Below are 72,089 nucleotides of genomic sequence, written 5' to 3'. Positions count from 1 at the left end.
CCAGGAAGGAGGGGTGGAGCATGTCTCCACCTCCTGCAGGCTGGGACACCACCCTCATTAGGAAAGAGTTTGGATCAGCTCTCTGAAGCCCCAGATGCCGCAAGGGGCACAGACTGTGGGGGTCAGGAGAACAGCTCAGAGGAGAGCATTTCAAGAGTAAGACCCTCACAGGCTGTTGTCTGGGACAAGAAGGGCCGCAGAACCTCCTGCGGGCTGGGCAGGCACTGTTCTCAACCAGAATCTCTTTGGATCAGTCCCAGCAAGCCCAGGGCAACTGAAGCTTTTCCAGAAAAGGCAGGAGGCTGGATGCAAGCCGCCCCGGCACCAGGCCGCCTCAGGGGAACTGGATTGGACCATGAGGTGGACACTGAGCAGTTGCTCTTCGAAGTGCAGATTAATTACCCCTGGGGCCCTCTGGCCCTAGCTGGGCTGCCTGGCTCCACCCAGAAGGCTCTTCAGAAGGCACTGCAGGCCCAGGCCACCTCCAGGGCAGGTGGCTGGGGGGGGAGGCGACCTCAGAGAGCCTCAGACCCGCCTCAGCTACTGTGGGACACCCCGAGTCAGCCTACACAGCTGGGGACATCAGCTGAGAACAGCACCCCGGCAGGAAGCCTGAAATCAGCGCACAAAGCAGGGAGCCTCGCGCAGCAGGATCTGCCCAGATGACCTTTCCTGGGCTGCTTTGCTGCTGTTCTGTTCCAGTACTTTCCTCTGTATCGCGCTTGCCGCCTTCTCACTGGTCCTGCTTTTGCTCTTTTCTCCTTGTTCCTTTCCAGTCTCCTGCGGCCCCGTCCTCATCTTACTCCATCAGTTAGTTGCTTTCCCTTTTCCGTTCTTTCCTTCACTTTAGCTTTCTCTCTCTTCCTTTTACCTCTGCATAACTTTTTTTAGTAAGAAAATTATAGGCCAGTATCCCTGATGTATAGAGATGTTAAAATCTCAACAAAACATTAGGAAATAATATCCAGAAAGAAATTAATAAGATCATACAACATGGCCAAGAGGGATTTATTCCGGGGATGCACGACTAGTACAGTATTAACAAGTCAGCAAACGTGATGCATCACGTTAAGAAAATGAAGGGTCGAAATCACACGTTCATATCAATACATGCAGAAAGAGAATTCGATAAAATCTAGTACCCATTTTTTATAAAAACGTTTAGTAATGGGGGAATAGAGGGATCAGACCGCAGCATAATAAAGGCCATATATGGCAAACCCACAGCCAACATCATAATCAATGAGCAAAAACGAAAAGCATTTCCCCTAAGAACAGGAACAAGACAGGGGTGTCCGCTTTCAACACTTATTCACCATGGCACTGGAAGTGCTAGCCACAGGCATCAGACAAGAAAAAAAGAATAAACGCATCCAAATTGGAAAGGAGGAAGTGAAACTGTCATTATTTGCAGATGACATGATATTATACATAAAAACATACAGAATCCACCTGAAAACTAACAGAGTAAATGAATGAATTTGGGAAAGTAGGAGAATACAAAAGCAACATCCAGAAATCGGTAGCGTTTTTATACACCAATAACAATCTCTCTGAAAGAGAAACCAAAAAAGAAATCTCTTTTACCACTGCAACAACAATAATAACAACAAGGTGCCTAGGAATAAACTTACCCAAGGCAGTAAAACACCTGTACTCAGAACACTATAGGACAGTGATGAGAGGAAAAGGGAGACAGAAACACATGGGAGCAAGTTCCGTGATCACGGATTGGAAGAATCAACGTCATTAAAATCTCCACACTACCCAAAGCAACCTGTAGAGTCAACTCAATCCCTATGAAAATAGCAGTGGCATATTTCACAGATCTAGAACAAATATTTCAAACACTTATATGGAACCAAAAAAAAACCCCCGAATAGCCTGAGCAATCTTGAGAAAGTAAAACCATTTGGAAGTATCACACTACCTGATATCAAACTATATTACACGGCCATTGTAGTGAAAACGGCCTGGCCCTGGCATAAGAACGGGCATATTGATCAATAAAACAGACGAGAGCCCAGAGACAAAGCCACGCCTTTATGGCCAATTCCTGTTTCACAAAGGAGGCAAGAACATAGAAAGGAGTAAAGACAGTAGCTTTAATAAATGGTGTTGGAAAATTCGACAGGTATATATATTAAAGAAAGGAAATAGACCACCAACTTACACCTCACACACTATACTCAAAATGGATAAAAATGTGAATGTCAGTTGATGAACCATAAAATTCCTAGAACAAAACACAGGCAGTAAAATATCTGACGTCTCTCGCGAGAATATTTTTGTAGGTATATCTTCTTGAGCAAGAGAAACAAAGGAAAAATAAACCAACGGGTCCACATCAAACTAAAAAGCTTTTACACAGCAAAAGAAACCATCAACAAAATGAAAAGGCAACACATTGCACAGGAGAATATACTCACCAATGATACTTGTGATAAAAGGTTAATTTCTAAAATATATTAAAAATGTATACTACTCAATACCAAGAAGACAACTAACCCAATTTAAAAAATGGACACATGTTCAGACGGCCTGGTTCAAGGGTGAGCATCAACCTATGGTCCAGGAGCTCGCTGTTCGATTCCCGCTCAGGGCACATGCCGGGGTCGTGGGCTTGATCCCAAGCAGGGGACGTGCAGCAGGCGGCCAACCAATGACTCTGTCATCACTGATTTTTCTTCCTCTATCTTTCTCTCTCTTCCTCTCTCTGAAATCCTGGCTCTAGCCCTAACCATAACACTATAGCTAGTTCTCATTTTAACCCTAACTCTAGCCTTACCCGTAAACTTAACCCGAAACTTAGACCTAGCCCTAGGCCTACAACTAACTTTAACCCTAAACCTAACCATAACCTAGCTTTAACACTAGCCCTAACTTTAGCCCTAACCCTAAACATAGTCCCAAACCGAACACTAACCCTAATCCTAAACCTAAGCCCAGTTCTAGCCCTAGTCCTATCTTGAGCCCTAATCCTAACCTAACCTTTAGACCAAGACCTAAACCTAAACCTAGCCCTAGTTTTTGCCATAACCCTAACTGTAAACTTAGCCCTAACCTTAACACTAACCCTAACAATAGCCCTAGCCCTAGCCCTAACCCTAATTCTAAACTTAGCCCTAGAACAAGCCCTACCTCTAGACCTAACCCTAATCCTAAGGCTTCCCCTGCAAGGAGTCCTAAACCTACATTTAACCATAACCCTAATGCTAATTGTAGCCTTGTCAATAACCCTAACCACATGCATAGCCATAACCCTAGCCCAAACCATAACCCTGATGGTAACTCTAAACCTAACCCTAGAGCTACTCCTAAGTATGACCCAACCTTAACCCTACCCATACTCCTAACACTAAACCAAACCAAACCAAACTTTAACCATAGCCCTAAAGCTAACCCTAACCCTAACCTTGTATCCAATTCTTGTCCTACATTCGGCACCAGTCCTAGCTGAAAACTGATTCTAGACCTAACTGTGGCCTTGGGCCTAATCCTAACACTCTTCCTAAGCCTAAGCTGAATATTAAACCTAATTCTAAGGCTAACCCTAGCCCGGACCCTAAACCAAATCCCAAACCTAACTCTAAATTGATCCCTGCATCTAAAACTCATCATAAATTAACCATAACCCTAGACCTAGACTTAGGCCTAGTCCTAATTCTAACCAAAACCCTAATCCTAAACCTAGCTTCAATCCTAACCCTAACACTAGCTCTAGCCCTATCTTAATACCTAACCCTAACCCTAAATCTAGGCCTACATCGAATCCTAAGCCTGACCCTAACCCTAATTCTAACCCCAATGCTAGTACTAAACCCCAAAACTAATTCTAAAACTAGTTCTGGCACATGCCCCAGCTCGAAAGGGAAACCTAATCACAACATTAGCCTTACCACTTGCCCTAAACCGGAACAAATGCTACCCTAATGCTAATAACACCAAATCTAGCCCTAGCGGAAAACTCAAACCTAACCCTAAATGGAACCCTAATTCTAGCACTAGACCTATCTCTAACTTTAACACTAAATTGAACCCCAAACCTAGCCTTCTTCTTAAAACTAAACTAACCTAACCCAATCCCAAATGTGGGGAACCGCTGTGGCCCCAGGCACGGAGGAGCTGCCTGGGTGAGCTGCAGAGGTGCTCTCATGCTCCCTGACCCAGTCCTTGAGGCACCAAAGCAATACTAATTTAGCTTGCGGCCATAAATTCTAGAAAGGCTAATTAGGAAGCTGGCCCTGGCCTGAAGGGTTAAGGGATAGTTAAACCACATACGAAGCCAAGGACTCAATCCTCCCCAAAAGTTCCCATTAGAAGCAGAGAGAAAGATAGTTTCCAAGGTCTGAGCTCCTGCAGGAGGCAGGGTGTTTAGTCTGAAAAAGCATTCGTAGGAGCTTGGAGGAATTACATTGTATCGGGGAAGGGGAAGAAATGCGGGGCTGGGGGCTATTCAGCACAATCAACAGTGCCTGTACATATTGAGCTGAGAAAATAAACTCGGGGCTGAGGCAGTTACAAGCTCCAGTCCTCCCGATCCCATCTTTTTTGTGTCTGTCTTTTCTCCATCCTCACCCCTTCCTCAGGACCGTTCGACTCTGCCAGCGGGCTCCGGCACCCAAATTGTAATGCTAAACTTTAAACTTACCTCCAAATCTAACCCTAACCTTAACCATAATTTTAGCTCTAACTATAACCCTAACACTAAAACGAAACCTAATCCTAACCCTAGATTTACCCTAATCCTAAACCTAACCATAATTTTAAAACTAGCCTCAGCTCTAGCCTTAATTTAACACTAACTTTAGCCCTAGAGTCAGCCCTAACCCTGATTCAAACACTAACCATAACCATGAACTTAACCAGAGCTTTGATTGAAAATATACCCTTCCACTAATCCTAAACTTAACATTAGCCATAGGCCTAGTCCTAAGGCTAACACTAAACCTAGCTCTAATTCTAACTCTAGCCCTAGCCCTAACTCGAACTTTAAACTTACCCGAGAACGAAACCTAGCTCGAACCCTAACTATAACACTAGCCCTAACTCTCACCATAGCCCTAACCTTAACCCTAACACTAGTCCTAGCCCTACCCTTTTTCCTAATATTAACCTCAACCCAAACCCTAACCCTCAACTTAACTGTAAAATTCACCCTAACACCTAACCCTAACCCTAACCATAGCCATAGGCCTAGCCTTAAACTGAACGCTAAACCTTGTCCCAGCCCTCTCCCTAACCCTAAACCTAACCTGGGCCCTGGGCCTAATACAAAAGGCAACAACCAACCACCAACCAAACCAACGGAAAAACTTAGCCTTAGTTTCTCCCTATACCTAACCCTAACGTAATTTACCCATTACCTTAGCCTAAACTTAACCCTAAACGTAACTTTGATCTTAAAACTAGCCCTGGACATAGCCTTAGCTCTAGCCCTGAATCTCACCTACAACTCGCCCGAGCCCTAGGTCTGCTTGACATGATATTGTGCATAAAAACATACAGAATCCACTAGAAAACTAACAGAGTTAATGAATGAATTCAGGAAAGTAGCAGGATACACAATCATCATCCAGAAATCAATTGGCATTTTTATACACCAATAACAATCTGTCTGAAAGAGAAACCAAAAAAGCAATGAATTTTAGAACTGCAACAACAACAACAAGGTGCCGAGGAATAAACTCACCCAAGGCAGTAAAACACCTGCACTCACAAAACTATAGGACAATGATGAGAGGAAAAAGGGAGACAGAAACACATGGGAGCATGTTCCGTGATCACGGATTGGAAGAATTAACGTCATTAAAATCTCCACACTACCCAAAGCAACCTATAGAGTCAACACAGTCCCTATGAAAATAGCAGTGGCATATTTCACAGATCTAGAACAAATATTTCAAACACTTATATGGAACCAAAAAAACCCCCGAATAGCCTGAGCAATCTTGAGAAAGTAAAACCATTTGGAAGTATCACACTACCTGATATCAAACTATACTACACGGCCATTGTAGTGAAAACGGCCTGGCCCTGGCATAAGAACGGGCATATTGATCAATAAAACAGACGAGAGCCCAGAGACAAAGCCACGCCTTTATGGCCAATTCCTGTTTCACAAAGGAGGCAAGAACATAGAAAGGAGTAAAGACAGTAGCTTTAATAAATGGTGTTGGAAAATTCGACAGGTATATATATTAAAGAAAGGAAATAGACCACCAACTTACACCTCACACACTATACTCAAAATGGATAAAAATGTGAATGTCAGTTGATGAACCATAAAATTCCTAGAACAAAACATAGGCAGTAAAATATCTGACGTCTCTCGCGAGAATATTTTTGTAGGTATATCTTCTTGAGCAAGAGAAACAAAGGAAAAATAAACCAACGGGTCCACATCAAACTAAAAAGCTTTTACACAGCAAAAGAAACCATCAACAAAATGAAAAGGCAACCCATTGCACAGGAGAATATACTCACCAATGATACTTGTGATAAAAGGTTAATTTCTAAAATATATTAAAAATGTATACTACTCAATACCAAGAAGACAACTAACCCAATTTAAAAAATGGACACATGTTCAGACGGCCTGGTTCAAGGGTGAGCATCAACCTATGGTCCAGGAGCTCGCTGTTCGATTCCCGCTCAGGGCACATGCCGGGGTCGTGGGCTTGATCCCAAGCAGGGGACGTGCAGCAGGCGGCCAACCAATGACTCTGTCATCACTGATTTTTCTTCCTCTATCTTTCTCTCTCTTCCTCTCTCTGAAATCCTGGCTCTAGCCCTAACCATAACACTATAGCTAGTTCTCATTTTAACCCTAACTCTAGCCTTACCCGTAAACTTAACCCGAAACTTAGACCTAGCCCTAGGCCTACAACTAACTTTAACCCTAAACCTAACCATAACCTAGCTTTAACACTAGCCCTAACTTTAGCCCTAACCCTAAACATAGTCCCAAACCGAACACTAACCCTAATCCTAAACCTAAGCCCAGTTCTAGCCCTAGTCCTATCTTGAGCCCTAATCCTAACCTAACCTTTAGACCAAGACCTAAACCTAAACCTAGCCCTAGTTTTTGCCATAACCCTAACTGTAAACTTAGCCCTAACCTTAACACTAACCCTAACAATAGCCCTAGCCCTAGCCCTAACCCTAATTCTAAACTTAGCCCTAGAACAAGCCCTACCTCTAGACCTAACCCTAATCCTAAGGCTTCCCCTGCAAGGAGTCCTAAACCTACATTTAACCATAACCCTAATGCTAATTGTAGCCTTGTCAATAACCCTAACCACATGCATAGCCATAACCCTAGCCCAAACCATAACCCTGATGGTAACTCTAAACCTAACCCTAGAGCTACTCCTAAGTATGACCCAACCTTAACCCTACCCATACTCCTAACACTAAACCAAACCAAACCAAACTTTAACCATAGCCCTAAAGCTAACCCTAACCCTAACCTTGTATCCAATTCTTGTCCTACATTCGGCACCAGTCCTAGCTGAAAACTGATTCTAGACCTAACTGTGGCCTTGGGCCTAATCCTAACACTCTTCCTAAGCCTAAGCTGAATATTAAACCTAATTCTAAGGCTAACCCTAGCCCGGACCCTAAACCAAATCCCAAACCTAACTCTAAATTGATCCCTGCATCTAAAACTCATCATAAATTAACCATAACCCTAGACCTAGACTTAGGCCTAGTCCTAATTCTAACCAAAACCCTAATCCTAAACCTAGCTTCAATCCTAACCCTAACACTAGCTCTAGCCCTATCTTAATACCTAACCCTAACCCTAAATCTAGGCCTACATCGAATCCTAAGCCTGACCCTAACCCTAATTCTAACCCCAATGCTAGTACTAAACCCCAAAACTAATTCTAAAACTAGTTCTGGCACATGCCCCAGCTCGAAAGGGAAACCTAATCACAACATTAGCCTTACCACTTGCCCTAAACCGGAACAAATGCTACCCTAATGCTAATAACACCAAATCTAGCCCTAGCGAAAAACTCAAACCTAACCCTAAATGGAACCCTAATTCTAGCACTAGACCTATCTCTAACTTTAACACTAAATTGAACCCCAAACCTAGCCTTCTTCTTAAAACTAAACTAACCTAACCCAATCCCAAATGTGGGGAACCGCCGTGGCCCCAGCCACGGAGGAGCTGCCTGGGTGAGCTGCTGATGTGCTCCCCTGCTCCCTGGGAGATGTGGGTGAGCTGCTGAGGCCCCAGGCACAGTGCCTGGGTGAGCTGCAGAGGTGCTCTCCTGCTCCCTGACCCAGTCCTTGAGGCACCAAAGCAATACTAATTTAGCTTGCGGCCATAAATTCTAGAAAGGCTAATTAGGAAGCTGGCCCCGGCCTGAAGGGTTAAGGGATAGTTAAGCCACATACCAAGCCAAGGACTCAATCCTCCCCAAAAGTTCCCATTAGAAGCAGAGAGAAAGATAGTTTCCAAGGTCTGAGCTCCTGCAGGAGGCAGGGTGTTTACTCTGAAAAAGCATTCGTAGGAGCTTGGAGGAATTACTTTGTATCTGGCAAGGGAAAGAAACGCCGCACGGGTGCTATTCAGCACAAGCAACAGTGCCTGTACATACTGAGCTGAGAAAATAAACTCGGGGCTGAGGCAGTTACGAGCTACAGTCCTCCCGATCCCATCTTTTTCTGTCTGTCTTTTCTCCATCCTCACTCCTTCCTCAGGACCGTTCGACTCTGCCAGCGGGCTCCGGCACCCAAATGGTAATGCTAAACTTTAAACTTACTTCCCAGTCTCACCCTAAACTTAAACATAATTTTAGCTCGGACTATAACCCTAATACTAAAACAAAACCTAATCCTAACCCTAGATTTACCCTAATCCTAAACCTAACCATAATTTTAAAACTAGCCTCAGCTCTAGCCTTAATTTAACACTAACCTTAGCCATAGAGTCAGCCCTAACCCTGATTCAAACCCTAAGCCTAACCATGAACTTAACCAGAGCTTTGATTGAAAATATACCCTTCCACTAATCCTAAACTTAACATTAGCCATAGGCCTAGTCCTAAGGCTAACACTAAACCTAGCTCTAATTCTAACTCTAGCCCTAGCCCTAACTCGAACTTTAAACTTAGCCTGAGAACGAAACCTAGCTCGAACCCTAACTATAACACTAGCCCTAACTCTCAGCATAGCCCTAACCTGAACCCTAACACTAGCCCTAGCCCTACCCTTTTTCCTAGTGCTAATATTAACCTCAATCCAAACCCTAACCCTCAACTTAACTGTAAAATTCACCCTAACACCTAGCCCTAACACTAACCATAGCCATAGGCCTAGCCTTAAACTGAACGCTAAACCTTGTCCCAGCCCTCTCCCTAACCCTAAACCTAACCTGGGCCCTGGGCCTAATACAAAAGGCAACAACCAACCACCAACCAAACCAACCAAAAACTTAGCCTTAGTTTCTCCCTATACCTAACCCTAACGTAATTTACCCATTACCTTAGCCTAAACTTAACCCTAAACCTAACTTTGATCTTAAAACTAGCCCTGGACATAGCCCTAGCTCTAGCCCTGAATCTCACCTACAACTCGCCCGAGCCCTAGGTCTGCCTGACATGATATTGTGCATAAAAACATACAGAATCCACTAGAAGACTAACAGAGTTAATGATTGAATTCGGGAAAGTAGCAGGATACAAAATCAACATCCAGAAATCAACTGGCATTTTTATACACCAATAACAATCTCTCTGAAAGAGAAACCAAAACAGCAATCTCTTTTACCACTGCAACAACAACAACAAGGTGCCAAGGAATAAACTCACCCAAGGCAGTAAAACACCGGCACTCACAAAACAACAGGACAGTGATGAGAGGAAAAGGGAGACAGAAACACGTGGGAGCAAGTTCCGTGACCACGGATTGGAAAAATTAACGTCATTAAAATCTCCACACTACCCAAAGCAACCTATAGAGTCAACGCAATCCCTGTGAAAATAGCAGTTGCACATGCCCGGTCAGGGCACATGCCCGGGTCGTGGGCTTGATCCCAAGCAGGGGACGTGCAGCAGGCGGACAACCAATGACTCTGTCATCACTGATTTTTCTTCCTCTCTCTTTCTCTCTCTTCCTCTCTCTGAAATCCTGGCTCTAGCCCTAACCATAACACTATAGCTAGTTCTCATTTTAACCCTAACTCTAGCCTTACCCGTTAACTTAACCCGAAACTTAGACCTAGCCCTAGGCCTACAACTAACTTTAGGCCTAAACCTAATTGTGCCCTAGCTTTAACACTAACCCTAACTTTAGCCCTAAGCCTAAACATAGTCCCAAACCGAACACTAACCCTAATCCTAACCCTAAGCCCAGTTCTAGCCCTAGTCCTATCTTGAGCCCTAATCCTAACCTAAACTTTAGCCCAAGACCTAGCCCTCGTTTTTGCCATAACCCTAACTGTAAACTTAGCCCTAACCTTATCGCTAACCCTAACAATAGCCCTAGCCCTAGCCCTAACCCTAATTCTAAACTTAGCCCTAGAACAAGCCCTACCTCTAGACTTAACCCTAATCCTAAGGCTTCCCCTGCAAAGAGTCCTAAACCTACATTTAACCATAACCCTAATGCTAACTGTAGCCTTATCAATAACCCTAACCACATGCACAGCCATAGCCCTAGCCCAAACCATAACCCTCATGGTAACTCGGAACCTAACCCTAGAGCTACTCCTAAGCATAACCTAACCTTAACCCTAGCCATACTCCTAACACTAAACCAAACCAAACCAAACCTTAACCATAACCCTAAAGCTAACCCTAACCCTAACCTTGTATCCAATTCTTGTCCTACATTCGGCACCAGTCCTAGCTGAAAACTGATTCTAGACCTAACTGTGGCCCTGGACCTAATCGTAACACACTTCCTAATCCTAACCTGAATATGAAACCTAATTCTAAGTTTAACCCTAGCCCGAACCCTAAACCAAATCCCAAACCTAACTCTAAATTGATCCCTACATCTAAAACTCACCATAAATTAAACATAACCCAAGACCTAGACTTAGGCCTAGTCCTAATTCTACCAAAACCCTAATCCTAAACCTAGCTTTAATCCTAACCCTAACACTAGCTCTAGCCCTATCTTAATCCTAACCCTAACCCTAAATCTAGGCCTACATCGAATCCTAAGCCTGACCCTAACCCTAATTCTAACCCCAATGCTAGTACTAAACCCCAAAACTAATTCTAAAACTAGTTCTGGCACAAGCCCTAGCTCGAAAGGGAAACCTAACCACAACATTAGCCTTAGCACTAGCCCTAAACCTGAACAAATGCTACCCTAATGCTAATAACACCAAATCTAGTCCTAGCGGAAAACTCAAACCTAACCCTAAATGGAACCCTAATTCTAGCACTAGACCTATCTCTAACTGTAACACTCAGTCTAACCCCAAACCTAGCCTTCTTTAGACGTAGCGAACTTTAGACTTAGCCCGAGAAGGAAACCTAGCTCGAACCCTAACTATAACACTAGCCCTAACTCTCACCATAGCCCTAACCTAAACCCTAACACTAGCCCTAGCCTTTTACCTAGTGGTAATATTAACTTTAACCCAATCCTTACCCTAAACTTAACTGTAAAATTAATCCTAAACCTAACCCTCACCCTAACACTGACCATAGCCGTAAGTTTAGCCTTAAACTTAACCCTAAACCTTGTCATAGCCCTCTCCCTAACCCTAATCCTAACCCGGGCCCGAGTCCTAATACAAAAGGCAACAACAAACCTACCAACCGAACCAACCAAAAACTTAGCCTTAGTTTATCCCATAGCTAACCCTAACCGTAATTTACGCATGACCATAACCATAACCTAAACTTAACCCGAACCCCAACCTTAGCCTTTTCTCTAACCCAAACCCTAACCATAACCCTAAACCAAGCCTTAACCCTAAAACCTACACCTAACTCTAAGCCTAACCCTAACCCTACCCCGAGCAACAATAACAACCATGGTTCTGGCCTCACCTGTTCAAGGCCTGCAGGCAGCTCCAGTTGGGGCACCGGCCTGGCCGCAGTGTCCGTCCCGCCGTCAGAGCAGCCACCCAGGAAACCCGTGGGGGAGCCTGAGCTCTTCTCGCCCCGCCGGGTGGACAGCTCTGGGGCTGCCCAGACAGCACGCGTGGTGGTGCCAACAGTGAAGACGTCACGTTGTGGGAACCATTCTTGTCATTCAGACCCCGGGCGGCATATACTCTGGTGCTCACGGCGCTTCCAGAGGCCCCGTGGGGCTCGGCAGCAATCACCGCGGCACTGACGCGCCACACACAGGACACGGAGGAAAACCCTGCGGGGCGCTGTGCTGGCCGCGTCTTTCCGCCTGTGCGGGCCCTGCCCCGCCTGGGGCTTCTGCTCCTGCTCCCGGGCCCCCTGCCCAGGCTCTGCCAAGGCCGCCCCTTCTTCTCCTCTGGGTCTCTGCTGACATGTCAGGTCTTCAGTGAAGCTTCCCGGCCCCGCACACACAGGATGGGGCTGCGCCCAGAACCCCTGCCTTTCCCGCTCTGTTTCCTCAAGGGCTGGTTTCCTGAGCTGCCAGCCTGCGGGGGGTGAGAGGGGCACTGACCTCTCCCTGGGCCACCAGCACCTGGCACAGTGACTGGCACAGGGCAGGCGGGATCCAGGCTGCGGACGGGCTGAGCTGGCGGGGCCCCCGGGGCGGTCTAGCCCTGCCCCCCGCCAGCCCAGCTCCCGCCACGGTTCCTGAGCGGGGGCGCCCGGGCGGTGGGGAAAAGGGAGCCCCGGGCTGGGGGCGCAGGGACTGGACCCAGAGTGGGGGCGGGGGGCTGGGCCGAGACCCAGGCAGCAGGCCCAGCCCCGCCCGCGACATGGCCAGGCCCGCAGGGCGGTGCGGGGGCAGCGTCTCCCCGCCCCCGGGGCAGGGGCGCAGGCTCCGTCCTCCAGCTTGTTCCCGGGCTCAGAGCAGCTGCCCCAGAGGCCTTGGGAGGCGCGGCTTCCAGAAGGGTCCTGAGGGCCATTGCTCCCCCGGGGCCAGAGGGACCTGGGGTTTATGGCGCCCTGTTTCCGGGGAGTTTGGGCGGCGGGGAGGGGGGAGGGGGCGGGGAGGGGGGACAGTGCTGGTTACCCCTCCACCCCCACCCCCGCTCTCAGCCTGCAGCAGGAGCACAGGCAACCCAACCGCAGGGGGCTGGGCCCTGAGCCCCACTTGGAGAGGGAAGGGGGTTTCTGAGCCCTGCTAGAGCCCCAGCCCTCCCCAGGCCCTGCCGGCCCTGCGGGGACCCTGCACCCCTGCAGGCTCCTGCACGACCCCCTGGGGTCCACTGTGCCCCACTTTACAGATGGGGAGTTCGTGGCTTCCAGGGCCCACTCTTTCCGCTCTACCCCCTGGAAAAGGTCAAGGAGGGAGAGAGAGAGAAGCCCGGGTAGTCTCCAGCCTCCAGACAGCCCCTGGCCTCTCTGTGCCCTGTGTGGGGACAGCACTGTGGGGACACATTCCAGCCTGGACCAGGGGGGCAGCTCCCTAAAGCTCCCAGGGCCCAGCTGCGCTGCTCTTGGCGTCACCTTCCTCTTTGACCCCTTCTTCCTTCTTGTACTTCCCTTTAGCCCCCCTCAAAGGCGGGTCCCCTTGCTGAGCGGGGGCCCCTGTGAGGGCACATCCCTGACTTTCCAGGGACTTGGCAGGCCAGGCGTTGAACGCAGCCGCCGTCAACAGTGAACTGTGCAGCCCCGCGATCACATGATTGACAGCAAACACCTGCTGCCTGGAATTATTGTCCTTACCTATGCTCTTGGGGCTGTTTCTACCCATTGCATCTGCAGGGAGGGGATATTATAGAGCAGGTGACGCCACACAGCTCTTCCCATGGCTGTGGGGAGTGACACCATGTTGGCAGCTTGAAATGGGCCGTGGTGAGAATATTGACAGCACAGGAACTGGCAAATGTACCAAATCAGGGCTTGATTTGTTTTCCGCAGCGCCTGCTGTCTCCAGACTTAAGACAGTGATGGGGAAGATGTTAATAGCAGAGATTAAACTTAAGAGTGTGTCTTGGGTGAATATTGTGGTATGTAAATTGTGTCTGTTTTTAAAAAACTGCCTGCAGCCATTACAATGTGAACACATTACAGGAAACTGAGGAATGCCATCTGGCATTCAGAAAACGAGCACCTGATAAGGAGCCACTCACATCGTTAACGAGGGACTGACGTTCTCACAAACATCTTCAGCTTCTTTTCCTTGATAACACAAGGAGAACATCACCCGACATTCCCGTTGGAGCTACACTCATCCGTCAGCTGAGGGCAAGCATAGGCGGCTATAAATACACCAGTTTGGCCAAATGCAAGGAGCGCTTCCTAAGGATCCATTGCTGTGCATAGACATGTATATGTGCATGTGTAGGTGCATGTGAATATGTATGCATGTGTACCTGTGTACGTAAGTATGCATACATGTAAATACATTCCCTCCTGTGCCGCTGGCTGGTTGAGAAACATTTGGCTGGGTGCTTCCCAGGGTCCGTCCGACCTTTTCTAATATTGTCACTTGACTGTTCTGCCCAGGGTGAGCCCCTCCTGTCCCACAGCTGACCCCAAATCTCCCTCCAGGCAAACCTCAGCCCTGAGCTGTGGGCATGAATACCCAGCTGTCGCTTGGATATTTCCCACCCAGCAGGTCGCACACCTCCCAGGCCAGTGCAGAGAGGGGGGGCCCTGGAGCTCAGCAGAGTCATGATTTGGGGGCCCCCTCAGCAACAGGACCCGTGATACTGCTCAGGGTACCATCACCTGGGCTTGGCTGGGTGTGTGAGCAAGATGTCAGGGTTGGAACCAGCTGATGCAGTAATGGATAGGACACAGCGGGGAGAGAGCGATGCCAAACGTGGTCTGAATGGAAGGGGACAGATGTGATGAGATGAGGGACACAGCGGCTTGGGTGGAGGGAGGATGGTGAACCTCGATTTTGAGTTGGAGGTGTCTTTGGGACATCCAAGCTGGAAACAGATCTAGAGATTCCCGAGGAGAGGCTGGGGCTGGAGGTGTTGGAATCTTCTGGGAAGACTGCAATTAAAGCTCTGGGTGTGAGCCCGGCTGGCACGGTCAGTGCCTGGGCTTTCACCTATGAACCAGGTGTTCAGGGTTCAATTCCCATCAGGGCACACACCCCGGTTGTGGGCTCAATCCCAGAAGGGGGCGTGCAGCAGGCAGCCGATCAATGACTCTCTCGTCAGTGATGGATCTATGCATCTCCCCCTCGCTCTTCCTCTCTCTGAAATCAATAAAAAACATCGATTGTTTAAAAGCGGTGGGCTTATTTGAGTTTGTCTGGGGTTGGAGGGGGGTGAGAGAGTGCAGGGTGCACCCCGACGTGAGCCATGTAGGGACCCTAGACCACAAAGGGAAGGGTGTAGCTCGTGTGGAGGCTGAGGGAGGGGAATGTTCAGAAAGGAAGGTCACCCGGGGTGAACGCCTGACAGGCGTCATGGGGCTGAGAGGTTGTGTGAGGCACGCAGAGCAGTTGACAAGCCCCTGCCAAGACGCGAGTCAGGCGAGGGGGGATGTCACCTAGGACAAGAACAGTTAGTTAAGGTGACCTGGCAGGTTCCAGCCCATTCTCAGGATCAGGTGACATATAAAACGTGGGAAGTGGGGATAGGAGGGGTCAAGCCTCTACCACAGGCTCCTGTGCTTGACAGCTGCTGTCCTTGGATTAAGGGGGGAGCCCTGAGGAGCCAGGGGGCGGGGAGGAAGCCTGCAGTCCAGACAGGGGGCATAACAGGCAGCGCACTTCAGGCCTGCAGCTCAGGAGAGGTCAGTGCTGGGGAGGAGGGTGGGGTCAGCCCTGAGGGGTCATGGAGGGAGGTGCCTCAAAGGGGAACTCAGGAGTGAGCACACGAGCTTCCATGAGGGTTTGTGGGAGGAATGACTGACTGAGGGCCTGGCAAGTGTGAGCACTGGAGAGCTGTCCCACGGGGGAGAGAACCACGAGCCAGAGGCTGAGAGCTCCAAGGAGTGACTGGCCAGGGTCAGATCCTGCAAAAGCCAAGGGCCCAGGACACACGGCCTGCAGGTGCCGCTGCTCAGTTTGGCTCTAAGCATTGCGGGTGGCAGCTCCCACTGAGTGGTCGGCTAGGACAGGCTGCAGAGCCTGGGGAACAGGGGACAGGAGGCTCGAGGACACACTTGTATAGAAGAGGTTTGGTGGGAAGGCAGGGCCATGGAGGCAGCAGCTGCACAGAAAACCATTAGAAGACTGGGTCAGGTGGGGACACTTCCATGCCTCCTTCCTGCCTCCCTCTCTCACCTTCCAGCCTCTAGTCTGAGGCCTCCAAGATCTAAACTCCAGATCGGGCTCTTCCTAGTGCAGTAGCCTTGGAAAAATCCAAAGGATCGCTGTAGGCTGAGCTCCTTTGTGATCTAAACCCCACATCAAAACGGGATTCAACTTATACAAACTTAACATAAATACAGGTCTGGAAAAAGCTGCTGCATGGTGAAGAGGAGCCAGGCTTTCCCAGTCTCTGACCTCGTGGCAAAGGGAGCTGTGGATTCCAGCGGGGGGAGACTGGGGGCTAATGCAGGGAACCCCGAGGGCCCGGCGCTCTTCGAGGCTGCCAGGGAGGAGCGGTGAAGAAAACTAGGACTCAATTCTACTCCAGCTCATTTTATTGCGACCCCATCCCCGTGTCCAGAATCAATGGCTATTTAATACACATGCAAAGCACTCCTAAAATCGACCACGTTAACATGCCCATTTCTTTACCAGTATATGAACTCAAAAGGGAAAAATCTTTATAAGACCAAAATCAACAGGTTTAGTACATCCAGGAAGAGCATCTTTAGTAAACAACAGGAAAGAAAATGTGTCAGGAACCAGGCCAAATGCACAGAACAGGACGTGAGACTCCCATTGGCCACGATGACTCCCAAGGGAACATCAATATAGGGTGACCCCAAAAAGGTAGACAGACGTGAGACTCCTGATGGAACATAAACATAAGGTATTTCCAAAATGATATACCCATGGCAGATTATTGATAGAACACAAATATAGGTGTCCCCAAAATGGTACACACACGGGAGATTCATGATAGAACTTAAATATAGGTGTTCCCAAAACCGTACACACAGGGGAGATTCACGGTGGAACATACGTATTGGGTGTCACCACAAACGTACACACAGGCTAGACTTCCAATGGAACATAAATTTAGGTGTCCCCAAAAAGGTACCAATAGGGGAGATACCCGATAGAAAATAAATATAAGAAGGTGTCAACCGAAAGGTACACCAGGGAAGACTTCTGATGGAACATCAATACAGGGGTCCCCAAAGAGGTACACACAGGTGAGACTTCTGGTGTTACATATATATTGGGTGGCCCCAAAAAGGGACACAAGGGGAGATTCCTGATGGAACACAAATACACGGGGTCCCCAAAAAGGTACACAGAGGTGAGATTCTTGTTGTAACAAATACTGGGCTTCCCCAAAAAGCCACACAGAGGGGAGACTCCTGATGGAACATAAATATAGGGTTTTTCCAAAAAGGTACACACATGGGAGATTCGTGATAGAACATAAATATAGGTGTCCCCAAAAACGTACACACAGGGGAGATTATCGATGGAACGTACGTTTTGGGTGTCACCACACAGGTACACACAGGGTAGACTTCCAATGGAACATAAATTTAGGTGTCCCCAAACAGGTACCAATAGGGGAGATGCCCAACAGAACATAAATATAAGAAGGTGTCAACTGAAAGGCACACAAGGGAAGACTCCTGATGGAACATTTATACAGGGGTCCCCAAAAAGGTACACACAGGTGAGAATTCTGATGGAACGTAAATATTGGGTGGCCCCAAAAAGGGACACAAGGGGAGATTTCTGATGGAACATAAATACAGGGTGTTCCCCAAAAGTTACACACATTTTGACAGCTGATAACTCTTATTTTCACTCTCTTCAGGTTTAAGGAATTTGAAGCAATGGGTGAAGCCACACTAAGTTTTGAACAAAGAAAATGTATCCACTGGACTCTTTATGGGGATACGTAAAAGAAAGTCTACGGTACAAAAGCAACAACACTTGGGAACTGAGGGCAGCTACTGAAAGACAAGGCGCACAGATTCCCACAGAACAGGGTGATCCCTGAGGTTTGCGGGTCCTTTGCTGCGCATCAGCTCTGGCCTGGGCGCTCCAGAAACAGAAGCAAAGGAATCGCAAACATCAGGAACCACTTTGTTTGGCGTTTGTGCGCTTTCTTTCCACAGCTGCCCCCGATTCATTGACTGTTGCCGGGTTTGAGCCGTAAGCTTGATATTTTATGAATCCCCATAAGAGAGTTTAGTGGATAATTTTTCATTGTTCAAAGCTTAGTCTGGCTTCACCCATTGTTCCAAACTTGTTAAACCTGAAAAGGAGTGAAAATTGAGGGAGTTACCAGCTCTGAAAATTTACGTACATTTTTGGGAGACACCCTGTAGATCACCCTCAAAATACATGCATTGCACAAGTGTGTACACACCTCTGTAATAGATTATAGGCAATGCGCTCACTATCCCCAGGACTTATTCATAAAGCATAAGTCAACATCACACCCATGATGGGGACACTGGGGACCTACACCCACTCCCAAATCAGGCGTGTACCTCATCTCAGACACACTCCCCTCAACACACTATGTACACTTGCTGGGGTCTGCCCAGAGACAGGCTCTGGGGAGGCTGGGTCAGCCTCAGGGGGTGCTGGGTGGGGCCTCGCCTCAGCAGGTCTCAAGCTGGGCTTCATACAGGCCCTGGCTTCAGCAGCTTCCCCTCGGAGGTGCTGACAGCCATGTTCATGGTGGGGCCGCAGAGCTGGTGGGTATCCCGGTCCCTTCTTTTCTGGTAGGGGGTCCTGGCTAAGATCTGATGGTTCGGGCATCATTGCCCTTGCTCAACAGGTAATTCAGCAGGTCATCCTGGTAGGTGGAATATCCTACAGAGAAGAGAGGAAGAAGGGAGAGGCGAGGGTGAGGGACACGAGGGTCCTCAGAGAGCCCTCTCCCGGTCAGGACGTCCCCTGTGCAGGCCACTTGGCCAGGACTGAAGTTTCATGCTCCTGTTGGGCCTTTCACAGCCTAGCTGGGCCCCACCACACACCCGGCCCGTGGTTGAGATGGGGAGGCCGGGGCCCCACATGGGTCAGGGAGAAAAGCCAGGCGTCCGTCACTCAGGCAGCTCCCTAGCTTCACCAGCAGGAAAACAGACCCAGAGGGAGATGCCGTTTCCAAAAACACATCCACTGGATGGGAGGGTCGGGGCTGGGAGCCTGGGCACAGCCAAAGCTTTCCATCTGTCCTCATTCCCACCAAGCTCAGTGGGAGGCAGAGACCGGCTGGGCACATTGTCCTCTCTTCCTTCCAGGCCACCAGCTCAGACACCTGGTGAGGGCTTCATCTTAGGCCACAAGAAACAGAAATGACGCCAGCAGCTCCTATATGCCAGCCTGACCTCACTCGAAACCCTCACTGACACCTACACCTTTCTTTTGATCTGACAAGGGGGATGTAGGAACAACGAGGTGGGCCACCAAGGGTAACTCAAGACTGTGCAGGGGACAGCCACCCCACCATTGTTCCCTTTAAGCCACTGCCCTGGCACAGCAGCTGTGCTGGGCCGGCCTTCCCCTGTCCAGGGAACCACTGTCCTTTCCCACCATGCGGGCAGCAGGCCTAGGCCCCCAGACCGAAGTCTGACCCTGCTCTGGAACCTGCAGCCCTCTGCCAGCACCTCACAGCCTGGAGGAACCGAGTGCAGGTGTCCCCTGAGGCGGATGGACACCATGAGGAGAGGAAGGAGTGCATGCAGAGGAGCCAGGGGTCACCAGCACATGGAGTCAGACCCCAGGCAGCTAGACATTTGAGGGACCGTCAGTCTGCGGGACAGCTCAGCAGCCCGACACACCCCTACACCTGCCAACAATGCCTGACCCAGGATTCCGACATCTGGACCCACAACTAGACACACACTCATCCCCAAAGGCAAAAAAAATCAACCTTCTCAGTGACGAGTGTGGGGGAAACACCCTCCCGGCTGCCGTGTACCTGCATGCGAGTGTCCACCACAGCCCTCGGGTCTGAGGGTGAGAGCGGCTACAGGGAGGGGACACTGCCCTGGCTGAGGGCAGGCTGCCCCTTCCAGGCCTGCAGACCTCCCCTCCTGGCCCATTCCTCTAGCACATACAGTATCCGGTCCCTGTTCCCGGGATCATCAGTGTCCATCCCGCTCCACACTAACAACTGTGGGACAGGGACGTGTTTTCGTGGTCCCAGCTCACAGCTGGTGAGCAGCTGAGCTGCACTGAGAACCGGGGACACACCCGGACATGCTCTGCTTCCCGCCCCGCCAAGCCGTCTGCTCCGGATTCACCGGGTCCACAGGGCACCCAGGTCCCAAGTGCTGGCGCGGGCCACAAACAGCAGCAGCTGGAAAACACCACTTGGCAAGGGCATGTGGGGTGAGCCACAAATACTTGGTTTTTCTGAAGGCACAGAAACAGGACCTGCTTTCCACAGTGACGTCCAGGTCAGAGCCACCCTCGGCCTTGCTCACAGCCTTGCTGAAGACCCTGCGTATGTCCATTAGGTATTTAATGCACCGGGATCTCCCTATAGAAATGGCTTCTTCTAGGCCTGACAGCTACAAGGAAACCCAAACATAGGCTATGGTGCTTTTCCGTGCTGGCTGTGTGGACATCAGCTCTGGAGATTTGCGTCCCTCTCACCACACACACGATCTGCGAGGCTTCTCATGCTTAAGTGACTACATTGTTCTGGGACAAAACTACCACAACACTGCCTGGGTTTGTATTTTCTACTTGATTGGTAACATACCTAAGGAGGCGGAGGTGTGTGCATGGAGCATGCCCCTCAGGCTCCTACACACTCGTGTGCACATCCAACACTCCTTCTGGCTGGTTCTACCTTCCCAGGAAGGAGACCGGAGATCCCACCCTTTACTACCCACCTGCAGCCAGTCGCCCTCCTACCTTTCCTGGGAGCCTGCTGTGGGCGTACTGGTCTTTCACCATTGGGAGCAGGATGGGATGGGCTCCCGGGGATCCAGTGGACAGGCACCTACAATCGATACCTCTCCTTTTTTTGATCCCTTTTTATTGGTTTTAAAAAGGTTGAGGATCCATTTGGGTCCAATCCAGCGTTTTTTCCTAGTTTGAAGGAGATTTTTAGGGCACAGTTACACTCACTGCCCCCTCCAGCAGGTTTCGGGTGCCCTACCGTGACCTGGGATTTCCATCACTTGCCTGTGAAGTTGCCCATTAACTTGGGGATCAGAATTCGGCTTCTTTTTGCCATCACCAGGATCACTGGATCTGGGGTTCAGGAGGTAAAACAGAATTTGCAGTTAACGTGCACAGACTCGGGGATGGTAGAAGTGTCGGTCTTGGCAGAAGCCCACACTAGCCTTCGGGGAAACAGAACTTCAAATACCGCCCTCAGCCCGTGACTGTCTGCCGAGCACAGGAAGCGGTGCTGCGCGAACCTAACCTATGTTTCCTAGAAAGTTCACATGAAAATGCCATTTTCAGGAAAAGCCAGGGACCTTCTCATTTTCTGCTAGAGTCAATAATGAGTGAAATAGGCTGGGATACTTTGCCATTCCCGGCACTGGGGAATCTGGGTGAGGGGAAGAGGGCAGGGCAGAGTGGGTCGTTTGAATGAAAAACACTGAGGCCTGGTCACTGTGGCTCTGTGCTTAGAGTGTCAGCCTGAGCACCAGGGTTGCAGGTTCGATTCCCAGTGAAGGGAATCGAACCTCTGTTGCAGGTTTAATCCCCAGCCCCAGTTAGGGCACATGCAGGAGGCAACCAATCAATGTGTCTCTCTCATATCCATCTCTCCCTCCCTACCTCCCTCTCTCTCTCTCACACACACACACACACCCCTGCCTTCTTCCTTCCCTTCTACTTTCTATAAATCTCAATGCAAAAAATATCCTCAGGTGAGCATTAAAAAAATAAATAATAAAATGCATAAAAACAGTGAATTGAAAGGGTAAGTAATATGTGGTATCCGAGCAGAAATGGAGGCATTCTAACCTAAGAGAAGAACCCCATCTGGGTTCTAATCTTGCCTCTGCCCTGAAACAGCACTGTGCTCACACAAATCACTCCAGTTCCTCATGGGTGACTCAATTCCTCGCAACAGAAGGGTCAGAGGGAGCTTCTGAAATGTTGTGGTTCTGTGATTTGAACAGGGAAGCCTTGCAGGATTCATGGGGATGTGACTTCAAGGCTGGGCTTGCGCAGGACAGCCTGAAGGGCCAGCTCCTGGGGCTCAGGCCCGGGACTAGGGGAAGCCCTGCTGAAGGGGACTTAGCCAGCCACCAACTGCAGCTGCTGCTCTCTGGAGAAGGGAAGTGGTTCTGCAAGTGCCTTGAGGTCCAGTGGCTCCAGAGGAATTTCGCCTGTGTTTGAAGACCATGGGTGCTGGTCTAGGTGTCTGATCCAAGCTTCCTTGCCAAGACAGAAGCATGGCTTCCTATGTCCTGAAATCTTCAGGCAAAACATGACCCTCCTGCTTCAATGGCTCTAAAACCAGACTCTCTGTGCCCTTACACAGGCTCATGGCCAGCTGTCATTTGCCATCCCTCATAGGATAACCCTGAGTCCAGAGGGCAGGACTGAAAGAAAATCTAAATTCTGTCCGTACTGGGAGGGACCTGCACACACATGACCTGCTCAACAGTGGAAGACACAGGCCCACCAACGGGCCCCTGCTCCAGGTGGCTACAGCCTTCCCTCCTCCTGAGAGAACAAGCTCTCTGTTCTCTTTCAGTCACTGAAGCTTAAGGCAACTCACTTCTTTGGACCAGGATGAGAGCGCTTGAGCGGAGCTTTGGATTTTTCTTTCAGGTTGTCATTTTCTCTCTGAAAGTCACTTAAGTCGTCTCTAAAAACAGAGGAGAAAGGATAAACAAGCTCGTTTTTTAAATGTAACATGTAACTTGTCGCTTAGGCCCAGCCCAGAAGGGTCGGTGGTTTTCTGGGATTCAGACATCACGGTGCTCACGAACTTCGCGGTCGCTCAGGTGGGAATGTGTGAACACAAGCATTGGATGTGGGTCCGGGAACACTAACACCTCAAGGAGACCTGCGGAAGCACCTAGGACCAGGCTGGACATCATCTCAGGAGAGCAAACTCTGGTCCATCTGAAACTCAAGCCCAGAAACCCCAAGGAATTTCCGGCCAGGCCAATTCAGGACGGGAGGCTCTCGGGGTCAGACACAGGGCTAGGCTGGCTCCTGGGGGGCAAACTAACAAGACCCCCAGTGCTGAGGAGACATCTGCCTTCTGCGAGTTAGATGGGCAGCAAGGTTTCAGTCACTTGAGCAAAGTCAGACCTCTGACCTCCACCCATTCCATTGTTGGTTTTTGATAACACTTGCAGGGAAGCAAACTCTAAGCCTTTCAGGGCCCAGACAGAGAAAATCAGGAGCAAAGCTGGCCTGGAAGGACCAGAGGGAGTGGCCGGGCCTGGGGCTGCTGAGCGCATGGTGCCGCGGGGAACCGCACCGGGCCCTGCACACGGAGGGCTGCTGGCCAGGGGGCGGAACTTCTGATTGTTTTCCCAAAGGACCCAGAAACCCAGGTTGTGAAGCAAAATCTCTTAATTTCTAATTGTTGGAAATCAGTTCACATTTTGAAAATCACAAAAAGGACCCCAGAGAAACCCTTGAACCTCGGCCTCCAGAGGGCACCCCGACCTTGAGGAAAGGGCGCCTGGCCTTCCTGTGCCAGGGGCCTGCTTCTGTTCTCTCCTGGCCCCTAGGGCTGTGCTGGGTGCTCTCTATACAATGCTGCCCAGGGGGCCCGCTGGCTCCTGTCCTGGCGCTGCCTCTCACAGTGGCTGTGGCCTTGACAGCTTGATCCCTGGTTTCCTTGCTTGGCAATGAGTCCTCTGGATCCCGGCAGCTGCTCAGGCTCCTTGGCCATGAAGCTGCCGAGGTCCCACCTAAACCGAGGGCTTTTGCGGGAGTTCACCGTGAAGTGGGGACCCAGGCAAAGTGCTAGCTTGCCAACCAGTAAGGCCCCAACCACTGCCCCTGCTCTATTCCCAGTGCCATCAGCTCAACATCTTTGATTCTAGACTTTGTGATTCTGCCCCCACAGCCGTGCTGCTTGGCCTTATGCTAGGGTGCTTTCCTGTCTGCATGTGCCCCCTCGTCCTATGCCAGCAGCAGAACCCAACTCCCAGCCCCATGCCTCCATCTATGCCTCCAGGGAGCCCCTCAACATCCGTGTGCTATGCATGTAGCTCTGCTCACATCCCATCTCCCCGACTAGTCCCTGCTGACCAGGGAACTGGTGCTCTGCACCTCGCGGGGCCTCCGCCGAAGTCCGGACCCTGTAGATATTGGCAGAGGGAGGGCAGCCACGTGCACAACAACCCACTCTCCAAGACAAACAAGCTCAGCCTTTGACCTGAATTCTTTCCCTGAGGACTTCTCTTTACCACTATCATATTTTTTTCAGTGAAGTTCATTCCAAAGGCAGATCAAGAAGTGTCTGGCAGTGGGCACTGTCTTTGGAAAGCAAACAAAGGCCAACCACCCTGCTTGCAGAAATCTAGAACCACCCCAGGGAAAATGAGAGGACATGCTGGTAAGGTGGCCTGTCCCCTCGCCCTGGGGACACCAATGTTCCCCAGGGCTTCTCTCCCCGAATGTTGGGCTCTAGGCTGCAGCTGGAAGCCAGGACCCTTTGTGGACAGGCGTCAGCCATCCCACACCCCTTACAGGGAATCCTCCTGCTCCTTGACGTTCCAGCACTGATCTTGGTAACACAAGTTCTGCTCTAGAAGCATCAGCTGGTCATGGTCCAAATTCTGGATCCGCTCCAACATCTCAACCCGGCCCGCAAGGTGGTAATTGGCTTCCTCCATGTTGCCCTTGAGTCGAGACAGCACCTAGAACACAGATGGACAAAGTCTCGACCACCCCAAGCCCTGCGATTCCACTGCTTCGAATCTAATTCCGAAGGAAGAAAAAGGCGACGGGCACACAGATGGCCACTGCGTTATTATCTAGACCAGTCGGAGTGACCAATACTGCCAATGTCATGGGGACGGCCAAGCCTTCTGCCACTGCTCCGTCTGATCAGGCAGCCACTGGCCACATGTGCCCACTGGGCACTGATAACTAGCCAGTGTGAGCTGAGTCGTGCCATAGGTACAAAAGAGACAACAGAGTCCGAGGAATTAATAACCATTTTTAAAAATATGATATATCTCATTAATTAGCCCGCTTCTTGGTGTGGCTCTGTGGCTGAGCATCGACCCATGAACCGGGACGTCACTAGCTCCATTCCTGCTAAGGTCATGTGCCCAAGATGCGGGCTGGATCCCCAGTAGGGAGCCTGCAGGAGGCAGCCGGCCCAAGTTTCTCCATCATCAGTGATGTCTCTGTCTCTCCCTCTCCCTTTTATTCTCCCTGTCAAAAGAATCAATAAAAATATTTTTTTTTTCAAATACCTCATAAAATCTATCATTAAAATTAATCCCACCTCTTTCCTTTTACTGTTTGAATGTGGCTACTAGAAAATTTTGTATTACGTGGGGCGGCCTGCATTATATTCCTATTGGACACCTCTGCTTTCCATGAGGGTTGGCACTTTTTCTGTCAAGGGCGAGATGGTGACTGTTTTAGGCTTTCCAGCAGGATGGTGGTCTCTGTGGCAACTATTCAACTCTGTTATTACAGCAGGCAAGTAGCCAGAGATAAAATGGACATGCATGGGTGTGGCTGTGTTAAAAAAGAGACAAAAAAACAAGTTTACTTGTGGACACAGACATCTAAGGTTCCTATTTCACTTGCCACCAAATAGTCTTCTTCTCCTGATTTCCCCAACCACAGACGTACAAAGAGAGGCAGTAAGTGGGGGTTGGATCTGAACTTGGGGCTGAGGTGGACCAAGTCCTGCTCTAGAATATCATCGCGGTTGGTGCAGTAGGATAGTCAAAAGCTCCGGCTTCAATCAAACTGGGTCCCAAGGCACCACTTAAGAAGGACAAGGACAGGAGCCCCGCTCACGAGGTCATCGTGAGAACTGAGTGAGAGGACCCCGGGGAGCACAGGGCAGAGTGCACAGCAGCAGGAGGGACATGAACAGGACTCGGCTGTTTCCACGCACCGCCCGACCCTGCAAAAGCCGAGGTCAGACGAAAGGTGCTTCCTGACACATCCCTGACAGTCAGGGTGTTCGTCCCCTTCAAATGCCTCTGGCTTCCCCTCGGCCTCTGGGTGACATTCACATACAGTCTCTGAGCAAGGACGCCAACGAGGACCCATTCGGACCCGGCCCAGCCCAAGGCTCTCAGCCCAGGGAGCACCGCCCGCTGTCCTGGGCCCCCCAGGCCTCACCTCGCACTGTTTGCGCAGCTGGGCCAGAGAGGCGCTGGCTGCCTGGTGCTCCTCCTCCAGCTGGCAGAACCGGGCCTGCCAGTGGTCCGCCTCCACCTGCACCTTGACAAGGGCGCTTCCCAGCTCCGTGCTGCGGGCTCGCAGCTCCTCTTGCTGCCCCTTCACCTGCTGGTGCAGGATGCTGACTCTAGGGGTCGACAGACACAGGGCCAAGGGCTCAGGAGCACTCCCAGGCTCTGTCCCGGCTCTGCAGCCTTAGCAAAATCACCGCCTCTCGGGGCATCAGCTTTCCCATGTGTAAGTGAAGGCTGAACAAAATCAGTAGTTCTCACACTGTGCCTGTTGGGTTCTATGAGGCTCCCCATGGCCCCCCACTGTGCGCTGGGGGGACAGGACAGGCAGCCTTGGACAAGACTTCAACCGAGCATCACTGTTAACATGCTTTATACTTATGGCTTTGCTTCCCTGCTTCCTTGGAAAAAAGGCTTCTTCTAGTAAAATACGTTCAGAAATCATTGAATCACAACATTTTGCTCTAAAATCCTATGCTTCTGCCCAGCTCTCCTCCTCAATTCCAAGCCTCTTTCTAATTTCAACTCTGGAAGGAAATATAATACGAGATTCTGGGGTTCTTCTCAATCCACTGAAATGATCGTCATCACCATAATTACCTGATTGGGTTTCCTAAGAAATATTTATGCCAGAAAGCTCCAATTGCCACAGGCTCATGGACTCAGTGAGAACACAAATAGGTCTAGCTTGACCCACACAGTTCTGTTTCTAAAATTAATGAGTATGTCATCATTTAAAAATGTTTAGGTTTCACATCAACATTCAGATGTCTCGCTTCTGAGAAGAAAGTACACTCAACAAAACATAACCAGGATCCCCTGGATCCACCTCCCAGGTCTTACATTCAGATGCTGTGTGTTCTTTACCAGGGCCCGGTCTTTTACCGACACTCCTTCCCCACGTCCAGGGCCTGCCGGGCCACCACAGGCACCTGACTTTGCAGCCCCCCAGGACCTGCTAAAACAAGGCTGTGGGGAGGAAGGCTTCCTATGCTCACGCCTCTAGGTTGAGACAAGCCCTGGCCTCAAATCCTGACTATGCCACTCAGTAGGAGCACTGAGCTTCAACAAGGGTCTAAATATCTTTGAGCCCGATTCCTCATGTGTTAAAGAAGTCAGTCAATTCCCATGGTCCGCAGTATGTTCTATGGTCACAGGGAAGACGGAATCGGTGTACGCTGAACCTGATGACAACGTTCCTGTGAGTCTCAGGCCACACTTTTGGCAACTGATCAAGACAGAAAGATGCCTGTGTAACATCCTCACAGCAACAGCACCGTGACTCCTGCCAGAAGGCGCCTTATCTACCACTTGTGTACTCCCCGTGAGGCCCAGTGCAGCCCTGCACATGGGATCACTAGCGAGCACACTGCACGGCACGTGGGGGCCATTTCAAACAGAGAAATCACCACCAAAGAGCACAAAACTAGAAAACCATGGCACCACCTGGGCCACAGGAAGGGCCCTCGTTTACAGCATGAGAGCTGGAACAAGGCAAGAGTCAAACGCCTCATTGACCGCAGATGCGAAAGTGCACATCAGATGACGTCAGTATCCCGCACTCAGGGACAGTCCACAACAGGCCACATGTGCACATATGGGGGTTCCAAGTACATTTCAGCCAGTAGATGAGTCACAAACAGGGAATGCGTGAATGAAAATTGACCTTACCTCCACCACTGGTGTTAGGGGATGAAGGTGCCCGGACCCCATGCCATCATCACGATCGACAGTGTGGGAGGTGAGGCTATCCAAACCCAGACAGTGCACCATCCCAGGTGTCCCTAGTCCTTCCATCCCAGCTACCAGCTGCGGTCCTTTTACCCTATTCCCATCCTGCAGTTAACATGACAATGTTTGTAAGAATGCATCATTGCCAGGGGACTCTCTTGAGTTTCACTCGGTGGGTGCTGAGTACGTTGGTCTGAATGACATCCTGGCAGATGCCGCAGCATTGGGGTGGTGGCGGTTACCTGTCCAGCTCTTCCCTCAGCTTCTGGTTCTCATTGGTGAGGATGGCGTTGGACCTCTGCTGTTCTTGGAGAGCCTCCCGCTGGGTGTTCAGGAGCTTTTCCAGCTGCTCCACTGCCTCGCTGTGCACCATCTTGTCTTCCTGCCTGTGGGAGGGAAGACACCTGCTAGGAAGGGACACCCCTGAACACTGCAAAGCCTCCTCTGGGGGGCTGCTCTATGGAGAGCTGAAGGGGAGGGCGATGGGCAGGGAGTGGGCTGGACAGCTGAGAAATCGGAGAATGGCAGTTGGCACAGACATGGGGCTAGCTCTGGGGGATCTCCTCCAGCCACAGAGCCGAGTCCACCTTCCCCCATCCGATGTGTCTCCATAGTCCCTTCAATTCCCTGTCATTCCAGCCCTTCAAAATGACACCACAGCATACACAGCTGAAGTCCACTCTACCAAACACTCTACTTCTGATTACAGCAGTCCCTTTAATATTTCTTGCAACAACATTTGGTGGTGAGAAACTTTTAGCCTTTTTTTTGTCTGGAAAGCCCCTTATTTCACCATCTATTTTGATTGATAGCCTTGCTGGGTAAAGTCGTCTTGGTTGCAGATCCTTGCTTTTCACTTCCTTGAATACTTCATGCCATTCCCTTCTGGCCTGTAGAGTGTCTGATGAGAAATCAACAGACAGCCTTATGGGAGCCCCTTTGTAGGTAGGTAACACAACGCTCTTCTCTTGCTGCCTTTAACATTCTCTCTGTCTTGAATTTTGGGCATTTTCATTAAGTGTCTAGGCCTGGGCCTCTTTGCAATTTTTGTGCTTGGCACTCTGTGTGCCTCCCAAATTTGTGTGACTTTCCTTCACCAGGTTCGGCAAGTTTTCCGCCACCATTTCTTCAAACAGGTTCTCTATCCCTGGCTCACTCTCTTCACCTTCTGGGACTCCAAGGATGTGAATACAGTTATGCTTCACGTTGTGCCACAGCTCCGTTACACAATTCCCTTCTTTGTTCTTTCTGGATCTCTGATTCAGTATTTTTTCGACCCTGTCTTCTAATTGGCTGATCTCATCCTCAGCTTACAACACTCTGCTGTTTATCCCGTCCAGTGTATTCTTTTTTGATTTAAATCCTCATGCAAGGATATGATTTCCATTGCTTTTCAGAGGAAGTACGAGAGAGAGAGGGAGACAGACAGACTGACAGACATCAATATGAGACACACTGATTGGTTGCCTCCCACTCATGCTCAGAATGGGGCCGGGGATCCAGGCCAACACTGAGGTATGTGACCTTGGCCAGAATCAAACCGGAGGCCCTTCAGTCCTCATGCCAACTCTCTGACCACTGAGTCAAACCGGCTAGGGCCCAATGTAGTCTGTATTTCTGCTAGGTCAGTCTTAATAGCCTGCATAGTTTCCATATCTTTTCTTCTGCTGTTAGGGCAATCCTTACAACCATTATTCTGAACTCTGGATCTGATAAGATTGCGTATCTCCATTTCCTTTAGTTCTTCTTGTGGGGGCTTGTTCGTCTCCCCATTTTGGTCGCCTGTTAGGTTTTGTGTGTATGTATTAGGTAGATGTGCTAGGAGTCCCATTCTTTTTGAAGGGTCTCTGGTGCAGGCCAATGTCAAACTCTCTTTGTGAATGGCCTTGGGTACTCTCTGTTTGGAGCTACACGTGATCCACAACCTGTGGCGGCTGGCTCTCTCTGCTGGGGCTGGGTGCCCCTGGGAAAAAACCGACATGCACACCAGGGTTTGATGTTCCAAACCCTGGGTCCAGAAGCAGATCAGGCAGACCAGAATCACCCACAGTCCACCTCTAACTGCAGGGTGATTGTTATTCTTAGTCTCTTAGTCACGTTCAGGCTGTAGACCACAGGGTGGGGTGAGAGGATTGCCAAAGGGTGGGGCAATTGTCCCCCCTTCCCCCAGGCAAAAGCTGCCTGGGAAGTACAGGTCTACCTGAGACAGACAGCCTCTGCATCTGGGGGAATGACTCAGCACAGGAATTCAGATGGCCACCCTCCAGCTCTAGCCCCAGAGCCAGGATTTTCCTCACACAGCTCTAGTCTACTCTGCCCTCCCTCCACCAGAGCTCAAAAGGAGTAGCTGACACAAAACTTTGTGCACTGGCCTTTGAAGAGGCTGCCAGCATTTCCAGCCATCGCTCCCTGGCACACAGAAATCTCGGTGCTTTTCACAGCTACATCGTATATGGTCACCTTTCTTACTTGTGCTGCTCTGGGCTGAGGAGCCCAGCTTCATGTTTCGAATCCAGACTTCACACTGGGAACACCCCACAGCTGAGATAGCCCTCCGGACCTCCAGCTATTGCCTCTGGGAGCGCAAGAAGCCATTTCTAGCCTCCATACTTTCTACCAGTCTCTAGGCGCTCTCTGCTTTAGGTCCTTGGTTATAAGGGTGCTCTCTAGCTAGTCTTCCGTTGATTATTCAGGATACTGTTTTCCATATTTTACTTGGAATTCCAGTTATGTCCTGGGAGAGTGTCAGTGTAGCTTCCACTTAATCCATCGCCATCTTGGAATCCCCCACTTTTAATGACTCTTCTCAGACTACACCCACCAGACACTGAGTTTTCCTCTGAGTGTGTGGGACAGGTCAGGGGACTCCAGGAGGCACTGTGCCACTCCAGAGTCAGGTAGGCAGTGAGGCCACCTGGCGGGGAGGGGAAGGAGGGCAGCAGCCGAGATGATGGGCAAAGTGACATCACCAGCTTCAGGAAAGGGGAACAGGCTCACCAGATGGGGTGAGACACATCCTCCCTCCGGCCAAGAAAACCACCCCAGTGTGTCACCACTTGAGCCTCACACTAGGCCTGAGGGTAAACAGCAGGCTGCCTCTCTAAGCCTGTAGTGACTGCACTGATAGGAGCCCTAAAGCACCAGAAGAAACCCTCCTGTGTGGACCAGGCTGGGAGTGGACTAGTCCAGGAACAAACAGGGATCAAGCTCAGAGCAGAGCCCAGGGACTCCAGGGTGCAAATCAGAGCTCTCCCGTCTGATGCACCTCATGGCAATGAACCACATGTGCTAGAAATGGCTTGGTAACACGTGGGAGAAGAACAGAAAGAAGGGCCACAGGAGGACTCACAGCTCTTGGCTCACGAGGCACAGTCTGGCCTTGGTGTTCTCTAGCTCCTCGACCAAGTGCTGCTTCTCCTCCATGGAGAGGCTACTGGTCAGGCAGAATGTTGAGTCCGCGCTAGAGACCTGGAAAGGACTAGGCGGCTGTTGCACTTGGAGGTGCTCCTGCTCCTGAGACAGGTGGGCAGAGAGGGGGGTCTCATCAGCAGGCTCCTGTGCCCAACACAGTGCCCACACTAGTACTTGGTGAAAAAGAACCAAAAGATGGAAAAATGTAAAAGAGAGGATGTCAGCTAAGACTGTAAAACCAGCAGGGAGCCAGGAGAATGGTGCTATGTTAGTGAAAACCAAGGATATAGTTAGTGAGACAAAAAGGGGAGTGTGAATGGAGCAGTGTCCCCAGGCTGAACTTCTACCCTGACACAGGTGTCTTGGAGGTGACTGTGCAGTGCAGGGAAAATCCCATGTCCTGACACCCGGGGCACATCCGAGAGGAGGACGGGGTGGTCTGCAGGATTCAGAGGGAGAGTCAGGATGAAGACAGCCACCCAGCACTTGGGCCCCAGGCCCAGGCCCCTCCTCAACCTGTCCCAACAGGCCACTTGGCCATCAGCAAACACACCTCCTGGCACTGGTCTCGCTCACATAGCAGCCTCTTCAGGAGAAGCAGCATGTTCCTGGAGAAGGCCGCTAACTCCTCTGGGATCACGTCTGCAAGTCTGAAATTCTGCAAGTCCAGCACATTCTCCGGACTGTGGGTCACCTGAGGGCACACACGGGTAGGGTGCTGCAGAGGCCGCACAGGGAGCAGCTCCAGGGAAACCTGAGAGCACCCACCCGCCATGGCCATGCCACGGGGCCTAGGCGCACTCTCCCACAGCGGGCCCATGGCACTGACATTAACAGCTCTCAGCCACAAATTTCCTATGGCCGGCAGGGGGCTCCTGAACAAGTGCTTTCCCAGGCTCTACCCTCACAAACCACTTCTCCCTTCATCACCAGCTCAAAGAGGACACTGATGTTAACACCAGAAAGCTCCTTACAATGCAGTAGTTCCCTCCACAGTCCTCAGATGTTCTCAGTGGAGCACCATCCATTTACCACACAAAGAAGGTCAATCTTGGGTGTGGGAGAGTCCAAGAGGAATACTATCTTAGTACGCAAAATCTAAGGCAAACATGGCCCCATATTAAAAGACTTAGGTCAGAATGTTGGTACACAACAATCTTCTGTTATTTTTCGGGGAAATATTTCATGATCTAAAATAATTTTCAGGTAAGCCTGTATCTCAGTCCCACTGGCCACTCGCACCACCTGCTTTTCCCCTTCAGTCGGCTCGGAACGCAGGCCCACGGCAACGGCCTTGCCGGGCCACCTCTCCACCGATTGCCAGCCTCTCCTTCTCAACCTGACCCCCCAGAGCAGCCAGAGGCACAAGGTCTCGTTCATATCCTTGTCATCTCAGTTTGGGAAGATGACTATTGGAGGACTCACGCCACAAAAGGGAAAGACACTCAGGGAAACGCACCCAAAAGTTCTTAAATATTAGAGAGGAGTAAATGGAGGTAGAGAATAACTTAAACAACAAAACCCACATGAAAACGGGGCCTTCCGGTTTCTCAAATGGCACCCACTTCCTTACTTCTCTCCACCTCACAAAGGAAAAGACGGGAGTCAGACGACCTCAGGGAATTAGGAGAAATCTCAGCCAATGATACGGGGCACCCCAAAGGCCAGGATCTGGGACTCAGGGGCTGGGTTCTAGGCCTGCTCCACATCAGGGTCTGGGAAGCGCCCTTCATGTCTGAAAAGGGGTTCCCGGGACACAATCCCAGCTGCACATCACTCAATCGTGCAGCTCAAATTAAAGGCTCATGTCGCTCCTCCCGAATTCTCACTCAGTGGGTCTCTTGTGGATCCCGGGCACCTGACTGCCTGAGAAGCACGCAACTAATTCTCAAGTCCCCGCAGCCAGCACTGAATCTGACCATCGCTCAGGATTCTTTCGGCTGCATTCCACCCCCTCTCATTTTAAATATCCTGCTGGTTGAGCAGGACAGACAGCGAGTGGCAAGGACCTAGTCCCCAGATACATACATTTTCAAAACATGGGGACACATAAGGAAAATCAAAAGGCAGAATGATTCTCAGGCCAAGAGGTGGCCACGCACTTACAGGAATGGCGGAGTGTGTTTCTGACAATGCTGAGTTTCCCCTCGACTGCAACAAGCCATAGCCAGCTCCTGCTCCGGGGCTGACTCCGAACCCAGCCCCGTGGTGCCTGGAGGCCGGGGAACCATCACACAGCCTGTCCCCGGCATCGGCGTGGGGAGCTCTGTTCACCTGACCCTGCCAGTCACACACCTGCTCCTATGTGCTCCGGCTCCCGTCCTTCTCATGCCTTTATCTAATCTGTCCCATCAGACTAAAGGCCGAACCACATGTCCTAAGACACTTAAAACATACAAGGCTTCTTCTGGACGGAGGGTGGGGGAGGCTGTCAGGGAAATAAATTTTCAGGTCGGGGATTGCCCTCACAGGCCCGGTTTCTAGGGAAACCACTTCCCTGACGTTACCACCTCTGCCAAGGTCAATGTCAGAGGGGCTGTCCTCAGTACAGAGCCCTCCGGACCCAACCCCAGGGGTTGAGTCTGCAGTGACAGCCCTTCAGGGACCTGGTGCTTTCTCACTTCCTAAGTGGTGCCAGCTTGTTTCTCTGCCATGTCACCAACAGAAACAAAGAATCTTTCTCGAACATCAACCATCTGAAGCGGGGTGACATGTGCCAGAATACAGTCTGTAAATGAAACTCTGAGCCCAAAGCACGTCAGAGTCATCTGAGAGCACTTAAAAGTAGTCTGAGTCCACATTAGGCAAGAAGACTAGGCAATGGCAGACTTGATGAAGGTGTTGTGAAGAAATTGTTTTCATTTTTAGCCCCATTTCATTTTAGCTTGCTAAGGACTACCTGTGGGGTCAAGCAAGTGAGGATACACCCCAATCCCCCTCCCAGGCAGTGGAAAGCTGTCCGCCTGGCCAGCTGCCATGAGGACCAGGGCACCACATACCCAAGGGTTCCCATGTCCTTCAAGGCTAACAAGCCTCACCAGGCTCTGCTTGTCCTGGGTCTGCAAGCAGGCCGTTCCCAGCATGGGTCCCTCCCGTCCCCTCTCTTCTGCTAGGTAAGGCCCTAGCCTACCCTGGCCGAGTGCAAGTAATAAAGGCGACATCTCTCCACGCTGCTCTACCGGCTGCTGTTTTCAGACTAGCAAAGAACAGAGGGGCAATCTGGGGTTGGAGCTCCTACAAGACACTACCTTTATAAACAGGGTCCATATTGCTGTGGTGTCTGAAACCTAAAATTAGTAAAATCACCAACAGGTGACATAGGCTTTAAACTTTTCCCTCGTGGAGACAGCCTGCCTCCTGCTTGCAATAGGATTGGGGATCTCCGGCTGAGCCCCACAAAGCCAGCCACACACCTACCTCCATAATATGGGCCACGAGCCCGGCCTGGGTGGCCATGTCCAGCTCTTGGATCCGGTTTATATACTCCACTCTCCTCTCGCACTGCAGAGGGGAACACGTGTTAATGGAAGCATTTGCCACTGAGGCAGCCTGGGCCCTTCCCACCCACAGGAATAGTTTCCAAACGAACTGCCCACCCAGCCCCTGGCTTCCTCCTTTGTAACCAACATTTTGTCCCTTGTCCTCCCTACGGTCCCTTATACTGGGGGTTTCTCTAGCACTTGCTCTGACCACCTACATCAGGATCACCTGAGGAGCCATCAGGCAGAAGACACTGGAGGTGAAACACAGAAATCTGCACCTGAAACAAGCTCTCCAGGGCATCTTAAACAAGATCAACAACACCTAGTGTGCCTGAGCAACACGGTGTTGCTCAGTGCCTGACTGTTGTCCCAGGCACCGCAAGGTCTTGGGTTCAAATCCTGGTCAGGGCACACACCTGGGTTTCAGGCTCCATTCCAGTAGGAGGCATGCAGGAGTCTGCTAATCAGTGTTGCTCTCCCATCCATGTTTTACTCTCTGTCTCCCTCTCCCTTCCTCTCTTTGAAATCAAGGAAAAAACACAAAAAAGGAAATAAAATAAAATGAAGAACACCTGCTTCAAGCCAGGGTGTGGCAAACTATATCTTCACAGGGCTGCATGGTAAGAATATCTTAGAGTCTGCCGGCCATTTGCTCTCACCTGTGCCACTTTGGTGTGGGAGCAGCCAGAGGTAACACACAGAGAAACAACTGAGGCTCTGTTCCTGTGAAAGCCTATTTTCTTTTTAATATTTTAAAAAATAATACCTTATTGATACTGAGAGTGGAAGAGAGAGAAAAAAATATATCAATGAAGAGAGTCATTCATGCTTGCCTCCTGAATGCCCCCCACTGGCGATTGAGCCTGCAACCTGGGCATGTGCCCTGACTGGGAGTAAACAGCCATCTCATGGACTATAGGTCAATGAAAAGCTCATTTCAAACACAGGGGGTGGGTCACACTCAGCCCCCAGGCTGTGTGTGGTTTCTGACCTTTGCTCTAGGTGTCCCCACACCAGGGACCATCTGCTAATGGCACCTTGGGCTGAGGAAACCCCACCTGCTTCTTGCCAAAGGTGCCCTGGGACAAGCAGTGGCTACCACCTAATGAGTGCTCCCTTTTCTCAGGAAGCCAGGGATGTGTCACGTTGCGCTTCAGGCAGCTTCCCTCCTGCCTCACTAAGGTGGAGTCTAATCCCCACAAACCCCAACACGAGATGGCTGAGGGCAGGCCTCCTCCCCTCTTGCCCAAGCCCTACCTGCACAGCGCAGCCCAGCATCAGCACCAGCAGTTTCCTGACTTCCTCGATACTTCGGCCTACATTGAAAAAGCAACATATTTAATTAGGCTCATCTGATTATAAAATCTCACTGGTGAGACACTGGTTGGTTGTAGGGGGTAAAATCAGGTAAGAAAAAAAAATCCTTTCTCTACTCAGTGCTTCCTACCTGGGTGCACACAGCCCATCTGTTTTCTACTTGTGCGTTTGTGTATTATTTAAGGCAAGCGAGAATTCTGTGCACAGCTTTCACTCACCAGATAGCGGATCTTTGCCGATCATCATGACGTTCGGCAAACGCATGACTACGAGCTGCTCGAGAACATCCTACAGAAACAAAGAGGAAAAGTTACCATTGAGAACAGGAAACAAAACTAAAGAGGCATTAAGAAAATGACAGGATGAGCGTGCGGCCACTACAGGGTCACTGTGACCAAGCCACGTGTGAGGAAGGAAAACTTAGGATAGAAACCATGTGAAAAGTCCAAGCTAACTGGACTTCTGCCTGGATCACAGCCAAATACGCATCATGTCTGCTTATGGACAGAGACCTGGGGTCAAAGAAGATGTGTTAATGCCAGGACCGCAGGGTCAGCTGTGAGTGTCTTTTTAAAAGATGTCTTTATTTATATGCTACGGTCTGCTTGTGCAATTGAAAATGCAGAATGAAAATGAAAGAGGTGCTGCTGGGTGTCTATAACCGACCATGCAGGACGCTGGCGCTCAGCAGGTCTCCGGGACACGATGTGAATCAGGAGGCTTCTCTCCTGTACAGCAGCCCCTTCCCTGGGAGAGGGATAAGTCACAGCTAATCTGCACCCATCGGAGAGCTGGTGTGGGAGACCAGCTGCCTTCTGGCCCTCGGACCAAGGGCCTTTGACAGCGGGCCCAGCCACCAGCCATCAGCCAAGCCCCTTGCCGGGGTGTCTCTGACAAGCCCTCCTGGCACTGTGGCAGCTCACACCCGCACCCACCCCTGCGTTCCCAGAGGGCCTCAGGCCAGGTCGTCTTCCCTGAGCAGATGGGACTTGGATCTTACAAATCAGAAGATACAAATTAAATTTTATGGAAGACGAGGAAGGGGGTAGGTTCCATAAGCGTTCCTGGCCTCACGAAATTGGTTGTTATAGAAATCTTCACTGACAAAGCAAACCTTAAGCCTTTTAAAAACAGGTTTCCAAATTTTTTCAGGAGTCTCTCTATTGCATAGCTCGCTGAAAGTCTACATTCAGTATCCTGCCAGCAAGCACTGATAAAGGAGAAGGGGATGATTACACAGCAGGGCCAATGGAACACCCTACAGCTGACTCCTGTGAACAAGCTAGAGGCTCGTCGATGACTGCCCTGGCCCAACATAACCCTCGTGTGCTCCCATATCTCCTTCAACCCCTTGAATTGCTGCTGTACAAAGACTCGCTGAGCTGTGGCCAAGAACATCCTCCAGGTTCCTCACGAATTCCAGCCACTCCCAGTGTGACTGGTGCTGGAGGCCACATTGGCGACCCAAGGCTCATCTCTGGGGCTCTCACAGCACCAGACACCCGTGCTTTGCACACCACACAGCTCAAACAACATTTGCTGGAAAAGTAAAGACATCGAATGTCTGAACCTTCTCACAAGGTAAAAAGAAAAAGATGAAAATGACAAAAACACACCAAGTGTCAGCAAGGAGATGCCTAAATGTGAATACCATTTCCTCCAGGATTCCCGTGGGGAAAGGTTTGAGTGAAGGCATTGCTAGGGGCAAAGAGCAACTGTTTGAGTGAAGTCGGTGTCAGGGGCACAGAACGCCTGGGGCACCAAGAGCTGCCCTCACCTGGTAGAAGGTCTTGATATTTGTGACCAGGATGCTTAAGTTCTCAGTCCGGAGGTTAATATCACTGTTCACCTGCTGGTTGATGGGTTGATATCCAGGCCTGGGATCGCTAGGGAAAGAAACATGGCAATGGAAATGGCGTCTCCCCACATTGGCCACACCTCCCTTCCAGTGGCATGTAGTCCTCTCCAAGTCTAAGCTAGTGTGAGGCTCTAAGGGGTGTGGCTCAGAAACACAGGCATCCTTACCGAGGGGGAAACCTTAGTCACTCACAGATGCTCCCGACCAACCCCTGACACATTTTGTAAGCAGACACTGTCCCTTATAGTTCCTTGATCCCCAAAAAGTGTGATTTGTTGTTTTTTTTCATTTCATTGCTTAAACCACATGAAATAGCTGATTTTGAAGTTAATTGCACCCTCTACAGTTCTAAATGTCCTTCATCAATCAAGCTGCTAACACACTGTCCTGCAGTTCTTCCCACCCCAACGAAGGGCGGCAAAGGCCCTTATACTGAGATATCACTGGCCCAGGGGCAAGGACCCTCCCAGAGCAACTGCAGGTCTCCTTTTACAACCTGAAAACAAACTTGAAGACAACTTACATTTCCACCATGATCTGGTTAAGAAAGATGCCATCGACCAGACTCATGTAAACCCTCAGGTTGTCATCGTTGCTGCCTTCAAAGGGTCCCAAGGTTTTGACCTGGAAGGAGCAGGATGCAGAAAGGCAGGAAAAGTCACCCCACACACATTCTGAAGCTCTTCAGGACAACCGCGGCCTGCGGGCTGAGGGGTCACCCAAGGCCCACCCATGCTTCAGTAGGCTCCAAGCCCACCTTTCTTCAGGGCCCCTCTCCCTGCCCTACTCCAGGCAACAGATTCGAGACAGCGGGAGGGAAACTTTCTCCCCACTTTTTCCCAGTGTCCCAGAACAGGAAAGAAATACAAAATAAAAGAAACTTTTCAACAAATTACTCACATCTGTTCTATTACAAATCACTGTGCCCACCGCAGATTGTACACATTCCCACTCAGACGTGCCCCAAGGCCCGCCCGTCACCACCATTCACCACCTGGACTCAGTTCAAAAACTACACAAGGATATTTTCTGGGGAGTCCTTTACCTGAATGGCCAAGCCACAGGGGTTGGGGTGACCACTCAGACCTTGTCTCCTCCTGGAAGGGCAGCCCAGCACCCTGATGGGAACAGGCCCACCCACTCCCAGCCGAGGGCCGGGACGCTGCAGGGGGCACAAGCTCCCGAGTTGGAAACGCCTCCCGACCCCAGGCCCTGGTCTGGACCCCACACCTGCTAAGACCCCGGCGTGCTGGGACTTCCCCGGGGTCCCAAGGGGCAATAGTCGGGTCTTGTGGGACCACAGGCAGGCGGGAGAAGGGCCGGAGCACCAACGTAGTAGGGAGCCTGGCTACTCACCCACGCGATGAGGGGGCCGTGAAGAAAGAGCTCCAGGAGCTCCCTGCTCGCATCATCCATCCTCAGGCTTCGCCCACTGTGTTGGGCCCAAGGTCTCTGTACCAGAGTCTCTGCGCCCGACGTCTCTGCACCAACTGGCTCTGCACCTACTGGCTCTGAGCCCAACTGCTCTGTGCCCCACCTTCCACTGTTTCTATGGCCACTGTCCCCATGCCCGCATCCCATAAGCCTCTGCGCCCACATTCCAACTGGCCCTGGCACTCAATGCTGCCCGGCCCGGGCCATGGGGGCTCACGCCCCATGCTAAGCACCGTGGGGTACATAAAATATTGGGCTCTCCCCATGCAACTTAAAATCTATATGCGCACATAAAATACAAAGAAATAGAAAAATTATATATCTACATTATAGAATTATAAATGGAAAATAGCCATTTAAACCTAATCTTGTCCATCCCCATTTTTAAAAATTATTTTTTCTATCAGCCAAATTACAGAAATGTGATCAGTTCCTTTAAGGCAAGAGTATATTCATTTGATTTTGCTAAGTCTTGCCTAGTATCTCAGCTTGGGCTTGCTGCTCCCCATCGACTATGAAAGGGGACGCTCCAGTTAGTCGTTCATACATCAGGACACCTAAACTCCACCAGTCAACTGCCTGCAAAACAATTTTATAGAATATTAACTAACATGCAATTTACAGGAAAGAAAAATGAGCAAAATAAAGCTGCATATTTAGAAGATATTTTAACAAAAATATTTTGTACATAGCTTTCTCTACAAGGAGTATTAAATTAGCATATGCAAGAAAACATTTAGAGAACAAATATGCAGGTATCCTCAGAACAAAATTTAAACATTTCGTCTGTCAATCAATGAGCTAAAAGTGTTGTAATTATTTTGTAAACTAGTAATGGCTCTCCTTTGGATAATTAAAAATGAATTTTTAAAAACGTTTTTAATTGATTTCAGACAGAGGAAAGGAGAGAGCAGAGAGACAGAAACATCAATGATGAGAGAGAGTCAGTGAACCTGCACACCTCCTGCTGGGGATCCAGCCTGCAACCCGGACATGTGCCCTGATGGGAAATCGAACCTCGATCTCCTGAATCAACCTCTGAGCCACTCTAGTCAGACAAAAAAAAATATTTTTCATATAAAAGAAATTAAAAAATTTTTAAGTAAATGAAATCTTTGGACTCAAGATAGAGGGAGGGAAAAAGTACCGATTAGCATTTTTATTAATTATTGAGCTCCGATAAATATTATAAAATTACTTAAAGTCAAAGAACACAAATGAAAATGTAAAAAATCCCACCTATAGGTGTTACTTTTTTCATACCAACCTAAATCAGTTCCTCTTATAGGGCCTATCTCATATATCGAATGGCCTTCATTTGCAGAAAGCATGCTGACATTTAAAATAAAGGAAAATAAAATGGGAACTAACTGGGAAACAAATTTATAAATGTAGTTACCAGAAATGAGAACTGAGCAAATTACATATAATTAAAAGAATCCTGATCTACTGAAAAATACTTCTTTTATAACTATGCAAAACAAGATTTCAATAATGGTTGAGTATGTGAGCTTATGCCAGTGAGATATTAACTGGATGCTAAAACTTTATTTATCTATTTTTCAATATGTCTTTGTTGATTTGAGAGAGAGGAAGGGAGAGAGCGAGAGAGAAACATCGATGACCAGAGTCTCTAATCAGCTGCCTCCTGCACGGCCCCTGCTGGGGATCGAGCCTGCAACCCAGGCATGTGCCCTGACCAGGAATCGAACCTGCCGCTCCTGGGTCACAGGTCGATGCTCCACTGCTGAGCCACGCCAGCCGGCCGGGCTCCATGCTAACATCTTCAACTCTCTGCTTCCAAATGTCAGGGCCAAGGCTTCAGAGAAATGATGCAAAACCCATGAGCCTAGACCTATTTTACAGAGAAAACATATCAATGACATAGAAAACAGGCTCAGGCCGACTGAAACCACAGGAAGTGAGTGCAAGGCAGGCGCGGTGACAAGCGCGCTGCACACTGTGTGTCTCACGGAAGCAGCTCAGAGCCATCGCGGTGCTCCATGGGCTCCCCGTAACTTAGGTGTATTCTGGACCTCAGGGTGCAGAAATTCCAGGAGTAATATAAGGTTTTCTTTCCTAAAAACGGGTGGCATGCCTTGGCCTGTGTGGCTCAGTTGGCTGGAACATCATTGCCTACACCCAAAGGTTGTAGGTTCAATTCCCAGTCAGGGCACCTATCTAGCTTTGGGTTCAATCCACAGGTTGGGGTAAGTCCGGGAGGCAACCAAATTCCTTCTCTCCCTTTCCCTCTCTCTTCCCTTCTTTCTAAACTTAATGAGCATAGCCCTGGGTTAGGAATTGGAAAAAAATTGGTTCCATTAGGTCTTAGAAGGTATTTTTCCAATTTGAATAGTTACCAATTCTTACCAAATTTCCCAAGAGTTTCAAAGAATACCTTCAACCTAACTAAACCAACAATTCAATTATTTTCTTTCTATGAGCACTTTTCCTGCCATGTGAGTGAGACCCTGAGAATGTTCTGTTGCTGGACTGGAAACCAATTGACACAGCTCTACAATCTGATTCCTAGTCATGAAAAGTAGAAGGACAGGCTTTAAACATGATAAGCCATCAGGAAGCATTCTCCACACTTAAAATATCTGTGCTGTGCATGAGAGGTTTGGAAACGGGATGAGGGAGAGGGGAAGCAAAAAATAGTCCGAATCCCTTATTTGGAGAAAGTTATTAATAAAGCAAAAGTGTTACGAAAGAACTGGACAGGCCTGCAACCTTTAATACAGGAAATAAGTGTATGTGACCTAGCCCAGCCGGTGTGGCTCAGTGTGGAACCATGACCTATGATCCAAGAGATCTCAGTTGGGTTCTCTGTCAGGGCACGTGCCCAGGTTGTGGGCTCGATCCCTAGTAGAGGGCAGTAGGGGGCATGCAGGAGACAGCTGTTCAATGAGTTCTCTCTCCCTCTCTCTCTCTCTCTGAAATCAGCAAGGAGATAGTTAAATATATATATACACACATATATGTATATGTATATATATTTGTGTGTGTGTGTACATATATATGTGAATCAGGCCTCTTCAAGGCCTTAATTTTGCACATAGAAAGGAAAGGGGGCAGGGAAAACTGACCTCTTTAGAGGGCTTAGGAAAACAAACTTAGACTATCTTGGATTATCTTTTTCTCCGAGGATTGTTACGATGCTTATGTCTGTTGAAGAGACAATCAAGAAAGCCTCCAGCATCTCAAAGTTAAAAGCAGAAATTGGGAGGAAGAAAATAAGAAAGATTCCCTTTCCAAGGATCTCTCAGAAAGCAAATATCAACCGTAGGTGAAACAGCCAACGATACGTCTCATGTATTTTTCTAACAAAAATCAGTAATGTCAATACACACTGATTAAAATTATCCTGCATGATGCACTCAGTGACACCTCTGTACTGTATTGTACTCTGGCTCGGCTGTGTCCTAAAAGAGCAGGGCCCATCCTACAGAAAATGCATGATTTTTGTTTTCCATAGAGTTGCAGCTGGTGCTTTGCTTAAGATATAGACTCTTATCATGGCAATTACATAAAAATTATGACTTGAAGAATTAGTTGCTTTTGAAGTTTCCTTTAACAAAGACTGTTACTCTATAAAACAAAAAGTTACCCTCACCAACAAAACCTGAATAAAGGGAAACCTAGAATGTCCTCACCTTCCTATTATCTTTTCCCACCAAAACACTAGATATCACAGTGTGTTCATGTATACGAAGCAAAGGAGAGAAACATAAGGACAACAAGAAAGGGGACTCTGCTGAAGGCTGTGCCTGAGTTGTTATACTTTGGTTATCACACCTAAGTTATTACACATTTTAGAGAGGTATATAAAGAAGTGTCAGAAACAGAACACGCTCTGTCATGTCCCCAATGTCCCCTCTGACAGTATCTGGTGCCACATATTCAATAGTGCCACGAAACCAACATGCTCGTTCAGCCTGAAACACACAAACAAAAAGGGATTTGATCTCAAGCTGGGATGATAAGTGACAGAAAGGAAGTTCATGCTCCATGTCAGTGGTTGAGATGAACTGCTATGTGCAGCAAAGCAACGTAGTGGCAGAACCCACCTGAGACCCTCTTCTCACCAGGACGGACCATCAGGTCCAGTCTGAGTCCTGGGTAAGTGAAGCCCTCCCGGCCTGAAGAGCGCAGCCTCCACTCACCCGAGCGCCACCCGCCAGCTCACGAGTCCACCGCCCGCCCTTCTTCTCTGCCTGTGTGCGGAGTTCAACTCCTGCTTCCTGCAGCCATTCTTTTCTGTAAGAGCGCAAACAGTCCAAGAGGAGTAACAGGAACTGTCTAAGGCTTTACTACGGGTGACTTTATTTCCAGCCAGGCAAGACTAGAAAACTTGGAGGGGAAGGCAGGCCAAATGCTAAGGAGGGGGACAGGGAACCAAAGAGGGGAAAACCTGTCCTCCCTCACCACGTTGTCTGGGGTTGGCACTGCTAATAGACTGTCTAGTGATGGCGAGCAACCTGTTTTGAAAACAAGATTTTCTCATAAAGACAGCTGTTTCTCCTTGATAGAGTTTTAAAAAGGGTTAATTTTTATATCAGCCAAAAACTAATTTCAAAAACTGAAGGAGCGCCCTGGCCAGTGTGGCCCAGCAGTTGGAGCATCAGCCTGTGGGCTGAAAGGCCTCGGGTTTGATTTCCGGTTGGGGTACCTACCTGGGTAGCAGGCTTGACCCCTGGCCCAGGGCAGAGCGCATGTTGGGGGGCAACTAATCTATGTGGATGTGTGTCCCTCTCTCTCTGCCTTCTTCCTCTCACTCAAATCAATAAAAACATTAAAAAAAAAAGGGGGAACATCTGCTCCCCGGGCTGACCTTCGGGAACACACGGGAAGGCTGCCCAGTGCGCGGGGACAAAGCCATTGCGGGGGGGCCTCTGCGTCCCGCCAGCGGGGACCAGGCAGGTCCTTGCTCCTCCCTGGGGCGTCCACGACTCTCTGGCCTCAGGCCCTGCAGCGCCCTCCAGGGCGGCCGGGCGCTTCCCCTCCCTGTGCTGAAGCCCACGACCCGTCCTCCAAGGTCACCAGCGCCTGGATCAGGGCGTCGGCCCCCGACCCCCGCTGCCCGAAGGACGCGCCGTGGTGGGACCCCTGTCGCCCCCACGAGGAGCGTCGGGCGGCTCCACGAGGGACAAGGAAGGTCGGAGGGTGAAGGGCAAGGCCTCAGGTCCCCACCACAGGGGGGTCGACTCCCGCGGAGCAGCGCAACCCCACCCTCTGCAGACCCTGAGCAGGAAGGCGCCTGGGCCCCGCCCCCGGCGGCCTTGGGGCCTCTCTAGGCTGCAGAGGCTCCCTCTCGGTGGCCCCGCCCTGAGGCCCCGGGGTCCAGGCCTTGCTGGGTCAGAGTGCAGGGGAAGGGAGGCCAGGCGGGCTTAACCCGGGTTTCCACTGTGTGAATCATATCTATTTTTTAATTTAAATCTATCTTCATTGAGTTGAGGGAGAGGGAGGGAGAGGGAGAGAGAAACATCAATGACAAGAGTCATTGATTGGCTGCCTCTTGCAGAAACAAAATCAAAGCCCTGCTCCTGGATTCCCAGTGCCTCTCATCTCCATCGCCAGCTGTGAGAAGAGTTCAGCCTTGTCTTCATCAGGCCCGGAAATAGCGCCGGTGCCCAGACATCTTGCACCATTTGCTCCGATTATGTCATCCCAGGTACAAGCCACAGGCACTGTGCCCAGGCCCGGCCAGCCTGCTGCACACCCCGGAGGCCTGCTAGGGCCGCAAGGCTGCTGCAGGGAGACCGGGCACGGGAACAGGGCAAGCCCCGTGTTACAGGGCCAGCGAGCATGTCTGAAACTGTTAAAGGCAATTTGGTGCCATTGAAGCACTTCACAGAATTACTTTAGAGGAAGCTCTCCAATTTACACTTTAGCCTTCTTCCACTAGCAAGGGTTCAGAAAAATAAGCATTCATCTGATTTATCATTTTTAAAATGTTTTTATTGTTGCAGAGAGAGGAAGAAAGAGGGGGAGGTAGAAACCTCAATGATAAGAGAGAATCTGATCGGCTGCCTCCTGCACGCCCCCTACTGGGGATGGAGCCTGAAACCTGGGCATGTGCCCTGACCAGCAATGGAACCCTGATCTCCTGGTTCATGGGTCGGTGCTCAACTACTGGGCAACACTGCCTGGGCTTATTTACCACTTTTTAATGTAAAAACAGTCTTACAGCAATGTTATAGAAGTGGTAGTATTCCCCTACTCTGTTGGCTGAAGGTTAAGCTCAGAGACAATGAATGTAATAAATTTATTGAAACTCTGTAATCGTGAATGTATTAAACTACTTAATTAGCCCTAGCCGGTCTGGCTCAGTGCTAAGAGTGCCATTCTGAGGACTGAAGGGTGCTGGTTTCCATCCGGCCAAGGACATATATACCTGGGTCCCAGACTCTATCCCAATCCCGATCAGGGCACATGCGGGTGGTACCCAGTCCATGTGTGTCTCTCACATGCATGTTTCCCTCTCTCGTTCTCCCTTCCACTCCCTCTGAAAAGCAATGAAAAAAATATCCTCAGAAAAGGATTTTAAAAAAGAGGGAGAGTGACGGAGCAGTGTGAAATCTGCCTTTCTCCTCGGAGTGATGGGGTGTCACTGAGGGTTTGGGGAGTGTGTGGAGAAGGGGGTTGACAGGGTGAGATCCGTGTCCTCAAAGCTCACTCTGGCTACAGGGTGGAGACAGACCTGAGCAGGTGCAAGGAGCAGTCAGGTGGCTATGGAGGTGTTCCGGGGAGCTCATGGTTGTATGGACAGTGGTGAGGGGCCTAGGGCGGCAGGTGGGGGTGTGGGGAGTGACAGCGGAGAGAAGTGGGTGGATTTAAGGTATTCAGAAGCTATAAATGGCAGGGCTCACCCAGGTGCCATGTAGGGATGCTTGGGGTTCTAGAAGATGGTGGAACCATCACCTGGCCAGTGAGCCCTGGAAGAAGGCCAGGTAGGTGGGGGAAGGGGCCTCAGCATCCAGGTGTTGATCTAGAAGAGGCCTGGGTGGTTCTGTGAGTCATCTGCACAGGTCCTGTGCCAGGAGCTCCAGCAACAGGCCGGGGAGGAGGGAGCCTCTGCAGAGGAGACAGAAGCAGCCTCCAGGGGGCGGAGGGAAGCCCCCCAAGCTGATGGTGGAGCCAGGGCAGAGGCCTCAGGGCGGTGGTGACCAGGCTGACTCTGAGGTGCTGGCTCCTGCATCTTGAGTCCTTCCCTTTGAGCTGGATGAAAACTTAAAACACCCCGGGGCTTTCAAGGAGAGGGAGGTGGCTTCTTAGAGCCAGGGAGAGTCTTTCACGGGGAAAATGCAAGTTGCCTTTTGGAGGCTCAGCTCCTGAGAAAGGTTCAAATACAGGGATCCCTGGGTTTTCGAAGGTACTCGGTTCCCGAAGACGGTTCGAGTTCTGAAAAGTTGGAAAACCGAGGGGTCCACAGCCCACAGCCAGGCCTCAGGATCTGGCCTCAGTGGATACCATGGGGCATGTTCAACTTCGGAGGCGGGGTCGAGAACCGAAGCGCTTCCTTCGGGGACCCGGCGATGGTGACCCGAAAAGTTCGGCAGCAGAGACGGGCGAAACCCCGGTACCCCTGTATCGCAGCTCAAGGCTATTTTTACCTCTGAGAGTCCTTGCAGCTTGGAAACTTCGTGCACCCAGAGCTTTTGGTGGCTAAATAAAGCTGAGGAAAGAACAGAAAACCTGAGAAAGGACAAAAGAGCCACTGAATTTCCCAGGGCCCGACAGCAACCGCCGCTGGGGCCTCGGCCCCCTTCCCGCCATGCCCCCCCTGTGCGGGCGCATCCTGGGCTCCCAGAAAGTGTGCACACACTTGAAGAGCTGCTGGCTCCACTGATGTTTCCCTCTTTCCAGGTTTATTTAACCCATTGGCATACAGAATTATTCAAAGTGGGTATACATTTGGGGGACACCTTGTGTATATGTAGACAGGGAATTCAATGTTACCTTGCTTGAAAGATATAATTTTTAATCTTGCTTTTTGTACTTAATATTTTATCATAAGCCTATCCCTAAATAATTGCAAATGTTATTTTAAATTCTTCCTCCATGTCTCCTCCCCCTTTTCTATTTTCTGGAAAATGTCTTCATTTTGCCCTCTCATTTACCTGGCTAATAAATCCTGAGCTAGCTGCTGGGCAACTGACAGTATTCACTGCAAAGGGATACGGTCTGTGTGCAATAAAATAAAGAAGAGAAAAAAATGTTGGGAAGACAAATCTCACACGTGTCCGGTCCCCAGCCTGTGCGTCCCAGGGGCCATGATCTCTGAGAGGCTGAGCACTTGCGCTGCTTTGGCAGATGCTCCGGGAGAGAGGAACCACCTGCTTTCCCGCCGCCCACTCCTCTGGGCCAAATGCTCCAAACAGCTGCTCCCCGGGCAGTGGGTCATCAGGGCTCACTGCTGCGAGCAGAAAAAGCCAAGCCTAGCCAATCTCAACAGAACAGGCTTAGTTGAAAGGATGTTAGCTAGCACACCCCACCACCGGGAAGGCTGGACACCCAGCTTGACACAAAGAGCCACTCAGTCAAAGTTAGTCATTAACCCTGACAGTGCCCTCACCCCAGGGAACCAACCGGCTGGGAACCAACAGACCTAATCCTGTCCCCTGGGAGATCCCAGTTTAGCAAAGTCAAGTGCTAGAGTGAGTGGCGAGGCCCAGGTGTTGTGCTGAGTGCATGTCAGCTTGTCCTAGAGCGGTTGGGCAGGTGCCTGAGACTGGGACACTTGACATTGTCCTGAAGGACAAGAATGGATCAGTGTAGACCAAAGTGCGGAGAGCCCTCTGGGCAGAGGGAATTGCCGGTGGTGGCAAGCATCCTGCCCTCTTGCTCCGACCTGAGTGCCCAGAGCCTAGCACACTGCCTGGAATAGTACGTGTTTAATAATAGGAGTCAGATGGATGAATGAGCTAATTTCAAAACCACCTTACATTTTAAAACAAAGTCACATCTCTGTTCAAACTCTCCCCATCTGGCTTGACCCTGATAGGATTGACAGATTTAGCAAATAATTTTCTATAAGTATGTGTTACGCAATATTTGGGACATACTTGTACTAAACTGGTATTAGTTGTTCATCCGAAATTCAGCTTTAACTGGGAGTCCTGTACTGTATCTGGCAGCGCTACACCCAGAGCAGCAGCCCTTGGATAGGCCCCACCTAACCTGCACTTTTCCCCTTTTCCCTCCCAACAGCCCCCGTCCCCAAGCTTCCTGATCCTTGCTCACTGGCCCTGTAGCAAGAAAGCTGAGAGGATTTCTTCTAGGAGCCTCACGGGTTCTGCAGAATGTTTGGGTCAACAGGCTGCAGAATTGTTTCTTCCCCTGTCTTCACAGTGACAACTCTTATGTCCTCATAGCACCATTGCATGTGGAATCTTGCAAAGGCAGTTCTGTGGGGGCTTTTTTGTTGTTTTTTTTAAGGAAATTTGACATGTACCCAGTGCTTCAGAAACCTGCTTATATTAGAAGCTGTATTCCTTCCCACCTGTAGTAGCTCATTGAATCATTTGACTGTAGGTTACTTTTTCCTAGTTGCTAATGATGGTATAAGCTTGATGTTTACTCCGCAGTGGCTACCACACAAATCAACAAATAGGATGTAGTGTTTCTCTCTGCCTGTTCCAATCAGTGCCCCAGCCCTTGAGGGAACCACTATCTTCACTTTTAACATCATCAACTAATGTGCTTTTCTCAGAACCTCACAGAAATGAAGTCATGTGGCATGTAAAAGTAAAGAATAATACAGTTATCATTTCTTCCTTGGTTATCCTTATGGTATCCAAACTAAATACCCTTGATTGTAAAGACAATTTTTGCCTTCCACAGGCAGAAAGAGCTCACTCAATGCCCTCTTCCCCATTTCAATTTTTCAACTGCCAAAGGGTTTTTTCCTCTCTCTTTGTGTATTTATATGATTCTTTTCATCTTACTTTCTCTGTTACATTTGGGTTGTGTCTCCCTTCCTTTCTCTGTCTCTTTATCTATGTTTCTGCTTCACTCTTTCCTTTCTCTCTTGGCCAAGCTGTTTTGCATTTTGCGCCTTATTGTGAAAGGGGTCTATGCCTGGTTATAATTTCTTTCCTTCTGCAATGTCCCAAGCCGTGAGTGTATTGCATGGCACACGGTGCCCCGGGCAGCGCCCCTGTGAATGTCCTGAGGCAGCAGGATAGTAATTACCAAGCCTGCTGCCTGGGAGCAAGATATTCCTTCCCTTTCGCTGAAGTCACTTGAAGGTCAAGAGAATCGAAAAAACCAAAACCTGCGATCCAGTGAGTGTTGTTCCCATAAACAATGAAAATAACTTCCTCAAATCCTTGTTACTGGAGCCAGAAGAGCAGTGGGTTTTTAAAAATATATTTTTAGTGGGTAGCGTGGAAAATCTGAAAATTCAGAGCAACGTTTCTCCCGTGAAATACAACCAGTATCAGTTGATCTGATTTATCATCCCAAGCATTTGCTTGAATGTGCTTTCTATTTTATTACTGACTTACTTTAAAAGAAAGAAAAAGTTAGGCCTCGGGGGAAGGTATCTTGGCGTCAAGAGAAAGGATTCCCGCGCCAGTCGCAGTCAGCCCCGCGCACCCTCGCGGGGACTCCCCCGCGTCTCCCTCCGTGTCCAGCGGGCTCCACACAACCCCGCGCACACGGACACCTGAGGCCGCGCCCCAGAAATGCGTATTGGTCCCCATATTCGAGGACATGCGATCGCATCCAGCTACAGGAGAGCTATGAGAAAAATAAACGTCCTCACGCCGCAACTGAATTAACTGCAGCCCGTGGCATTTGGGGCTGAAACATGTAACAAAAGCCCTGGACTCAGAACTTTCCTCTTGGAAAGAGCTGAAACTTAACTGGTTGTTCTAATTCCATTTTGACATCTGCTGAAGGAAAAGTCTCCTGGGTTGAGGCTGTCATGGCCAGGCTTGTTTCATCAGCTCGATGCCACAGTGCTTGTGCAGAGGAGAGACCCTGCCCCTCTGTCCATGGAAACTCTTGATAGATCTGCACATAGAGATGAGAGGAAAGGAGCAGCCAGAGGCAGAGACGGCTGCAGGGATTTTTAAGATTAGATAGAACTACGAGAGATTCACTCTGCACTCAAGTAGGGTTATAGATACAGACATAGCTTTATATTTATACATTACATATATATTCAACTGGCAAATATCAGAATTTTAAAAATATTTACACATTCTGGAGAAATATGTATTAGAAATATGAGCATAAACTTAATGGGTCCACACAGTCTCATTCGAAGTGTACCTGAAATATATCTTGATAAACATAAAATATCAAGTAAAGGAACTACTGACATTTAATCATTGCATGCAATAAATTTTTACAATTTATTCAGAGTATGTGTTTCCATATTGTAAGGTATTTGTGTGTGAGTGTGTGTTTTTGTCTGGTTTTTTTCCTGCCTGTTTTTTTTTAATGGAAAAGAGAAAGAGAGATTTAAATAAATAGAAAAAAGAGACCAATACAGCAAGACTGTCTTTCTGATAGTCTATAATCAACACCAGGACTTGATGTGACCATGGTCGAGTATGATTTGGTAGCACAGAGTGTGATGATTTGGATGATTCTGGCACTTGCACCTTACGGAAACACTTCTGAGGAATACTCACTCGACTCAACTGGAATGCAAATTGAGGTTGCTCTCTGCTAGAAGTTTCCACTGCTTCCAATCTGGTGTGGATGCAGATAGAAGCCATAAACTTGGTTAGGCACTCTGACTCTCCCACACAGGGTCTTAGATAAATGAGGCATTGCAAATTTCTGAAAATCTGCTGCAAAGGCCGGAAAAAAGGCAAAGAGACATAATCACAGTTAAGAAGGAACTCTGAGCTTTCAAATATGATTTTCTTCGATGAAAGGAGAGTCATAGTCCACTGCCTTAAAAACTTGAAGCAGTTTTTTCAAAATATAAACAAAAGAAAGTAAAGATACACAATGAAGAAACACCACCAGGAGGCTCAGAGATAACTTACAGTTTCTTTATAGAAAACTATTAAAAATTATGGGTAATATAAATGTTTATATAGACAAAACTACTGGAATAGGGAAAGAGGAATATTCAGACAATTTCCTGACTGTTGAATCAAGTTTCTATCAAGAGTACTTTTATCTCCCATATTATTTGTTTTAAATGTTCCAAGGGAAAATAGGATACAAACATTTCAAGGTGTTCTAGACTTCACCTTTAAATCAATTAATCACATGCAGAGTTTAAAGGTATATTTTACTATCTGTTCCTGGGCCGAGAGCTAGAAGAATAAATCATGGTTCTGGACTCACGTGTTCAAGACCGTTAGCACCTGCGCCCTTCTGCACACCGGCCTAACCTCAGTTTCCTCTCCTGAACTCCAGATCCACCAGCAAAGAAACATGAGGAGGAGTCTCAGCCCTTCGTTAGGCCTCGTTTCGTTTGCCGTTCTGGGGCTGCCCAGACAGCTCGGTGGTGATGGCAGCAGTGAAGAAGTCATGTTGGCCACTTCAAGACTTTTTGTTGTTGCCAGACTTTGGGTGAGGCATCTGCTGTTTGGTGCTCTCAGGGCTTCCAGAGGCTCTGTGGGGCTTGACAACTATCCCTGAGGCACTAAAGCACTTCACGCGGAACAGGGATAAGAAAACCCTTTCGGCTGCCATGTGATGGCTGCATCTTTCTGCTTTGGCCTTGTTCCAACACCTGCTGTGTATTCCAAGATCGAAATACTTTGCTGTCACTGCGGATCTGCATGTCAAACAAAGGCCTGTTTTGGGGGGTGACAGAATTATACTATTCGCCTCCTAAAGCCCGGCCCTGACTTCATTACAGCATGTCCACTAGAGCCTAAAATTCTAACTGAGGGGTCACTCTGGTAGCCCTGGAGGCTCATCTTTCTGAGGTTTCTCATTTGGAAATGCTTGTGCCTCGTCCTATAGCAAGGGGGTTGAGAGGATTTCTTCTAGGAGCCTCACAGGTTGTGTGGGATGTCTCGGTGTCGGCAGGCTGCACAATTGTCCCTTTCCCTTTCTTTCGTTGACACTGACATCATTAGGCCCTCGTAGCACCACTGCATGCAGAGTCTTGCAAAGGCAATGCTGTGGTGTTAGTTGTGGGCTGGCATTTTCCCCCGTCTGGGTATCAAAGGGAACTATGAGTAAACTAGAAGCCCCTTCCAATGTCTGTTCTATTTACAAGTGATTCAAAATTTCAAAAACTGTAAGATATATCTTCTCACTGCACAGCCTGCGCCGTGATTGACCCAATCAGTTTCTGGGGTAAAAAGAAATAACAAGAAAGGCGGGAAAGGGAGGAGCAGCTGTTGCTGCTACAAATGAATGTATGCTATGGAGAACATAAAATTGAGGAACATGATGAGAGCTCCTGAGAACTGTCAAAATTTGTTTTGGTGCAACCAAGGTGGCAGGTGAGGCTTAGGATGAGGATCTTGTGCCAAGGCCTTCAGGGTTCCACTTCTGCTCTGCTCTGAGTGCTGAGCTGGTCAGTTCTGAAAGCAGTTCTAGAAGGAAAAAAAACAGTAACACAAGAACATCGGAAAAAATAAAAGTTTCCAGTTCTGTCCCCATCCCCTATACTGCCAGACAGAGGAAAATGTCTGTAAAGCGTTTTATCAGGAGTGTCCTATATATAGCGCTTACCTGGTCCTTTTAACTGGGAGCAACTCAGGACAACTGTGAGCACATGGCTAAGAGTAGATTCCACATTGAGTCATTAGATGATAGCCAGCGACACACTCCCCATTACATCTCATTCCCAGTTCCCTCCTTATAATCGATGTCTTAATAGTATCCCCTTGGTCCATTCTATGGAACATGAATAGAGATCTGCCCCCTTCCCTACCTGAAATACTCTAAGTCAATATACAGGAATCTCCACCTTCAGCTGCCCGACTTAACTGTGTTCTACACGCATTTTCCGTGCCTTATATGTTTTCTTAATATCTCATTACCCTTCTCCATTGTCTTACACTTGTTGTCTTAAAAGACGCCTTTAGATAAGAAAATCAAAGCTAACTGCCCTCACTTGGAGGAACTTAAATAAAAGAGGTAAGTTCCCACTCCAATTTGGAAAACCACTTAAATTATTAATAAGGATTTGTTCCGAAGCACAACTCAGCTTTAGCTGCCTCTCTGCATTCTTTGCGTGTGAAATTACTTTCATGTAAAACAGCAGCCACTTATTTCCTTTTCAATTGTGTCAAAAAGGGTTGATGTCCTGGGGCTGGAGGGGCAGCCACAGAGACAGTGGGAGGAGGCCTGATACTCTCTGGAAGAAGCCAGGGTCCGTGTGAGAAAGGAGCTGTAGTCCACAAATCCAATATTTACGTTATATTATTGTTTTCCTTCTGGAGCTGTGCATGTGGCCAGGGCTCGCATTGCTTGTGGCAAATGGACAGCGGGGTGGGCAGCTAGAGGGTGCCCGTTTCTGAGCTGGGCGGGTGGGGAGGTGAGATAGGCTCTAAGTCTGGCCTGTGATGCCCTCTGGAGTCAGTGAGCCCAGGCTGCCCGGAGCTCACTCACATTCCCCTGGTTTCTACTGTTTTGTCACTGTCACTGCCTGGACCCCGTCAGGGTCACGTGCAGCTGTGTCCTACTGAGGAGAGGCTGTGGGCCTGGACTGGTCTGGGCACTCGGCTCTGCCTGTCCCGAGTGGGACGCGAAGGGCTGCACCTCCCAGCACGGCGCTCGGCATCTGCCCTCTGCGTCCCGGGAGCCTGGGCCTGAGCATACGGGGTGTGGCCCGATCCTGAGGCTAGTCCCATGGCGGCGTTTCACCCAACCCTGAAGCGTGGGCTGCTGTTACCATGCAGGTCAGAGTTGGAGAAACAAGGCCCAAGGGGCCATCTCTTGCCCAGTGTCATCTAGTGGAGAACCTAGAACTTGAATCCTTGCCTGATGCCAAAATTTGCATATTTGCCACCAAATTTCACAAACCTGCTATCCCTTACCTGAAATACTTGGTGGGGGAGAGTTTGGGGGAAAGTCTGGAGCAGTGAGACATGGCCCTTTTGGGGGATAGTTTCCTTTCTAATTCCCTTTGCAGAGGGCACTCACTGTCCTGGGAGTGACTTAATGTCCCACTACAGCCACAGGGCTCCCTGAGCCCAGGCACAGAGATGGACAATGGGGCCTTGGGTCTGGTGGCCCCCTGTGTGTGTGTGTGTGTGTGTGTGTGTGTGTGTGTGCGTGTGTAGGCCCACGTGGGCATTGTGGGTTTCGGACAGTGGTGCTGTTTGTAATTAATCAGCAGCCCTCTCCCCTTTCGTCTGTTCTCAAATGATCTTTCCAATAAACGTCTCCTAGGCGCCAGAGCAAGTGCTTATAGAAGATGCCGCCTCTAGGTGAGGCCCTTTCGCTGGAATTGCCCATAAGGCAGCCGAAGCTGTTCCTGGTGCACTATGGAAGCCTTGGACCTGCGTACAGATGTGCTCACACTCTGAGGGCAGGAGCATGGGAGTGTGTAACACGCTTACATCTGTGTAATGCACACACGTTTACATGCAGAATTCATATGCGCTTATTTGCGATATACAGAGTGGGGCAAAAGTAGGTTTACAGTTGCTCATATGGGAAAGATAATACAACAATTAATACAGAATAATATAAGAACAGACTCTGTTCTGTGTGCTCACAACTGCAAGCCTAGTTTTGCGCCACCCTGTATGCACTTTCACAGTCATGTGCACACGCACACATTACACGTGTGCCCACATGCACGTACCTGCCGGTTTGTACGTATGTCCGAAAGCTCACGCACAGGCGGGGACACTGCCCGAGCGCAGTTGCACAATCCTGCGGATGCCTGCATGGACCGGCACACCGAAACACAACTGATCACCTGTGCCACACTCTCACAAAACGCACGCGGGTCCATGCACATCTCCATGTGCTCACACGTACAAGCACGCACATGGTGTATGATCAACGCTGGTTTCCACACTAAGTCACACAGGCACCGTTGAACAAGTGGAACGTGGCAGCGGTGGGGTTAATGCAGGCCCAGACTCCCATAAATGTGTGCACGAAGCTCTCAAGTTCTCAAAGCAGAGACAGACCTCTCCCCACCAGCCCTGTCAATCACGCGGCTACAAAGGAGGAGCGGCACCTGTCACATCCAGGGCTGTGTGATCCTCGACTTGCCCCATGAGGGCGGCCGCATGCGAGCAGGAGCACGGGGCCCTCTGCACACCTAGCCAAGCACCCCAACGAATGTGCCGAGGCTGGTCCCCACTCCCAGGATGCTCTCGGGAGCAAAAGAAACATTTCAACGCTGCTGCAAGCGCAGGGTGGCATTGATGTGTGTGCGGGTGGGGGTGGGAGGTGGGGGGAGCAAAGGCTTTTGGGGACTATCTGAGACTTGGCTTCTCCCTGAAGACAGAAGTTATCCGGGAGGGCCTGGGTGAGGAGGTGGGTGCAAGAGAGGCCTGGGGGTCCTGGGCTGACCCAGGTTTGCTGCAGCAGGGACTCCAGCTTCTGGAGCTGCTCCCATCTACCAAATTTGGGGATCCAGGAGCCTCCTGAATTGCAGCGGCTCTAACCCAGCGCTCGGTGATAACCCTGCTTGCGGTCCTGCATCAGAAGACCATTCAGTCAATCATGGAACAGATATTTGTTGTGTGTCTTCTATGTGCCAGGCGCTGTGCTAAGTGCTGACAATACAACACGGAGCGAAACCAGAAACAATCCCCACACACACCTCCGCACGGAGTTCACAGTCTCATAGGATCGTCAGACAGCATTTAGATAGGACAGCAATCGGTGCACAGTTTCAAAAGGAGGTGACTGCTATGGAGAAAAGCAACCTGGCCCTCTGAGAGCACCTCGACTGCAATGATGATGACCTAAACACGGAGGGCTTCCTGGAGGAAGTGATGTCTGAGCTAAGATCTGAAGGCTGAATAGTTGTGCAGGTCAAGCAGGTAGGGGAAAATATTCAGTGTCTCAATATCCTTTAGTCTTAATTAATTTTGTAAAATAAAGGTTGGCCAGTGAGAGAGAGGTCAATGAAGAGGCTAGAAAGGCCCTGATGGACTGTGACTGCTGAGGGTGTTGGCAAAAACAGGGGAGGGCCAGCAGGGAGCAGGGCAGTGCCCACTAGAAGCTGCAGCACATTAACAAACATCACTTTGCTGAACCCAAACAGCAACCCCAGTAGTTTTTGTCATGTTTGGTGAATTTTACCATCTTCGGTGATAAATGGCAAGTTCGAGAAACAAACAGGAAACTGGGGGTGCACAGTGGCCCCCGTTCTCCTGAGTGGCAGGGAGGAACTGCTGTTCTCCAGCCCCTGGGTCTGGAGCTGCTTCTCTGAACATTTCCCCTCCTACATTCCCTCACTCCCATGGCCCAGCCACAAGCCCCTTCTCTCTGTTCCCAGGGAGCCTGCGCTCAATAGGGCCCCTCAGGGTTCAGAACTGGCCTGGGAAGTTCTCTCCCCTTCCTCTAACGGCTACTGCTTCCTATCAACAGGACCTCGGCTCAAATGTCACCTCCTCGCACACACCTAGCCACATGGCTATGTGTCTGGGGATTGTTTGATACAAGGGCACGCAATGAAACTTGTTAAACAATTGCACAAGAAAAGCTGTAAGGCACCCACCAGGGGCACAATCTTGCTCATGACTCCCTGATGGGGAGTGCGGATGGTGACCAAGGACCCACAACTTAGGCTCACAGGGGGTGTGAGGTTGTACTACAAAGGGAACTGGGCTGTAGCAAAGGGAGGTTTACCCCTGGGAGAGGAGACCCAGTGCCCAGCAGGGACGGGCCAAAGGCACCCCAAGCAAGGCCATCCCCACACGAGGAGAGAAGGAGAGAAGCCCGGGCAGTCTCCAGCCTCCAGACAGCCCCTGGCCTCTCTGTGCCCCTGTGTGGGGACAGCACTGTGGGGACACATTCCAGCCTGGACCAGGGGGGCAGCTCCCTAAAGCTCCCAGGGCCCAGCTGCGCTGCTCTTGGCGTCACCATCTTCTTTGGCCCCTTCTTCCTTCTTGTCCTTCCCTTTAGCCCCCCTCAAAGGCGGGCTCCCCTTGCTGAGCGGGGGCCCCTGTGAGGGCACATCCCTGAGTTTCCAGGGCCTTGGCAGGCCAGGCGTTAAACGCAGCCGCCGTCAGCAGTGAACTGTGCAGCCCCGTGGTCACATAATTGACAGCAAACACTTGCCGCCTGGAATTATTCTCCTTACCTATGCTCTTGGGGCTGTTTCTACCCATTGCATCTGCAGGGAGGGGATATTATAGAGCAGGTGACGCCACACAGCTCTTCCCACGGCTGTGGGGAGTGACACCATGTTGGCAGCTTGAAATGGGCCGTGGTGAGAATATTGACAACACAGGAACTGGCAAATGTACCAAATCAGGGCTTGATTTGTTTTCCGCAGCGCCTGCTGTCTCCAGACTTAAGACAGTGATGGGGAAGATGTTAATAGCAGAGATTAAACTTAAGAGTGTGTCTTGGGTGAATATTGTGGTATGTAAATTGTGTCTCTGTTTTTAAAAACTGCCTGCAGCCATTACAATGTGAACACATTACAGGAAACTGAGGAATGCCATCTGGCATTCAGAAAACGAGCACCTGATAAGGAGCCACTCGCATCGTTAACGAGGGACTGACGTTCTCACAAACATCTTCAGCTTGTTTTCCTTGATAACACAAGGAGAACATCACCCGACATTCCCGTTGGAGCTACGCTCATCCGTCAGCTGAGGGCAAGCATAGGCGGCTATAAATACACCAGTTTGGCCAAATGCAAGGAACGCTTCCTGAGGATCCATTGCTGTGCATAGACATGTATATGTGCATGTGTAGGTGCATGTGAATATGTATGCATGTGTACCTGTGTACGTACGTATGCATACATGTAAATACATTCCCTCCTGTGCCGCTGGCTGGTTGAGAAACATTTGGCTGGGTGCTTCCCAGGGTCCGTCGGACCTTTTGTAATATTCTCACTTGACTGTTCTGCCCAGGGTGAGCCCCTCCTGTCCCACAGCTGACCCCAAATCTCCCTCCAGGCAAACCTCAGCCCTGAGCTGTGGGCATGAATACCCAGCTGTCGCTTGGATATTTCCCACCCAGCAGGTCGCACACCTCCCAGGCCAGTGCAGAGAGGGGGGGCCCTGGAGCTCAGCAGAGTCATGATTTGGGGGCCCCCTCAGCAACAGGACCCGTGATACTGCTCAGGGGACCATCACCTGGGCTTGGCCGGGTGTGTGAGCAAGATGTCACGGCTGGAACCAGCTGATGCAGTAATGGATAGGACACAGCGGGGAGAGAGCGATGCCAAACATGGTCTGAATGGAAGGGGACAGATGTGATGAGATGAGGGACACAGCGGCTTGGGTGGAGGGAGGATGGTGAACCTCGATTTTGAGTTGGAGGTGTCTTTGGGACATCCAAGCTGGAAACAGATCTGGAGATTCCCGAGGAGAGGCTGGGGCTAGAGGTGTTGGAATCTTCTGGGAAGACTGCAATTAAAGCTCTGGGTGTGAGCCCGGCTGGCACGGTCAGTGCCTGGGCTTTGACCTATGAACCAGGTGTTCAGGGTTCAATTCCCATCAGGGCACACGCCCCGGTTGTGGGCTCAACCCCAGTAGGGGGCATGCAGCAGGCAGCCGATCAATGACTCTCTCATCAGTGATGGATCTATGTCTCTCTCCCTCGCTCTTCCTCTCTCTGAAATCAATAAAAAACATCGATTGTTTAAAAGCGGTGGGCTTATTTGAGCTTGTCTGGGGTTGGAGGGGGGTGAGAGAGTGCAGGGTGCACCCCGACGTGAGCCATGTAGGGACCCTAGACCACAAAGGGATGGGCGTAGCTCGTGTGGAGGCTGAGGGAGGGGAATGTTCAGAAAGAAGGTCACCCGGGGTGAACGCCTGACAGGCGTCATGGGGCTGAGAGGTTGTGTGAGGCAGGCAGAGCAGTTGACAAGCCCCTGCCAAGACGCAAGTCAGGCGAGGGGGGATGTCACCTAGGACAAGAACAGAAAGTTAAGATGACGTGGCAGGTTCCAGCCCATTCTCAGGATCAGGTGACATATCAAACGTGGGAAGTGGGGATAGGAGGGGTCAAGCCTCTACCACAGGCTCCTGTGCTTGACAGCTGCTGTCCTTGGATTAAGGGGGGAGCCCTGAGGAGCCAGGGGGAGGGGAGGAAGCCTGCAGTCCAGACAGGGGGCGTAACAGGCAGCGCACTTCAGGCCTGCAGCTCAGGAGAGGTCAGTGCTGGGGAGGAGGGTGGGGTCAGCCCTGAGGGGGTCATGGAGGGAGGTGCCTCAAAGGGGAACTCAGGAGTGAGCACACGAGCTTCCATGAGGGTTTGTGGGAGGAATGACTGACTGAGGGCCTGGCAAGTGTGAGCACTGGAGAGCTGTCCCACGGGGGAGAGAACCACGAGCCAGAGGCTGAGAGCTCCAAGGAGTGACTGGCCAGGGTCAGATCCTGCAAAAGCCAAGGGCCCAGGACACACAGCCTGCAGGTGCCGCTGCTCAGTTTGGCTCTAAGCATTGCGGGTGGCAGCTCCCACTGAGTGGTCGGCTAGGACAGGCTGCCGAACCTGGGGAACAGGGGACAGGAGGCTCGAGGACACACTTGTACAGAAGAGGTTTGGTGGGAAGGCAGGGCCATGGAGGCAGCAGCTGCACAGAAAACCATTAGAAGACTGGGTCAGGTGGGGACACTTCCATGCCTCCTTCCTGCCTCCCTCTCTCACCTTCCAGCCTCTAGTCTGAGGCCTCCAAGATCTAAACTCCAGATCGGGCTCTTCCTAGTGCAGTAGCCTTGGAAAAATCCAAAGGATCGCTGTAGGCTGAGCTCCTTTGTGATCTAAACCCCACATCAAAACGGGATTCAACTTATACAAACTTAACATAAATACAGGTCTGGAAAAAGCTGCTGCATGGTGAAGAGGAGCCAGGCTTTCCCAGTCTCTGACCTCGTGGCAAAGGGAGCTGTGGATTCCAGGGGGCGGGAGACTGGGGGGCTGATGCAGGGAACCCCGACCGCCCGGCACTCTTCAAGGCTGCCAGGGAGGAGCGGTGAAGAAAACTAGGACTCAATTCTACTCCAGCTCATTTTATTGCAACCCCATCCCCGTGTCCAGAATCAATGGCTATTTAATACACATGCAAAGCACTCCTAAAATCGACCACGTGAACATGCCCATTTCTTTACCAGTATATGAACTCAAAAGGGAAAAATCTTTATAAGACCAAAATCAACAGGTTTAGTACATCCAGGAAGAGCATCTTTAGTAAACAACAGGAAAGAAAATGTGTCAGGAACCAGGCCAAATGCACAGAATAGGACGTGAGACTCCCATTGGCCACGATGACTCCCAAGGGAACATCAATATAGGGTGACCCCAAAAAGGTAGACAGACGTGAGACTCCTGATGGAACATAAACATAAGGTATTTCCAAAATGATATACCCATGGCAGATTATTGATAGAACACAAATATAGGTGTCCCCAAAATGGTACACACACGGGAGATTCATGATAGAACTTAAATATAGGTGTTCCCAAAACCGTACACACAGGGGAGATTCACGGTGGAACATACGTATTGGGTGTCACCACAAACGTACACACAGGCTAGACTTCCAATGGAACATAAATTTAGGTGTCCCCAAAAAGGTACCAATAGGGGAGATACCCGATAGAAAATAAATATAAGAAGGTGTCAACCGAAAGGTACACCAGGGAAGACTCCTGATGGAACTTCAATACAGGGGTCCCCAAAGAGGTACACACAGGTGAGACTTCTGGTGGTACATATATATTGGGTGGCCCCAAAAAGGGACACCAGGGGAGATTCCTGATGGAACACAAATACAGGGGGTCCCCAAAAAGGTACACAGAGGTGAGATTCTTGTTGTAACAAATACTGGGCTTCCCCAAAAAGCCACACAGAGGGGAGACTCCTGATGGAACATAAATATAGGGTTTTTCCAAAAAGGTACACACATGGGAGATTCGTGATAGAACATAAATATAGGTGTCCCCAAAAACGTACACACAGGGGAGATTATCGATGGAACGTATGTTTTGGGTGTCACCACACAGGTACACACAGGGTAGACTTCCAATGGAACATAAATTTAGGTGTCCCCAAACAGGTACCAATAGGGGAGATGCCCAACAGAACATAAATATAAGAAGGAGTCAACTGAAAGGCACACAAGGGAAGACTCCTGATGGAACATTTATACAGGGGTCCCCAAAAAGGTACACACAGGTGAGAATTCTGATGGAACGTAAATATTGGGTGGCCCCAAAAAGGGACACAAGGGGAGATTCCTGATGGAACATAAATACAGGGTGTTCCCCAAAAGTTACACACATTTTGACAGCTGATAACCCTTATTTTCACTCTCTTCAGGTTTAAGGAATTTGAAGCAATGGGTGAAGCCACACTAAGTTTTGAACAAAGAAACCGTGTCCACTAGACTCTTTATGGGGATACGTAAAAGAAAGTTTACGGTACAAAACCAACAACACTTGGGAACTGAGGGCAGCTACTGAAAGACAAGGCGCACAGATTCCCACAGAACAGGGTGATCCCTGAGGTTTGCGGGTCCTTTGCTGCGCATCAGCTCTGGCCTGGGCGCTCCGGAAACAGAAGCAAAGGAATCGCAAACATCAGGACCCACTTTGTTTGGCGTTTGTGCGCTTTCTTTCCACAGCTGCCCCCGATTCATTGACTGTTGCCGGGTTTGAGCCGTAAGCTTGATATTTTATGAATCCCCATAAGAGAGTTTAGTGGATAATTTTTCATTGTTCAAAGCTTAGTCTGGCTTCACCCATTGTTCCAAACTTGTTAAACCTGAAAAGGAGTGAAAATTAAGGGAGTTACCAGCTCTGAAAATTTACGTACATTTTTGGGAGACACCCTGTAGATCACCCTCAAAATACATGCATTGCACAAGTTTGTGCACACCTCTGTAATAGATTATAGGCAATGCGGTCACTATCCCCAGGACTTATTCATAAAGCATAAGTCAACATCTCACCCACGATGGGGACACTGGGGACCTACACCCACTCCCAAATCAGGCGTGTACCTCATCTCAGACACACTCCCCTCAACACACTATGTACACTTGCTGGGGTCTGCCCAGAGACAGGCTCTGGGGAGGCTGGGTCAGCCTCAGGGGGTGCTGGGTGGGGCCTCGCCTCAGCAGGTCTCAAGCTGGGCTTCACACAGGCCCTGGCTTCAGCAGCTTCCCCTCGGAGGTGCTGACAGCCATGTTCATGGTGGGGCCGCAGAGCTGGTGGGTATCCTGGTCCCTTCTTTTCTGGTAGGGGGTCCTGGCTAAGATATGATGGTTCGGGCATCATTGCCCTTGCTCAACAGGTAATTCAGCAGGTCATCCTGGTAGGTGGAATATCCTACAGAGAAGAGAGGAAGAAGGGAGAGGCGAGGGTGAGGGACACGAGGGTCCTCAGAGAGCCCTCTCCCGGTCAGGACGTCCCCTGTGCAGGCCACTTGGCCAGGACTGAAGTTTCCCGCTCCTGTTGGGCCTTTCACAGCCTAGCTGGGCCCCACCACACACCCGGCCCGTGGTTGAGATGGGGAGGCCGGGGCCCCACATGGGTCAGGGAGAAAAGCCAGGCGTCCGTCACTCAGGCAGCTCCCTAGCTTCACCAGCAGGAAAACAGACCCAGAGGGGGATGCCGTTTCCAAAAACACATCCACTGGATGGGAGGGTCGGGGCTGGGAGCCTGGGCACAGCCAAAGCTTTCCATCTGTCCTCATTCCCACCAAGCTCAGTGGGAGGCAGAGACCGGCTGGGCACATTGTCCTCTCTTCCTTCCAGGCCACCAGCTCAGACACCTGGTGAGGGCTTCATCTTAGGCCACAAGAAACAGAAATGACGCCAGCAGCTCCTATATGCCAGCCTGACCTCACTCGAAACCCTCACTGACACCTACACCTTTCTTTTGATCTGACAAGGGGGATGTAGGAACAACGAGGTGGGCCACCATGGGTAACTCAAGACTGTGCAGGGGACAGCCACCCCACCATTGTTCCCTTTAAGCCACTGCCCTGGCACAGCAGCTGTGCTGGGCCGGCCTTCCCCTGTCCAGGGAACCACTGTCCTTTCCCACCATGCGGGCAGCAGGCCTAGGCCCCCAGACCGAAGTCTGACCCTGCTCTGGAACCTGCAGCCCTGTGCCAGCACCTCAAAGCCTGGAGGAGCCGAGTGCAGGTGTCCCCTGAGGCGGATGGACACCATGAGGAGAGGAAGGAGTGCATGCAGAGGAGCCAGGGGTCAACAGCACTTGGAGTCAGACCCCAGGCAGCTAGACATTTGAGGGACCGTCAGTCTGCGGGACAGCTCAGCAGCCCGACACACCCCTACACCTGCCAACAATGCCTGACCCAGGATTCCGACATCTGGACCCACAACTAGACACACACTCATCCCCAAAGGCAAAAAAAATCAACCTTCTCAGTGACGAGTGTGGGGGTAACACCCTCCCGGCTGCCGTGTACCTGCATGCGAGTGTCCACCACAGCCCTCGGGTCTGAGGGTGAGAGCGGCTACAGGGAGGGGACACTGCCCTGGCCGAGGGCAGGCTGCCCCTTCCAGGCCTGCAGACCTCCCCTCCTGGCCCATTCCTCTAGCACATACAGTATCCGGTCCCTGTTCCCGGGATCATCAGTGTCCATCCCGCTCCACACTAACAACTGTGGGACAGGGACGTGTTTTCGTGGTCCCAGCTCACAGCTGGTGAGCAGCTGAGCTGCACTGAGAACCGGGGACACACCCGGACATGCTCTGCTTCCCGCCCCGCCAAGCCGTCTGCTCCGGATTCACCGGGTCCACAGGGCACCCAGGTCCCAAGTGCTGGCGCGGGCCACAAACAGCAGCAGCTGGAAAACACCACTTGGCAAGGGCATGTGGGGTGAGCCACAAATACTTGGTTTTTCTGAAGGCACAGAAACAGGACCTGCTTTCCACAGTGACGTCCAGGTCAGAGCCACCCACGGCCTTGCTCACAGCCTTGCTGAAGACCCTGCGTATGTCCATTAGGTATTTAATGCACCGGGATCTCCCTATAGAAATGGCTTCTTCTAGGCCTGACAGCTACAAGGAAACCCAAACATAGGCTATGGTGCTTTTCCGTGCTGGCTGTGTGGACATCAGCTCTGGAGATTTGCGTCCCTCTCACCACACACACGATCTGCGAGGCTTCTCATGCTTAAGTGACTACATTGTTCTGGGACAAAACTACCACAACACTGCCTGGGTTTGTATTTTCTACTTGATTGGTAACATACCTAAGGAGGCGGAGGTGTGTGCATGGAGCATGCCCCTCAGGCTCCTACACACTCGTGTGCACATCCAACACTCCTTCTGGCTGGTTCTACCTTCCCAGGAAGGAGACCGGAGATCCCACCCTTTACTACCCACCTGCAGCCAGTCGCCCTCCTACCTTTCCTGGGAGCCTGCTGTGGGCGTACTGGTCTTTCACCATTGGGAGCAGGATGGGATGGGCTCCCGGGGATCCAGTGGACAGGCACCTACAATCGATACCTCTCCTTTTTTCGATCCCTTTTTATTGGTTTTAAAAAGGTTGAGGATCCATTTGGGTCCAATCCAGCGTTTTTTCCTAGTTTGAAGGAGATTTTTAGGGCACAGTTACACTCACTGCCCCCTCCAGCAGGTTTCGGGTGCCCTACCGTGACCTGGGATTTCCATCACTTGCCTGTGAAGTTGCCCATTAACTTGGGGATCAGAATTCGGCTTCTTTTTGCCATCACCAGGATCACTGGATCTGGGGTTCAGGAGGTAAAACAGAATTTGCAGTTAACGTGCACAGACTCGGGGATGGTAGAAGTGTCGGTCTTGGCAGAAGCCCACACTAGCCTTCGGGGAAACAGAACTTCAAATACTGCCCTCAGCCCGTGGCTGTCTGCCGAGCACAGGAAGCGGTGCTGTGTGAACCTAACCTATGTTTCCTAGAAAGTTCACATGAAAATGCCATTTTCAGGAAAAGCCAGGGACCTTCTCATTTTCTGCTAGAGTCAATAATGAGTGAAATAGGCTGGGATACTTTGCCATTCCCGGCACTGGGGAATCTGGGTGAGGGGAAGAGGGCAGGGCAGAGTGGGTCGTTTGAATGAAAAACACTGAGGCCTGGTCACTGTGGCTCTGTGCTTAGAGTGTCAGCCTGAGCACCAGGGTTGCAGGTTCGATTCCCAGTGAAGGGAATCGAACCTCTGTTGCAGGTTTAATCCCCAGCCCCAGTTAGGGCACATGCAGGAGGCAACCAATCGATGTGTCTCTCTCATATCCATCTCTCCCTCCCTGTCTCCCTCTCTCTCTCTCACACACACACACACACCCCTGCCTTCTTCCTTCCCTTCTAGTTTCTATAAATCTCAATGCAAAAAATATCCTCAGGTGAGCATTAAAAAAATAAATAATAAAATGCATAAAAACAGTGAATTGAAAGGGTAAGTAGTATGTGTGGTATCCGAGCAGAAATGGAGGCATTCTAACCTAAGAGAAGAACCCCATCTGGGTTCTAATCTTGCCTCTGCCCTGAAACAGCACTGTGCTCACACAAATCACTCCAGTTCCTCATGGGTGACTCAATTCCTCGCAACAGAAGGGTCAGAGGGAGCTTCTGAAATGTTGTGGTTCTGTGATTTGAACAGGGAAGCCTTGCAGGATTCATGGGGATGTGACTTCAAGGCTGGGCTGGCGCAGGACAGCCTGAAGGGCCAGCTCCTGGGGCTCAGGCCCGGGACTAGGGGAAGCCCTGCTGAAGGGGACTTAGCCAGCCACCAACTGCAGCTGCTGCTCTCTGGAGAAGGGAAGTGGTTCTGCAAGTGCCTTGAGGTCCAGTGGCTCCAGAGGAATTTCGCCTGTGTTTGAAGACCATGGGTGCTGGTCTAGGTGTCTGATCCAAGCTTCCTTGCCAAGACAGAAGCATGGCTTCCTATGTCCTGAAATCTTCAGGCAAAACATGACCCTCCTGCTTCAATGGCTCTAAAACCAGACTCTCTGTGCCCTTACACAGGCTCATGGCCAGCTGTCATTTGCCATCCCTCATAGGATAACCCTGAGTCCAGAGGGCAGGACTGAAAGAAAATCTAAATTCTGTCCGTACTGGGAGGGACCTGCACACACATGACCTGCTCAACAGTGGAAGACACAGGCCCACCAACGGGCCCCTGCTCCAGGTGGCTACAGCCTTCCCTCCTCCTGAGAGAACAAGCTCTCTGTTCTCTTTCAGTCACTGAAGCTTAAGGCAACTCACTTCTTTGGACCAGGATGAGAGCGCTTGAGCGGAGCTTTGGATTTTTCTTTCAGGTTGTCATTTTCTCTCTGAAAGTCACTTAAGTCGTCTCTAAAAACAGAGGAGAAAGGATAAACAAGCTCGTTTTTTAAATGTAACATGTAACTTGTCGCTTAGGCCCAGCCCAGAAGGGTCGGTGGTTTTCTGGGATTCACACATCACGGTGCTCACGAACATCGCGGTCGCTCAGGTGGGAATGTGTGAACACAAGCATTGGATGTGGGTCCGGGAACACTAACACCTCAAGGAGACCTGCGGAAGCACCTTGGACCAGGCTGTACATCATCTCAGGAGAGCAAACTCTGGTCCATCTGAAACTCAAGCCCAGAAACCCCAAGGAATTTCCGGCCAGGCCAATTCAGGACGGGAGGCTCTCGGGGTCAGACACAGGGCTAGGCTGGCTCCTGGGGGGCAAACTAACAAGACCCCCAGTGCTGAGGAGACATCTGCCTTCAGCGAGTTAGATGGGCAGCAAGGTTTCAAAGTCACTTGAGCAAAGTCAGACCTCTGACCTCCACCCATTCCAATGTTGGTTTTTGATAACACTTGCAGGGAAGCAAACTCTAAGCCTTTCAGGGCCCAGACAGAGAAAATCAGGAGCAAAGCTGGCCTGGAAGGACCAGAGGGAGTGGCCGGGCCTGGGGCTGCTGAGCGCATGGTGCCGCGGGGAACCGCACCGGGCCCTGCACACGGAGGGCTGCTGGCCAGGGGGCGGAACTTCTGATTCTCTTCCCAAAGGACCCAGAAACCCAGGTTGTGAAGCAAAATCTCTTAATTTCTAATTGTTGGAAATCAGTTCACATTTTGAAAATCACAAAAAGGACCCCAGAGAAACCCTTGAACCTCGGCCTCCAGAGGGCACCCCGACCTTGAGGAAAGGGCGCCTGGCCTTCCTGTGCCAGGGGCCTGCTTCTGTTCTCTCCTGGCCCCTAGGGCTGTGCTGGGTGCTCTCTATACAATGCTGCCCAGGGGGCCCGCTGGCTCCTGTCCTGTCGCTGCCTCTCACAGTGGCTGTGGCCTTGACAGCTTGATCCCTGGTTTCCTTGCTTGGCAATGAGTCCTCTGGATCCCGGCAGCTGCTCAGGCTCCTTGGCCATGAAGCTGCCGAGGTCCCACCTAAACCGAGGGCTTTTGCGGGAGTTCACCGTGAAGTGGGGACCCAGGCAAAGTGCTAGCTTGCCAACCAGTAAGGCCCCAACCACTGCCCCTGCTCAACATCCCAGTGCCATCAGCTCAACATCTTTGATTCTAGACTTTGTGATTCTGCCCCCACAGCCGTGCTGCTTGGCCTTATGCTAGGGTGCTTTCCTGTCTGCATGTGCCCCCTCGTCCTATGCCAGCAGCAGAACCCAACTCCCAGCCCCATGCCTCCATCTATGCCTCCAGGGAGCCCCTCAACATCCGTGTGCTATGCATGTAGCTCTGCTCACATCCCATCTCCCCGACTAGTCCCTGCTGACCAGGGAACTGGTGCTCTGCACCTCGCGGGGCCTCCGCCGAAGTCCGGACCCTGTAGATATTGGCAGAGGGAGGGCAGCCACGCGCACAACAACCCACTCTCCAAGACAGACAAGCTCAGCCTTTGACCTGAATTCTTTCCCTGAGGACTTCTCTTTACCACTATCATATTTTTTTCAGTGAAGTTCATTCCAAAGGCAGATCAAGAAGTGTTTGGCAGTGGGCACTGTCTTTGAAAAGCAAACAAAGGCCAACCACCCTGCTTGCAGAAATCTAGAACCACCCCAGGGAAAATGAGAGGACATGCTGGTAAGGTGGCCTGTCCCCTCGCCCTGGGGACACCAATGTTCCCCAGGGCTTCTCTCCCCGAATGTTGGGCTCTAGGCTGCAGCTGGAAGCCAGGACCCTTTGTGGACAGGCGTCAGCCATCCCACACCCCTTACAGGGAATCCTCCTGCTCCTTGACGTTCCAGCACTGATCTTGGTAACACAAGTTCTGCTCTAGAAGCATCAGCTGGTCATGGTCCAAATTCTGGATCCGCTCCAACATCTCAACCCGGCCCGCAAGGTGGTAATTGGCTTCCTCCATGTTGCCCTTGAGTCGAGACAGCACCTAGAACACAGATGGACAAAGTCTCGACCACCCCAAGCCCTGCGATTCCACTGCTTCGAATCTAATTCCGAAGGAAGAAAAAGGCGACGGGCACACAGATGGCCACTGCGTTATTATCTAGACCAGTCGGAGTGACCAATACTGCCAATGTCATGGGGACGGCCAAGCCTTCTGCCACTGCTCCGTCTGATCAGGCAGCCACTGGCCACATGTGCCCACTGGGCACTGATAACTAGCCAGTGTGAGCTGAGTCGTGCCATAGGTACAAAAGAGACAACAGAGTCCGAGGAATTAATAACCATTTTTAAAAATATGATATATCTCATGAATTAGCCCGCTTCTTGGTGTGGCTCTGTGGCTGAGCATCGACCCATGAACCGGGACGTCACTAGCTCCATTCCTGCTAAGGTCATGTGCCCAAGATGCGGGCTGGATCCCCAGTAGGGAGCCTGCAGGAGGCAGCCGGCCCAAGTTTCTCCATCATCAGTGATGTCTCTGTCTCTCCCTCTCCCTTTTATTCTCCCTGTCAAAAGAATCAATAAAAATATTTTTTTTTTCAAATACCTCATAAAATCTATCATTAAAATTAATCCCACCTCTTTCCTTTTACTGTTTGAATGTGGCTACTAGAAAATTTTGTATTACGTGGGGCGGCCTGCATTATATTCCTATTGGACACCTCTGCTTTACATGAGGGTTGGCACTTTTTCTGTCAAGGGCGAGATGGTGACTGTTTTAGGCTTTCCAGCAGGATGGTGGTCTCTGTGGCAACTATTCAACTCTGTTATTACAGCAGGCAAGTAGCCAGAGATAAAATGGACATGCATGGGTGTGGCTGTGTTAAAAAAGAGACAAAAAAACAAGTTTACTTGTGGACACAGACATCTAAGGTTCCTATTTCACTTGCCACCAAATAGTCTTCTTCTCCTGATTTCCCCAACCACAGACGTACAAAGAGAGGCAGTAAGTGGGGGTTGGATCTGAACTTGGGGCTGAGGTGGACCAAGTCCTGCTCTAGAATATCATCGCGGTTGGTGCAGTAGGATAGTCAAAAGCTCCGGCTTCAATCAAACTGGGTCCCAAGGCACCACTTAAGAAGGACAAGGACAGGAGCCCCGCTCACGAGGTCATCGTGAGAACTGAGTGAGAGGACCCCGGGGAGCACAGGGCAGAGTGCACAGCAGCAGGAGGGACATGAACAGGACTCGGCTGTTTCCACGCACCGCCCGACCCTGCAAAAGCCGAGGTCAGACGAAAGGTGCTTCCTGACACATCCCTGACAGTCAGGGTGTTCGTCCCCTTCAAATGCCTCTGGCTTCCCCTCGGCCTCTGGGTGACATTCACATACAGTCTCTGAGCAAGGACGCCAACGAGGACCCATTTGGACCCGGCCCAGCCCAAGGCTCTCAGCCCAGGGAGCACCGCCCGCTGTCCAGGGCCCCCAGGCCTCACCTCGCACTGTTTGCGCAGCTGGGCCAGAGAGGCGCTGGCTGCCTGGTGCTCCTCCTCCAGCTGGCAGAACCGGGCCTGCCAGTGGTCCGCCTCCACCTGCACCTTGAGAAGGGCGCTTCCCAGCTCCGTGCTGCGGGCTCGCAGCTCCTCCTGCTGCCCCTTCACCTGCTGGTGCAGGACGCTGACTCTAGGGGTGGACAGACACAGGGCCAAGGGCTCAGGGACACTCCCAGGCTCTGTCCCGGCTCTGCAGCCTTAGCAAAATCACCGCCTCTCGGGGCATCAGCTTTCCCATGTGTAAGTGAAGGCTGAACAAAATCAGTAGTTCTCACACTGTGCCTGTTGGGTTCTATGCGGCTCCCCATGGCCCCCCACTGTGCGCTGGGGGGACAGGACAGGCAGCCTTGGACAAGACTTCAACAGAGCATCACTGTTAACATGCTTTATACTTATGGCTTTGCTTCCCTGCTTCCTTGGAAAAAAGGCTTCTTCTAGTAAAATACGTTCAGAAATCATTGAATCACAACATTTTGCTCTAAAATCCTATGCCTCTGCCCAGCTCTCCTCCTCAATTCCAAGCCCCTTTCTAATTTCAACTCTGGAAGGAAATATAATATGAGATTCTGGGGTTCTTGTCAATCCACTGAAATGATCGTCATCACCATAATTACCTGATTGGGTTTCCTAAGAAATATTTATGCCAGAAATCTCCAATTGCCAGAGGCTCATGGACTCAAAGAGAACACAAATAGGTCTAGCTTGGCCCACACAGTTCTGTTTCTAAAATTAGTGAGTATGTCATCATTTAAAAATGTTTAGGTTTCACATCAACATTCAGATGTCTCGCTTCTGAGAAGAAAGTACCCTCAACAAAACATAAACAGGAGCCCCTGGATCCACCTCCCAGGTCATACCTTCAGATGCTGTGTGTTCTTTACCAGGGCCCGGTCTTTTACTGACACTCCTTCCCCACGTCCAGGGCCTGCCGGGCCACCACAGGCACCTGACTTTGCAGCCCCCCAGGACCTGCTAAAACAAGGCTGTGGGGAGGAAGGCTTCCTATGGTCACGCCTCTAGGTTGAGACAAGCCCTGGCCTCAAATCCTGACTATGCCACTCAGTAGGAGCACTGGCCTTCAACAAGGGTCTAAATCTCCTTGAGCCTGATTCCTCATGTGTTAAAGAAGTCAGTCAATTCCCATGGTCCGCAGTATGTTCTATGGTCACAGGGAAGACGGAATCGGTGTACGCTGAACCTGATGCCAATGTTCCTGTGAGTCTCAGGCCACACTTTTGGCAACTGATCAAGACATAAAGATGCCTGTGTAACATCCTCACAGCAACAGCACCGTGACTCCTGCCAGAAGGCGCCTTATCTACCACTTGCATACTCCCCGTGAGGCCCAGCGCAGCCCTACACATGGGAACACTAGGGAGCACACAGCATGGCACGTGGGGGCCATTTCAAACAGAAAAATCG

At 50.3% G+C, this 72,089-nt stretch overlaps 1 long non-coding RNA gene across 1 annotated transcript; it reads right to left on the bottom strand.

Moving 5' to 3' along the window:
* Nucleotides 1–50,650: 50,650 nt before the first annotated feature.
* LOC107531457 (uncharacterized) lies at nt 50,651–52,659 on the bottom strand. Its single transcript, XR_015714784.1, has 3 exons — nt 52,065–52,659; nt 51,395–51,553; nt 50,651–50,814 (listed from the first exon to the last, which is right to left on the bottom strand). It is a non-coding gene; the product is annotated as an uncharacterized LOC107531457 (long non-coding RNA).
* Nucleotides 52,660–72,089: the final 19,430 nt, after the last annotated feature.

This window comes from Miniopterus natalensis, chromosome 7 (assembly GCF_054644295.1).
Source record: "Miniopterus natalensis isolate mMinNat1 chromosome 7, mMinNat1.hap1, whole genome shotgun sequence".
In the NCBI taxonomy this organism is placed as follows: domain Eukaryota; kingdom Metazoa; phylum Chordata; class Mammalia; order Chiroptera; family Miniopteridae; genus Miniopterus; species Miniopterus natalensis.
This window is presented reverse-complemented; position numbering and strand designations above follow the sequence as displayed.